Genomic DNA, 72089 nt, shown 5'->3' with positions numbered 1-72089 from the left:
TCCTCAGCCTCAAACTGGACAGACACGTCCGTACTGAAAAGTCGGGCTTTAGCAGCAAACAGTAGTCGGTATCGCAGATCCAAAGCTTCTGGAGATGCGTGACTCAGACCACCGGATTTGACAAACATCTTTTCCGGAGCTGGGATGCAGAGCCACCGCCACATACCGTCGTAAGGGTACTTTTCCGGTTGACCACGCCATTGTCGTAGACCTTGATACGTGTTGCCTCCGAGAACCGGAAGTCAAACCTCCTTTCATTCGCCATTGTTTCTCTCCTCCTATAGTCTCACCATCGCTAAGGGAGGAAGATATGGGGTGGAGGAGACGCCTCGCCGCACCACGCGCCGCCGCCGTAAAGGAATCGTCGTAGATCTAAAAAAGGGGAAAACTAGATCTGACTTCTCCTTTAGCCCTAAACGCCGACTCTCGCCTCAACTGTCCTCCCACTAGTCTCGCCGGCGCTCCAGAGATGGCTGAACCAGCACCGTCGACTCGTTATGAATCTCCGGTTGTTTCCACACAGTCCAGAACAAACAAGCAAGGAGACCAATAGAAAACAGAGGAGAGGAGAGCAAATAAAAAATAGAGAAGGGAAAGGGAGATCTTCCGGCTGCGACGACTGTCGAGCCGGAGAAAGGGAGCGTCGGTCTTTAGAGAGAGGTCAGAGCAATTTTTCGTACTGGTGTAGTTCCCAATGTTGTTATTTATTATTTATTGAATAAAATGGCCTGCCTTTTATTTCACCACTAGCCTCCTTGATTGTGACTTATCGTTTCTACATACATTCAAATAATATTTTCCTTTTTGCTTTCCTTTTCCTCTCCCATAATATGGTCGCCGTATGTAACATATGATACTAGATTTTATTAACACGAATGTCGCCTCTCCAAACACATTCAAGTATTTATAAACAAAAAGAAGACACCGTATAGTTCTTTTTTTGTTCACTCACCATATAGTTCATTTACCTTCAGAATATCATTGATATCCCACATGCACAACTTTGTCGACAAATCCACTCTTTCTGTACGTAGTAATTCAAAATCTCTCTTCGATTTTGTATTCATGCAAAGCGATCTATCATCAGTACATTGTAAATCATAAATCATCTACATTATAGAGGAGAATAGTAAATTAATCTGCGAAAATCATTGCCTCTTCTTAGCATATAAAGTTCTTGTTTTTAGCATAAGTTCATTGGCTAGGTCTTTTTGTTAATTTCCTCATATTTTAAGAAATATAAACCGTGGTTAAGATGAACTGGTGACTTAATTGAAACATAAAAATTTGAAATGAAGAAATACATACTCTAGTGGAAAAAAGGAGGATTAATGATAATGGTGGATGGCCTAGAGAAAAGAAGCAAGTAGACATTAAAAAGAGTTATGTGCAATGCAAAGCATATGTTTACTCTATTTATAAAGAAGTGGTCCTTGCCCTATCATCTTTTCTTTTAATACTCATTTCACATACCTAGCTCCATTCGTACTCTTCATATAGGCAACCCCTACCATATTACTCTCAACCTTTTTTAATAACCGAATAATTTTTTTTTTTGAACACCAAATATTTATATTAAAATTAAATGCCCGATGGGCTAACACTACAAGAAAACATCGTAATTCTGACGGACATTCTGACGGAAAATGAGATCCTCGGAATATTCCGACGAATTTCTGAGAAAATTCCGAGGAAACCCAAATTTGGGTTTCCTCGGAATTTCCTCATAATATACCGATGAAATACCGAGGAAGGCATATTCCTCGGAAAACACCGACGAATATCCGAGGATATATTATAGCCGTTGGAGAGCCGTTGGAGAGCCGTTGGGGATTTTAAAAATTCCGAGAAAATTCCGAGGAAAGAGCTGTTGCCGTCGGTATTCCGTCGGAATTTCCTCGGTACTGTCAGCAGCATTTCATCTATAAATACCCGCACCCTCCAACCTCTTCATTCACTCCATTTCTTCATCCTCTCACATACTATATTTACACACGAATTTGATTGAAAAAAGCATGTCTTCTTCAAATTATTATCGTTCTTGGATCGATCGACCTCATTTGGATCCGAACACGAGATTGCTTACGGAAGAATACCAACGAGATATAATCGAATTCATGTGGTTAGTTCAACGACAACCGGAAGCAGAAACGGGTATGTTAAGATGTCCTTGCTCTAATTGTAAAAATAGAAAGATTATTAAAGAGTGGGATGTTTGGACTCATCTATATTTGAATGGGTTTACACGAAGTTACAAAATTTGGTATCATCATGGAGAAACTGATTATGAATATGGTAGTACTAGCGAATCTAGCATACGGTTAGGTTAGAAGAACCAATTAGAATGGATATAGATTATGGTGTAGGTACTGAGCAGATGGTAAATGATCATTTTAGAGGGGAAGATTTACCCAATGCAGAAGCTATGAGATTTTATGATTTGTTGGATGCTGGAAAGCAACCCTTGTACGAAGGTTGTAGAGATGGTCATTCAGCTTTATCATCTGCAACAAGACTGATGGGCATTAAAACATATTATAATTTGACTGAAGACTGTGTGGATGCGATTGCTGATTTTGTAAAAAGTATTCTACCTGAGGATAATGTAGCCCCTGGTTCATACTACGAGGTTCAGAAACTGGTAGCTGGTCTTGGTTTATCGTATCAGGTAATAGATGTATGCAGTGATAACTGCATGATTTATTGGAGGGCGGATGAAGAGCGGGTTACATGCAAATTTTGTGGAAATGCTCGTTATAAAGATACGAGTGGAAGAGTTCCAGTGCCATTTAAAAGGATGTGGTATTTGCCTTTGACGGAAAGGTTGCAGAGGTTGTATCAGTCTGAACGCACAGCGCAACCAATGAGATGGCATGCGGAGCATTCAACAAATGGTGAGATTAGACATCCTTGAGATGCAAACATTCGAGTCAGTGCGGTTGGAGAGCTACATAACTGGCACAAAAAGAGTATTTTCTGGGATCTGCCATACTGGAAGGATCATCTGCTGAGGCATAATTTAGATGTCATGCATATTGAGAAGAACTTTTTTGACAATCTCATGAACACGATCCTTAACGTTCAAGTTAAAACAAAGGATAATTTGAAGTCAAGACTGGATTTAGTCGATATATGTGCTCGTTCAGAACTTCATGTTGATGAGAATGGTAGGGCTCATTTTCCCATATACCGACTTGATGCAGAGGGAAAAGATGCGTTCTTTGATTGGATTTCAAACGATGTGGAATTTCCAGACAGTTACGCATCTAATTTGCGTAACTGTGTCGACGGAAAGGAAGGAAAGTTTATCGTCTTGAAGAGTCACGATTGCCATGTAATGATGCAGCGCCTCCTTCCGTTTGCCTTCAAGGAACTATTACCACGGAATGTTCATGAAGCAATTGCAGGGATTAGTGCTTTCTTCCGCGATTTATGCACGAGATCAGTGACTCTTGAAGGTATTGAAAATTTGAAGACTAACATAGCTGTGATTCAGTGCAACCTTGAGAAGATATTTCCTTCATCATTTTTTGATGTTATGGAGCATCTTGTTATTCACCTGGCAAGAGAATTGGAACTTGGTGGTCCTGTGCAGTATAGATGGATGTATTTGTATGAGCGGTATATGTACCATTTGAAGAAGATGGTGAAAAATTATAGTAGGGTGGAAGGTTCTATAATCGCACAGATGATAAATTCAGAAACTTCAAACTTTGCCGAGTTCTACTTTCCAGCAGAAGTGCAGACCAAAAAAAGAAGACCTGCTCGGCATGATGATAGAGGCGAACGGGCAACATATCATGTTACGGTTCCAGACACCTTCACATATGTTGGACGACTTAGCGGAAAACCAAAGGACCGTCGACTTACTGAGCAGAAGCGCAGTCATTTGCAAACATATTTGCTCACCAACTGCGAAGATGTTCTTCAATATGAGAGGTAAATAAATTAGCTTACAAATTTTTATTTTAACAAGTTGAAATTTGAATCTTAATTAATTATATTATTGTCAACATATGTACATGATTTTCATGGCAGAAAAGCAGTTCGAATATAGATACGCCACAGAGGAGGAACTTGAAGAACTGAAGCAGAGAGAATTTTCTGGATGGATGCTTACTTATGTGAGTGCTTTACACAAATTAAAATATTATTTATCACATATTTATACTAATTCACATATATTGATATAACATATATATGTGCTATTAATAGGTGTCTGCTGGTATGACCAGAGGTGAAACAATTGACGATTGGATACGCGAGATGGTGCGTGGAGCAGAGTATGTTGTGAAGTCATATCCGAGATTTTGTACTCGAGGATATGCATTCACAACTCAAAAGAGGAGACGTTCGAGTACGACTTATGATGCTGGCGTTTGTTCTGCATCTGGAGATGATGTATACTACGGAAACATACGGGAGATTATGGAAATCAAGTATCCAGGCATGGTTGGATTGCGCTGTACTGTTTTCTATTGTGATTGGTACGACAACACTCCAGATCGATGTGTGAGAACAGATGCATTTGGTGTTACATCAGTACATTCGAGGCGAAAGTTGCAATATTATGATCCTTTCATTCTTGCTTCTCAGGCCGATCAGGTAATTAAATATACATATATCAATTATTCATAATGATTCATCATCATGTGTATTAATAACACTTATTTACAAATTAAATAATTTTTTAAATGTTACAGGTTTGTTATATCAAGTACCCCCAGGTTAGGAACAGAGATGATCCATGGGTCACAGTTATATCACTCAACCTGAGAGGCCGAGTTCAGAGAAGTTCTGAGCTGGAAGACCCACTACAACCAAGCACATCCGGTAACTTAAGTGCAACAGAAGATTTAGCTGCAGTTGGTCTTGTAGTCGATTTAACCGACTTTGGAGAGGAAGTCGTCGTTCACGTAGAGGATGAACAAGAGATTGGAGAGTTTCACCAAGATCCAGATTCAGATTCATCTGGTGATGATGACTCGGAAACAGAGTAGCATCGCTTTTTTTTTAATATAAGAATACCGAGGAAATTCCGAGGGATAATAGGATTTAGGGATTTCCTCGGAATTTCCTCGGAATAGTCTGAGTCTTTTCCGACGATTTAAGGCTTTTCTTTTAGGGTTTCTGTTTCCTCGGAAAAGCCTCGGAATATTCCGAGGAAATTCCGAGGAAATCCAAGTGTTCCTCGGAATTTCCTCGGAATATTCCGAGGAAGTAGGGTTTTTAAACCGAAAACAACGTTTTGCGGTTTGAATAACACTTATATAACCCTTATTAAGTGTCTTAGACTGATTATGAAGTCAAAAATTTGTTCCTTACCCTATAATAAACACTTTTCCGATTGTATGAACGAAATCCCCCCAACATAAGAGAAACACTTATACACTTTAATGAACGGTAAAGGGAATACTTACAATTCGTTTTGAAATTTTGTTATTTCATAGTTTATGATCATCTATACAAAGATTCATCAATGGTATGCATTGCATTTGTATAAGAAATGATATAGGGCAAAAAAAATTGATGTTTTGAAATCCCAAACATGTGTTCCTCGGATTTTTCTCGGAATATTCCGAGGATCAATATAAACCAATAGAAATACATGCATAGGATATTCTTTTTCTTCGAATTAATGAAATATCCGAGGAAATTCCGACGGATATTTAAGTGTCCATCGGAATTTCCTTGGAATATTTTCATTTAACCGGGCAAACCAGCCGCGAAATATTTCGCGAAAATTGAAATTGAAAATACCGAGGAAATTCCGACGGATAGTTTCCGTCGGACCCTAGGTTTTATAAAGACGAAACACTTCTTCTTCCCCATTTCTCTCTTCTTCCTCTCCGGCTCCTCTCCCTCCTCTCCGGCGATCTCCCCCTTCTCTCGCGACGATCTCTCCGGCGAATCCTCTCTAAACCTACACAAATCATGTAAGGACCCTATCCCACTCTATTAGGTTCTATTTGTTAGGTTTTTGTGTAGATTTGATGATTTTAGAAGTTTTTTGATAGATTTTTGTTAGGGTGATTGGTTAGGATTGTGATTTGGTTGTATAATAGGTTTAGAATTGTGATTTGGTTGGATAATTTGTTGTGTTGAATTGATTTAGAATTTTTTTATAATTTTTTTATTATTTTTGTATTTATAAAATCGATTTTTGTATATAAATTTGATTTTTGTATTTTACAAAACGTTTTTTGTATATAAATTCGATTTTTTGGATTTTACAAAACATTTTTTGTATATAAATTCGATTTTTTAATTTATAAAAGATGATTTCATATTTATAAAAATATTTATATTTATTAAAACTAATTTTGTATTTATAAAACATTTTTTGATTTATAAACACTATTTTAATATTTTTTGTATTTATAAAAACTATTTTTAAATATGTTTTTCAATTAATATTTATTAAAACTATTTTTAAATATGTTTTTTAAAAAAATTATTTATTTATTATAACTAATTTTAAATATTTTTCAATTAATATTTATTAAAACTATTTTTAAATATGTTTTTTAATTTATATATTTATTATAACTAATTTTAAATATTTTTTTCAATTAATATTTATTAAAACTATTTTTAAATATGTTTTTTTTTAATTTACAGGTCTACTGGTGATCAGACCCGGTCTCGATCTCGTCGTGCCTCACCACGAGGTCGTAGTGGTACGGGGAGCCACTCTCAGGGTTCGTCCAGCCACTCTCGGGGGTCGAGCAGCCACTGTCGGGATTCTTCATTTCCCTCACCGGTTTTTGCTCCCGCTGCTGCACCCCCTCCCGCTCCTCTAGTCGTTCCGGGAGTGATGACTGTTGCCCAGTTGGTTCAACAGCCCGGTCGTGAGCATCTTCCCTATCTCACTCCGTGTCCAAAGGGACGACGTCAACCATGGTAATTAAAAGTCTTTTTTTTTCCTTTCATTAAAATTTGATTTATTATTAATAATTTGTTTCTTATATTAGGTTCAACCGATCCGGGAACGGGATCAGCGCATGGATCAACAATATGATGTACTCGAACCTCAGCAAGGAATATCCGACTTTCACTCACTTCCCTACCGAGGACCAGGAGATGTGGTTTCGTCAGTTTGCGGTAAGTATTCTAATTTTTTAACTTATATTTTTAATCTTTAATATAAAATTTCTACAAATTTTGTTTTTTTTCAGCAAGAGTTCACCTGGAATCCCGATCACACGAACTTTATCTGTGACGCCTTCGTCCATAAAGTTATGAACAACTATGGGAAGCAGATCTACAAGTGGAAGCAAAAGTGGCTCATCAACCAGGTTTTTTTTAATTTATTAAACAATTTTTTGAATTTATTAAACTATTTTTGGATTTATTAAACTATTTTATATTTTTTTTATTAAAAGGTCCCGAAGTCGATCAACAGCACGGTCTGGGAAGAGTTGTGTGTGCATTGGGATAAGGACGAGACGAAAGCTACCTCCGTGACCAACTCCGCCAACCGCAAGAGCGATCGTGGCGGGAAGGGCATGTACAAGCACAATTTGGGTGCCCAGACTATTGCCATTTTGGGGTATCGCTTGGTAAGTTCAATCTTTTTTTTTTAATTATTTAAGTATTTTTATTTTATTTTTTATGCATTTCTTCTAATTTCTAATGTTTGTTTAACTTTTATTTTTTTCAAGGCGGATGAAAATGATGGTGAGCCGGTTGATGATTTCGTCCTAATGAAGACGGCGCATACCAACAAGCACACCGGGGAGATTGATGATGGTGTTGTGAGGGATGTGCTCAGCCTGATCAAAACTCAGAAGGAAGACGAAGAGACCCGTCTATCTCAGCTTCAAACTGACCTGGACGCCACTTCGACGGCTTCGACCAACTTGTCCCGGATTCGAATCAACGAAATCGTTGAATCGGTATGTTCTTTATAAAAAAGTTCAATTCATTTATTTCTTTATTTTCATTTTATCATCTTTTCTATTATTTAAATTTGTTTATTTTCTATTTCAGTCGGTTCCAAAGAAGAAGGGACGTTTGGTCGGTTTGGGTCGTTGAGCCCGATCGGTTCCTCCTTCTGCACCACAGCCCTATGTTGATCCAGAAATGCTGGACCAGTTGAAGGACAAAGATGACCGCATAGCTGCGTTGGAGCAAAAGATGGCGGATCAAGAGGCGGGATGGGAGGCAACGAGGAGGCAAAACGAGCAAATGATGGAGATGATGAAGAGGATGTACCCGAACGAGCAGTTCCCGTAGTTTCTTTCTTTTTTTTTCAAAAACTCTGAATATTATATTTTGGTACGTACAACTTTGAATATTATCTAATATGTTTTCTATTTCAATTTTAATTTTATATTTTCGAATTTCAATTAAAAAAAATAAATTTTTAATTTTAAAAAAAAAATTATTTTTGGGAATATTCCGAGGAAGTGTATCCCAAGAAGTTCCAGATCTATGCAAGTCCAGCTCGTGTAACAAGGGGGCTGCATGAGGCGACGGGAAGACGGAGGGGAGATGCGCCGGCCTTTGGAGAGATGCGGTAGTTGATTGTCGGTGGAGGTGGAGCAGCAGTGCAGAGGAGAGTTGACGGTTCCAGATTCCAAGCAGGTGACGATCCAAAATGACGCGGCTCCATCGTTGGAGCGTGAACAGCAGCAATGAAGGCTGCGGTGTTATCGTCGACAGGCGTACCAGCGAACCAGTTCGAGGAGTAGCAGTGTGCTGCGATGTCGGATCTGGAACATAGCGGAGGAGACCTCCCTGCTTGGTCGTTCTCGAGCACATTGAAGATGATTGAGCGAGCTACCCGGTAGATTCCGGAACAGAGCACATTTACGGAGGCTGCGGAGGTCATTCCGGCGGAGTTGAGTACAGATCCAGAGCAGGTGTTGAATAACCGGTAGGGCAGAGTGCAAAGGATGGGGCTTTCGGGCTTGTCGTCGGAGATACGATGAACCAGAGAGAGAGAGAGACACCGATAGGGTTGGTTCTAAGCCTCGTCTCGTCCATCTCCATCGAGGGACACGACAGAGCTTCCATCCACCAAGCAGTAGCAGTTTCGTGAGCGGAAGGAAGCAAGTGAACAAGTGTGAACAGACCATGGTGATGAAGAGGAGCGAGAGATTCAAAGGTGAGTCCCAGCGCCGGCGAAAAACGTCTCCACCGGCGCCGGAAGAAGAGGTTCTAGACTTGGCCTCGATGTTCGTGTCAGAGAGGATGACGGCTAGGGCGAACTATTTTTCAACCGAATAATTTCATATATACGAGATATACATTATTCTGGGTCAGGGATCGCTTCGAATTTTTGTATATATCTCTCTTTCTGAAGCATTGCATCGTACTTTTCTTCTCTAGCTACGCCGTACATTATTTTTCCATCACCTTTTTTCAAGCCATGACACAAATATATATTTTGTTTTTAAAACTAAGCGGGTTGTTCCTTTTTTTCAAATGAAACATAACTGAAAGAATCCACTCCAGTTAAATGACGGCTCGCGGACAGCTTGCAACCCGATCAGCACGTTGGACAGCTCGCGTTCCCGATCTCAACAATCAGATACCTCGCGACAACATCAGCTCGCGTTCCGATCAGTTCCAGCTCGCGGTTCATCTCTTTGGTGGTCCATTCAACCCTACTTGAGGTTAAGGTAATTCGAAACCTTAAAGAGAACCCATAATCGAATTTGATTGTTTGATAAGAATCGAAACCATAAAAACTACAAACCCTAATAGTATGATCTAATGTTGAAATCAAAACCATAGGGTAATAGATCAAAACCCCAATGAGTAAATCGAATCTCATAATCATAGGTTCGATACCCCAAACCCTAATCGAGATTGATTGTTTGATCAATTAAAATTGAAACCTTAATGGTTTTCAATCTCAAAACTCCAATGATCTAAGATCAAAATCGAAACCCTAATATCCATGATCCTAGCCGCATACATGCTTATTGCATGAATGCATGGAATCGATTTTATTTAAAACCCTAATGCTAAAACAAATTTCGATTTTATAAACCCTAATTCGAAATCAAATTGATTGATTGAATGAATTAAAATCGAAACCCTAATCTAATGCTTTGAATCGAAATTGATTGTTTGAATGATTGTATGTTTGGATATAGTATGCTAGCCTTGATTAATTAAAACCGTATTGAATTTGATCACATAGAAATCGATTGCTAGGATTGATAATCTCATTCTTGAATTTGGTTGTTTGAATTGATAAAACCGATTGAATGATTTTCAAATTGAAGTCGTATTGATTGTTTGATCGAAACTCTAATGTCTTGAAATTAAAATCGAATACTATCTTGTTTGATTGATTAAAACCGAATGCTTAAATTGAAATAGAAATCGCTTGCTAGGTTAAATGATTTATGCATTCTCGTCTTGATAATGATCCGGCTAGTATTGATAGTTTTCATACAATCTCGAATGAACCCTAATTGATGCATTGCTCGACTGTTTGATTGCAATTACACATTGAACTCTTAGAAAACCGTTTGCTAAGATTGAAAACGAATGACCATTGTATTGATTGCATTGAAACCGTTTGCTAAGATTGTATCCATGCGGCTTGTTTGCATCATGCATGCATAATAGTACGAACTGATTGCATGATCTGAATGCTAAGATTGAACATGTATGCATCATATACGAATGACCTATTTGCATCATACTTAGAATCCGGATTGCTTGAGCATATTGATTGCATTCGCTTGAACACTTTTATATCTAAATTATGAAACATACGATTTCAGATGTCGAAAATCAACAACTTAGATTTTGTTGCCCTAAGTCTCTCTGGAGATAATTACTTGCAATGGGCACTTGATGTTAAGATCATCTTAAAATCCAAGGGACTCGGTGAATGTATCACCGAGGGCAATAATGCAAGTGAGAAAGATAGATTCAGTGTGAGATTAATTATACGCCATCATCTTATTGAGAGTCTCAAAGATCAGTATTTGACTATTGAGAATCCTATAGACTTTTGGACAGAGTTGAAAACGAGGTATGATCACCAGAGAACGGTGTTATTACCAAAGGCTATGTATGATTGGAGGAATCTCAGAATCCAGGACTTTAAATCCGTGGACGAGTATAACTCGGCCCTGTTTAAAATAGTTTCAAATTTGAAACTCGGCCCTGTGTGGTGAGGATATAACGGAAAAGGATATGCTTGAGAAAATCTTTTCCACCTTCCACACAAGTAATGTGTTGTTACAACAACAGTACCGTGAGAAGGGCTTCTCTACTTATGCTAATCTGATCTCTTGTCTCTTGCTCGCTGAGCAGAACAATGAGTTGTTGATGAGAAACAGTGAATTGAGACCTCCGGAACAAACCCATTACCTGAGACACATGCGACCGTAGAGGCTAAGAAAGAGTCGAACCATGTTCAGAGTGATAGCCAACACGGTTGTGGTCGTGGAAAGTGGCATGGACGTGGTCGAGGCTGTAACTCGTTTGGTCGAGGCCGAGGCAACTCATATGGCCGTGGCTCCTATGGAGGCCGTGGACATGGTCGAGGCCGTGGTACATCATAGATGTGGTATGGATAATCATTGGGCTAAGACATGTAGGACTCCCAAACATCTCGTTGACCTCTACAAAGAGAGTTTGAAAGGGAAAAATCTTGAAGCTCATATGACTTATCAGGATGGTGAAGATGATTTCAATGATGAACGATACGATCTTATGGATTATGAAACTTCAGATTGTTTAAAAGAATGAAGTTGAATTCGACATCTATGTTTTCGTGTTCTTTGCTTTATGTTTTCTATGTTTTGATTGCTTTGAACTTATTTTATTAATAAATGAAAGTTTTTATATAAAGTCTCTAAAGTATCATTCCGGGTATAGCCAGTCTCATAGAGGGCTACGGCCAGGCTAACATCATGTTGCCTAAGGGTACGCATCTAGAGATATCTGATGCATTGTATTCACCCAGCTCTAAGAGAAGCCTATTGAGCTTTAAAGACATTCGAATGAATGGCTTTCATATTGAGACTAAGGGCGAAGGAAACAAAGAGTTCCTTCAGATCATAGAGATCGGCCAAGGCTATAAGAAAGTCCTAGAGTCTATACATGCGCTCTCTACTGGCCTTTTACTATGCTAAGGTCGGAATGATAGAGACCAATGCTGGTGAGTTCACGTCCCAAGCGTTTAATGATTACTGTATGTCCATGGAGGCAAGTGTGGAACACGACGTGGCACATGTACATACACATAACGGCTTGTCCAAATCATTCATAAAACGAATTCAGCTAATAGCTAGACCATTGCTTATGAGGTCTAAGCTTCCGGCCACAGCTTGGGGACACGTGGTCTTGCACGCGGCCGAATAGATTCGTATCAGACCGTCTAGTGAACATAAATATTCCCCATCACAATTGCTTACGGGTCATGAGCCAGACATATCCCATCTTAAGACATTTGGCTGTGCCGTCTATGTACCAATTGCTCCACCACAGAGAACAAAGATGGGACCTCAAAGGAGGATGAGGATATATGTTGGATATGATTCCCCCACGATTATAAAATACCTTGAGCCAACTACGGGTGATTTATTTAAGGCCAGGTATGCGGATTGTCAATTTGATGAATCCGAACTTCCAACATTAGGGGGAGATAGCAATAAGCTGGTAAAAAAAGATTACATGGATTCAAACATCCTTATCTTGGCAAGATCCTCGGACTCAGGAATGTGATTTAGAAGTCCAAAAGATTATACATTCACAAAAGCTAGCTAATCAATTGTCAGATTCTTTTGCTGACCCGAAAAGAGTGACTAAGTCATATATACCAGCTGCTAATGCACCAATCAGAATTGATGTTCAAGAGAGACACAATCAAGTTGCTATAGAGTCTAGACAACGTTTGAAACGTGGTAGACCAATAGGTTCCAAAGATAAGAACCCTCGGAAAACTAAGAAAGGTGCAGAGAACGAAACCGAAGTTGTTGAAACCCTAGACAGGACCGCAGCCGTTCCTAAATCCCGGGACTTAACCGCGGCCGATCATGAATGCTTAGATGCGGTCGACCCTGATATATCTAATCATAATTCTTCGGACGCCAAGATTCAAGGTACTGAAGGCCTTGATAATAATGAGATCTCAATAAATTATGTCTTGTCTGGGATACAATGGAACAGAAAGAATGTCGACATTGATGATATATTTGTATACAAGGTAGCACTTGAACTTATGGATTTGAATGAGGATCATGAACCCACGTCTATTTATGAGTGCACTCAACGATCGGATTGAATCAAATGGAAAGAAGCTATAAACGTGGAGTTAAACTCTTTAAAGAAGAGAGGTGTTTTCGGTCCTATAATCCGAACACCATATGATGTAAAACCAGTGGGATACAAATGGGTCTTTGTGAGGAAAAGAAATGAATATGGTGAGGTGGTGAGATATAAAGCACGGCTTGTTGCACAAGGATTCTCACAGAGACCAGAAATCGATTATGAGGAGACGTATTCCCATGTGGTGGATGCTACTACTTTTAGATTCCTAATAAGTCTGGCTATAAGAGAGAAATTAGACTTGCGGTTAATGGATGTTGTAACTGCATACTTATATGGACCACTGGATAATGAGATTTATATGAAAGTACCAGAGGGTATAGAGTTGAAAAACAAATCGAGTACTCGAGAACAACACTGTATAAAGTTGAATAAGTCACTTTATGGATTAAAACAATCAGGCCGAATGTGGTACAATAGGTTAAGTGAGTACCTAGAGAGAGAAGGATACAAGAATGATCCGATCAGCCCTTGTATCTTTATAAAGAAATTCGGCCAGGGCTTTGTGATTATAGCAGTGTATGTTGATGATTTAAATATCCTAGGAACCTCTGGAGAGATCTCCCAAACAATTGAATATCTTAAGAAAGAATTTGAAATGAAAGATCTTGGAAAAACAAAGTTCTGTTTGGGATTACAGCTTGAGTACATTAATGATGGAATCCTTGTGCATCAAATGGCATATACAGAAAAAGTACTCAAGAGATTTAATATGGCCGAGTCTCACCCATTATCTAGCCCCATGGTCGTGAGGTCCCTCGGCCTGGACACTGATCCGTTCCGTCCTAAGATGGACGATGAAGATGTCCTTGGTCCCAAAGTGCCATATCTCAGTGTCATAGGAGCTTTGATGTATTTGGCTAGTCACACGACCAGATATATGTTTTGCTGTGAATCTATTGTCTAGATTTAGCTCTTGTCCAACCCAAAGGCACTGGAACGGGATTAAACATGTTCTTCGTTACCTGCAAGGAACGAAAGACTTGGGTTTATTTTATACTAACCAAAACAAAGAAGGTTTAGTTGATTTTGCTGATGCAGGTTATCTTTCGGATCCACACAATGCTCGATCACAGACAGGCTATGTTTTCACACATGGTGGAACGGCCATATCATGGCGTTCCATGAAGCAGAAGATCGCGGCCACATCTTCAAACCATTCGGAGATCTTGGCCGTTCATGAGGCCAGCCGCGAGTTGTTCAGAACAGGGGGAGTAATACGTGTTGAACTCTTTTTCCTTCACCATGGTTTTGTTCCACTGGGTTTTCCTGGTAAGGTTTTAATGAGGCAACATCTAAAGCGTATTACAATCCATGTATTGTTATGGCATCCAAGGGGGAGTGTTATAAATCATATTGTGGATGTCCATAACCGGTCCAGTTCATAATCGGCCCAATGCTAGAGAGAGAGAGAGAGTCGACCGTGAGGAGAGAGAGAGAGTCGACCGTGAGGAGAGAGAGAGAGAGAGAGAGAAAATCGGCATCTTGCATTTTCTTTATTAGTTTATGATTTGTACTATTTCCATATTTGTATTTCCTTTCTTTAGTCTTTCCATTATTCTATGACGGTGTAATTCCCTATATATAAAGGGCTCCATATGTTTATGAATAATGATAGAAACAAGAATACACAGATTCTATTCTCTAGTTTCACAATAATATTTAATTAATTTTCGTCACTATAACTCTAAATTTTTTGGTCGGCCCATGACAATTACACTACAATTTTATTTAAGTTTTCACGTTATGGGTTAAATTCGGACTATTATGGACATCCAACTTAAAACCAATTATTAATATCTCTCTAAGATTCAGTTTGATCAGACCGCCAGATCATTCGGGTCAGGTTGGTTTAAAATCGATCGGATTTCTTTCGATTAGTCGGAGCGGTTTCAGTTCAGTTGAATATGGTGTATTCGGACTCTGATACCATTTTAGATTCATGCTTATTATGAACTTCTAATTTAAAATCAATGGATAATGAATAGATTAACACTAACTTTTTATATATTATTAAAGTCCCAGTTAAACTTCCATGTGGAAGCTTATATTCTCACATTATCCGATACCATATATAAAGACTACAGCATGATTGTCTTAATGAAAAAATCCATATTTGAGCTTCCAGCTTCGTAATAACAAATTATATACACTTTTATTAAACAAACAAAAACTGCATCTATGTTATTAAACGACGAAAACATATTTTCCTTTCGTAAGAATTAATTTTCCACTAAAAATTACTTTTCCTTCCATTTTTTATTGTTTTAGCTGTAACTGTAAGACATTATTGAATTTTCAGTTTCATAATTCAAATTTAATCATTCCTTAAAAAGAAAGAAGTAAAACTAAAAATAAAAATGAAATAAAACCAACAAGATAGAAATTTATAGCAAAATATTTTCTTAAAGAAAGTATAAAATCAGCCCACCATTTTCATACTGCAGATGGTGATGGATCACTTTCATCTAGTTTTATATCTTCGAGGAGTCTGAAGACAGTTCTTAGTAATACATAGACCTTATTTATTAAAAACAACGAAATATTTAAATGTATATTAATATATATATATATATATATATATATATATATGCAAAATAAAAATGGAATATTGGTTTCTAAATTGTAATCATAGCTCCCAAAAGAGATGAATATGAGTTGAAGTCGTCAGGTTCTAACTTTTCTCTTCTAGCAAATTTGTTAGGTTCAAACATGCATGAGATTCCTGATATGCATAAGTAATGACCAGGGCGAATCTAGACTATTTGATGGGTGGGTGCACTATTGATATTAAAAAAACAAAGATGCATATGAGGAGGATCGAATCTTGGGAAGTATGGGTGCACAAGCTGCTTTTTACCATATGAACTAACATAATTTTAATGTTTCTATATACAAAATTTTGAACTTTAAGATAATTGTGGGTGCACTTGCCCCCACAGCTTACAAACTGGCTTCGCCACTGAACTAATGACGAGTATACGATTAATGGAACAAAAGAACCACTTCATGTTTCTAGCATGCATATGTGTTTGTAACACGTACGTATATGCAGTACATTTGCATATACTTGAATAAAAGTAGTAGGAGTATTGCATTTTATCAACTTGTGTACTGTTAAATGAGTTGTACACTTTTGTATTCTTTAATTAAAAAGTCAACAGTAAAGACCAAAACTGTAAAACAACATGTCATATTGTCCGTGGAATTTTAGTCCAAAAAAATATTGTCCGTGGAAAGCACACTGAGGTAACGAATCCTTTCTTTTTTTTTGTCAACAGGTAACGAATCCAAAAGGGCTTACCAATTTACCACAGACCTTAATAATTTGCATTTATTATTCACTGTTCATAAAAATCCAATAGTCTTTTCTTTACTACTTTTTCAAGAAAAACAAAACTCTGCAAGGCACCAACATACTTTAAAAATTAAAGAGATATACAACAACGAAATTAAAAGGATCTCTTACACGTTAAAGAATTGACCCAAAACCATCTAGGAAGAGTGTTCAATGATTTAAGAGAAGCCTTGTTAATTTTTGTATTTTTTAGGTTTAGAAATTTCAAAAATAAACGGATTCTAGAAGTAACTATAGATCTCGTCAGATTCCCATTTCATCACATAGTAATACTCTATTTCATATTTTCTTAATTCTTCGTGTGTATGTATGGTACTAGGAATTTTCCTGCGCCTTGCGCAGAAATAGTAATTTTTAACATAACATTTTTTATTTCAAAAGAAAATTTTGATTTATATTTCAATATTATTAATTTATATTTTAACTTCAATAGTTATAAGAAATCATAAACGTATTTTTGTAGTCTTATTCTTTTTGATTTGGTATAATTATTTAAATTTGATTTGATTTAATTTTTAATAAAGATAAAATTAGATTTTATAAAAATAATTTTAATTATATTATTGTGTTTAATGATTATTTATTTTAAATATATATATATATATATATATCTTCCCATCTAATTTTAAATATATACATATATATATATATATATATTTACATATAAATATAAATTCTAATAAATTTGAGACTTTGTTTGTTTTAGTTAAACTGAAAAATCTTTATGTTAATTTAAATGATGAAGATGAACGGATAAATTTAAATAATGTTTAAATATTTAACTATCAAATTTTTTTGGATTAGTGTTACTTTATTTAGTTTATTTTTATTAATGTGAGATACATATATACATATATATTATTATTTTAATTGTGATATATGAATTATTAATATATGTAATAGTTTACCATAAATAAATATTTATATGAAAAATTGACATTAATGATGATATATGAGTTATTTTTATTACCATATTTAAAATCCCTGAAAAAAAATTAAATTTTTATAAAGAAATTTTACATCTCACAATTAATATGATGCCATGTCACTATTTTCTAAAATCATGTCATCTATTTTAAGTGCTATGTCATCTTTTTTTCAGCGAGAATGATTGTAGCGACAACATGTGTATAAATAACTTCGCAAATATAGTCTAGGAGATTTTTACTTTCCTTTTCTTTTTCTACATAAATATAAATTGATTATGATAATGGACCACTCGGGAATAATAATGAAACTTAACTCTTTCACATATATTTATTTGTAAATCAAAACATATTATGGAAAGAGAAAAGGGGAAACAAATAAATGTAATAACAGAGAGAAAAATAAAACGAGAACAAGAAGCTCACATGAATAGAACCAGATTGTTCAAGGGTCCCCACCGCTTAGCCCATATCTCTATCATTCTTATATTACGTGAGCTCTCTCTCTCTCTCTCTCTCTCTCTCTCTCTCTCTCTCTCTCTCTCTCTCTCTCTTCTCTTCTGTTCTTGAGAGATTGCATCAAGTTTAATTTGCCTTTTTGTTTTATTGGAAATTTATGAGCTTCTTGATCCATAAAAATTAGAGAGAGAAAGCTTCAGTTTAGAGAGAGATCAGAGAGAATCCTCCTAATCAGTGAAATTAGGCAAATAAAGCCCACTTTCTGCTTTTGTATAATTAGGTCAATCTCATCCACCACCATACCCTTCTCTCCAATTCTCATCCTTCTTTAGTTAGGGTTTCATTTCTCTAAATATTCACCTCTTTCATTGAATCTTTAACTCCAAACTCTGATTTGAATTCCTCTCAAACTAAATGGAGAGGAAGTCCAATGATCTTGAGAGATCTGAGAATATTGAATCTCAAAACAAGAAGATGAATATAGAAGAAGAGAGTCCTGTACAAGAAACTTCTTCGATGGAGAGAGAGCACATGTTTGACAAAGTAGTAACACCAAGCGACGTTGGGAAACTAAACCGGCTCGTGATCCCAAAGCAACACGCAGAGAGATACTTCCCTTTAGACAATAATTCCTCAGACAACAACAAAGGTTTGCTTCTAAACTTCGAAGATCGTATAGGAATCTTATGGAGTTTCCGTTACTCCTACTGGAACAGTAGCCAAAGTTATGTAATTACCAAAGGCTGGAGCCGTTTCGTCAAAGACAAGAAGCTTGATGCTGGCGACATAGTTTCTTTTCATAGAGGTTCTTGTAATAAAGACAAGCTATTCATTGATTGGAAGAGACGACCAAAGATTCCTGATCATCAAGTCGTCGGAGCTATGTTCCCTAGGTTTTACTCTTACCCTTATCCTCAGATGCAGGCTAGTTATGAACGTCACAACCTTTATCATCGATATCAACGAGATATAGGAATTGGGTATTATGTGAGGTCAATGGATAGATATGATCCAACGGCTGTAATTGAATCTGTGCCGGTGATAATGCAAAGGAGAGCACATATGGCTACTATGGCTTCATCAAGAAGAGAGAAGAGGTTAAGGCTTTTTGGAGTGGATATGGAGTGCGGCAGAGGCGGCCGAGGAGGAGGAGCAAGTGTGAATAGCACGGAGGAAGAGTCTTCGACTTCCGGTGGTAGTATCTCACGTGGCGGCGTTTCTATGGCTGGTGTTGGCTCTCTACTCCAGTTGAGGTTAGTGAGCAGTGACGGCGATGATCAGTCTCTAGTTGCTATGGGAGCTGCTAATGAGGATCATCACTTGTTTACAAAGAAAGGAAAGTCTTCTTTGTCTTTCGATTTGGATAAATGATGATTGATTAAATATGAGATTAATCAAAACTTTAATACACATTATATATGATAATTATACATATTATATATATTTATGTGACACAAGGATGTCGCGCGTTCAAGATACTTAATGGATATCATGTTCTATAAAGATTTGAATTTGGTTTTAGATTGTTCTGATCCAAATTTTGTTTTTTTTTTGACAAAGAGCTTACTGATCCAAATTTGTTCTTCAAATGAGTTCGAAGTTTTTTTCAAGTGTCTCCTATTAGCTTGTGGGTCAGAATATACAGAACATAAAAACCTGGACAGCTAGGGATCAGTGTTAAACTTAAAACATGTCCCTCTGGTCAGAAACTAATCAGAAGATATGGGGTGTCGTCTTAGAAAAGTGATGTAATTTGCAGCATTGTGTGCATACTGACATTTAATGGTTATTGACCTTTTTACTTTGTTTAGTTTTTTTTTTTTTTTTTTGAGATGGCTGCTGTCTTGTTACTGCTGCATTTTCTGAACCAGTTGCTGCTGCTCAATTAGTCAAGCAGATTATGCAGCTTTTACATTTCAAATAAACTTCATTGTATCTTATACCAATAAAAATAAAATAAAAAGAAGAGCTTTTTCATCTGGGTAAGATGGAAAAGGTATGATCTGTTTCACACATATATTGCTGATGCAATAATGGTTACAGAAGTAAATGGATTTTTTTTACTTAGCAAACTTGCACAAGTCACGCAATGACACACACACACACATATATACAGTACTGTATATATATATATATATATGTGTGTGCCTGTTATAGAAAATACACGTAGGAAGTGTTAATTTTAGGTCTTGTTCGGTGTGTTTATGCGTGTGGTTAACTCCGATCTTTTAATTGCATTCCACTGGTTATTTAGGTTTTAGCTACAAATGAAATAAACTTAAAAACTAATTAATACAATGTGAAAATTATATAATATATACATAAATCTGATATAGGATATATCTAAATGTGTGTATGCATGTTCTTATTTTTCATGATTTCTGCACACATAGTCCCAGACGTTAATTAATTAGTGTATATACCATCATAAAATTTAGGGCTTATAACTACCTAGTTCCTAGTATAGTATAAACTATAAAATGTATTTTGATGTGTATAATTGTATAGCCTCAGTGTATTGGTAGAATGTCACATTAATATTAAACGATATTAAGATTTTATTCAAGCTTTTCATGAATGATATTACGGATAATAACAAGTAAACTAGAGCCTTTTGGAAGGCTTGAAATAAGTTTTTAGTTATAAACACAGTATATATTTGTCTGTTATAAGTTTTTAGCATACTGCGAAGTAAACCCTCTTTTTTGGGAGCAAAACTGCGAAGTAAGCCTATTATGTTATTTCAACATATATGATTATCGATGTTAACTAAGAACAACCACATTGGTGCTATCTAAACAGGGCCGGCGGATCCAAAAATAAATCTGACTAGGGTCAAAAAAAATTAAAGAGTTACTGGTGAGAATCGTGGTTTTGGGGGGGGGGGGGGGTTTGTCATAAACCATATTTTACCAATTCTCCTATAATTTTTTGACAATTTCCTATACAAAACAACATTTGATTATATTTTTGTAGTGTCAAGTGATCTCATTATCTTCAAATAGGTCTATTCATGTACCAAATCTAAATATAAGAGCAACATCATTGGAGAAGTTTCTCAAGCACATGTTTTTAGGTATCCCTTATATATTAAATCACAAGTCACCTAGCGAATCAAAATCTGACACATGGCATCTGTTTAAAAAAAATTAAAATGTCGACAAAAAATAATGTTAGATCCTAAAATAATGAGTGACAAATCGAAGCTTTGTCAGCAACAAAGGTAACAAAAAATATCCATATCTCTATTATATAAAATCGGGTATCTTACAAATCTGTTTCTGTGGTTTAATTTTAGAAAAGTTATTGCTTTGCTTTTTTCATCTATTTTAGCATTTCAAAGGAAAAAAAGTCACTGATACTATGAATTTCTTTTCTTTTATTATTTTAGATGCTGAAGAACAGAAAAAGGTACGTAAACAAAATTTTATAATGGACTAAACTAGACTAAACTAATTATCAATTTATGGAACACGTTTATTTGTTTTGGTGATAACTCAGAGAAGGAGAATAAGAGGCGTGACCTTAAATCACACTTCCATGGCCCCTAGAAAACTTGAGAAGTACCACAAGAAGAAAAGAAGAAAGGAAAAAGGTTGTGATAACTAGAAATCAACAAATATGGCATAAAGAATTCGGTTGAGGGGGAAGAAGACATGTCAATTATCTAGAGTCCGGTAAGTATTCCATATTTTATTTGTTTGTGTGTTTATAATATGATAAAATGTGGCGATATCTTATTTTCTTTATTTTTGATTCAACATACACTTCTGATTTTTTTCCTTATATAGTATTATTGAATTTGTAGATTCCCTCGTAAAAAGAAATGCCGAAGCAAATAACATCGTTGAATAAAACAAATATAAAAAAGAAAATGACCAAAAAAGTATACGTGAGTGAGAGAATAAGAAAATGACTATAAAATATGATAACCTCAATTATCTTCAAAACTAAGTTGACATTTAATTGTACTTTTTCAAGATATATATTTTTGTTGTTCGATCATATTTAATGATTATGTTGGTTTTCGAAAAATATTAACATTATATTTTTTTGTGTCATTGTTGTAAATTATAAATTTCAAAATTTTAATGTTATCTTAATTCTAAATTCTAATTGTATATATAGTATGTTCAAAATAAATATATTTTATATAATAATGCAGATAATACTAGTTTATATCAATTTTTAACACGGTTTAATTATCTGGTTTAGTTTAATAACTGGAAAAAAAATACACTAATAGAAATTTGACATTTGTAGAGTTGATCTCTTATCATTTGCTGAACATTTCTTTACGAAGAATCGTACTTCAAATTTATGTTCTTCTTTTTCTTACTTTAACATATTTATTATTATTGTTTATGAGGTACTCTCTTTAGAGACCACATTAATGGTGGTCTAAGTATCTCAAAATAAAATGAATAAAAACAACATTTCATCGTATTTTTGTGGTGTCAAGTGATCTCATTATCTTCAAATAGGTCTATCCATGTACCGGATCTAAATATAAGAGCAACAACATTGGAGAAGTTTCTCAAGCACATATTTTTAGGCATTTATATCAATTTTTAACACAGTTTAATTATTTGATTTAGTTTAATAACTGAAAAAGAAATACACTAATAGAAATTTGACATCTGTAGAATTGATCTCTTATCATTTGCTGAACATTTTTTTATGAAGAATTGTACTTCAAATTTATGTTCTTCTTTTTCTTACTTTAACATATTTATTATTATTGTCTATGAGGTACTCTGTTTGGAGACCACTATTAATGGTACTCTAAGTATCTCAAAATAAAATGAATAAAAAATTTAAAAAAACTAAGAATACAAAAAGAAAAAATGGAAAGAGAGAGCAAAGTGTTCTCATTAGAGAACCCTAACAAAAAATAGAGAAACTTTCATAACATAACATGTGGCAGTTTGTTATTAGTTCATTTTATCTTTTGTGATTTATAATTGAATTAATAATCAAATTATATTAAACTGTATCATTATTTTAGCTATGAGATAACCCATTATGAGAACCTTAACGATGGCCTGGCCATGCTCTAAGAAATGGTTATTGAATTTATAATATATAAGTGTGTGTGTGTATGGTGTGTCCGATTTATAATTTTGTGGGAATCTAAAATTAGAGAAAGAGTATATAGCTATAGAATTTTAACATTAATACTAGTTCGTTAAACGAAAGCAAAAACAGGAGCATGTCAGTTAAAGTTAACAGCCTACACATACCGTAGCTGTGAAATAAAAGCCATCGAAATCAGCGAGGGCTATTTACCTATACATCACATAATGTAATCATATAATTGCCTATGTGTATGTGAAGGGCAGATGAGCTCTTAGACTGTGCTACGATAATGATGATTAATATACAGAAGCCACGTATTCCGTAAAGAAGAATTAATAAAAGAAAAATCAAATCAATTTAAAATCGATAAAATAATTCAAATTTCTACTAGTACCTTTTTAGTGAGCCAACATGGGAAATAAATATTTCTTTAAGAATTTTTAGTAATAAAACTTCCAACTAAACTGAATAGTAAAATAATCATTCAACTAAAAATTCGATGATATAAATCTTCAATTTTAATTGTGTTAACGTCTTTCATCTTCCGTAACGGTAACGGAGGTTGACATACCTTAACGAAATTAAATTTTAAGATTTTTTTTTCCGTCAAAATTATTTAGTTGAAGGGTATTTTACGATTCATCTTTAATTGAAGAGTTTTATAACTAAAAATCATTAATTGTTTAAAAAATTTATCACTTGTACATTGTTTAAAACTCTTATAATTAATTTGTAAGTCAACTAATTTATAAATCCTTATACATTACTTTAACAAATTTATAAAGTTTTATAAATGTTTTAATATTTTTACAAATGATTAATGATGCTTAACAATGATTTTAAGAGATCGAAATATGGTTATTCGCGATACTACAAAAAAATATGAAGTAAATAAATAAACAAGAATAGTAGATCAAAGATATTGTTTTGTAGTATCGCGAAGAAGAACAATTCTGCATTATTTTCCTTAAGTAGGAGGAAAGTATGATGCCAAGGCCAGATTGAATTGTTGATGTCCTACTCTAAGCATGCAGATTGAATTCCTAAACTAATTATCCTACATGACTTATAATTTAAATTCTTTTATATTTGGTAATAGTGATATAAGAAAACTTTGTATATGTTTCCTCCTTGATAAAGCTTTATTGCTTTACTTCATGTTTCTATAATATCACGAATAACCATGTATTATTTCATCCTAATAAGTAACATAAATTATAAGAGCTTAATAAAATTATTGTTAAGCTTTATTAATCTCATTTGTAAAAGTATTAAAATATTTATAAAACATTATAAATTGGTTATAATATTGATCAAATAATGTATAAGGATCTATAATTAGTTTTAAGGGCTTGTAAATCGATTATAAGAGTTTTAAACAATGCATAAGTGATATTAAATGTTTTGAAAATTTAATAATTTTTACTAATAAAATTATCAACTAAAGATGGATTGTAAAATAACGCCTCGACTAAAAATTCGACGAAATAAACCCTCAACTTTAGTTATGTTAATGTCTATCACCTTTCGTCTAAACTACTGTGACGTAAGTGTGTAGTGATGATTATCTATATATATATCGCTATAGTTGATTTTGAATAGATATATTACACTTATTTAATACACATAAATCGTAGTACAGATCTTTCTTTATTTTATTGTTACGAAATCTTTCCAAGGCAAGAATATAGGGACTATCCATAAATATGGTTTGCATTTATGTACATGTATAAATATATCTATTTAATAATTTAATTTGTTAGATACTAATGAACTGGTCCAAGTAGACATTTGTATAGTAGATTTTTATAGGGGAAATTATTTTTTTAGAGCAAAAAAATAATAAATATGTCATTTTAGACTAATATCTATTATGTATCATTTTTGTCTATAATACCCTTTAATATTTTTGAAAATAAATTTAATAAATAGTTTTACAAACAAAAAAAATTAGAAAAATAGTAACTATTGATAAAATACCTATATGAACTTATTGATATTTTTTTCAGTTCTAAAAATGTTTAAATAATAATTTTCAGATTATGTTCTAAATAAAGTAGAAATGACATTCTACGAAGTACAAAACGAAATCTATTTTTTCATTGAATTTACAATGTTTAGAATACGTGATCTACATAAATAAGAGTATTTTAAAAATATTTAGAATACACATTTCGCGCTTAACCTACTGATCTAAAATCTTTAGAAATCAAAATCTATACATTAATATAAATCTAAAACACGTAGAAACCGGCTTCTACAGATTTACTGTAAATCTAAAACATGTAGAAATCAAAATCTACACATTACTATAATTCTAAAAACCTGTAGAAACACTGTAGAAACACTGTAGAAACCTGTTTCTACAGATTAGATGTATTCTACGGATAAGAAATTAGTTCCTAAAAATATGAAAACAAAAAATTTGGGAATATTCACTTTCATATTTTTAAAAAATTGATTTTTTTTTAAGAAAAACAAAAAAAAAAAAAAAAAAAACGTGGTAACCTTCTTCTTACGCCGTCTTCTATATTTCATTGATTGTTCACAAAAATTTCACATTATTTCTACCAAATCAGTGTGAAATTGAGTGAGTTAGGGTTTATGAACTTGAGACTTTGATTTTCTCTCCCTTTGTTCGTGAAAGAGATGAGAAATTATGGGTTTTATCCCAAAGAAATCGAGTTTAAAGAGTTGAAATCGTGTTTGGTCGGTTCAAATCAAGTGAGAATCAAACCGGATATAACCGAAGAAAACGAGGAAATCAATTTGGAATATTTACCTGGGCACGGGATCGATCGGCCTATAATTCGAGATCGGTTGATCTGTATGAAATCGACCTTTGTCGATCGAGTGAAATGGACCAGGTCGTTCAGTATATGCTCCGCGTTGTTTTTGTTCTGCATAATGATCAGGATCGATCGATCCGTTCGACCTTGAAATTTCGGATCGATCTATCCCGCCTGATCGAACCCATTATTTATTATATTTAAAAATTACAATTTTAAGGGCATTATTGCCATTTTGAAAATAATTAGCCTAATTAGACATAAAGTATATGAGATTAGTCTAAAAAGATATAATTATTATTTTTTTGCTCTAAAAAAACAATTTTCTCATTTTTTTAATGACTCTATTTTAATAGAGTAGATGATTTATAATAAGCTTATTTGTGATTTAGAGAGCATGACATACAGCGTAAAAACATACAAACACAACTTAGAACATACAAACACAACACGTGTATTCTAAGTTGAGACAACAACTCAACTTAGAACACACAGATATAAAGGAAAAAGAAACCATTCAACATGTGATCAACGAACATGATACAACATCTCAAACACAAGTCTTGAGATCAGAAAACACCAACGAGAAGAGAGAGTCCGAACAAGAAGAGCCAAACGATATGAATCAATAACAAAGCTTATCCACGTACAGAATCACTTCCAGCGTTACTAGCGTCGCAAGCTCCTCTTTTGACTACACGAGCTCCATTGCACGCTGCGTCCTCACAACCGCACGAGTACGTGACTCCATTGGCTCCGCAAACCAGATCCTCCTGGACACAGTTTATTGGGCAAGCAAATGGATCCGGAACCCCGCCGCAGATGTCGCCACCAGCTTGCCCATCCGCAGCTTGTAAACCGATCAAGCAGAAAACCAGAAAGAGTAAGGCAATTCTCACTGAGAACGAGGAGAACGACGCCATCATGTGAATTCCATCGAATGATCGAAACCCTAATTTAAGGAGATTTGGAGATTTTTCTCAGACATTGCGTGTAACCTTGTTGTTTGAATTAAGTGGTGGTACAGCTGGCCCGCCCACCCTATTTGACAATCAAGGGAGGAACCCGTCAATAACGACCAACAACAAAAACTACACGCTGTTTTTAATATATAAACAAGCAAACGTCACTCTCTTTAGTCACAATGCTGGTTACCGGTTCATCAATTTATTTTGACCCCATGTAACGGAAAATTTCGTACAGGTTTGGTTATGCACGTTCGACATTTATTTCAGTGATTAGAACAAAGGTTAATCAAATTTTATTTTTAAAGTAATCAGAAGTGCCAAAATGAGTTCACAGAGGTTAAACATGATGGTAGTTAAATGATCTTGGACTCTTTGGCCTTTTCTAAGAGCATCGTTATTATATGTGAATCTCTCAATTATTAATATTTTAATTTTGTGATTACTTTTTATTTACGTAAATTGAATTACTAATTATACAGCATGTGTAAAACAATATTTCAAACATATTTATCGATCTCATTTGAAAGCTCTTCTTCTTTCTTTGTTTTTAATTTAATGATCAATTTTCTTATTCTAAAAATACATGTGAGAGATCAACTAATGATGATACTCTAAGACCATATGCAATGGTTGATATATAACAGGACCTAGCCCGGCAAGCTGGGCTAATTCATCCGGCTCGGCGAGTAGAGTCGCCAGCTCGGCCCTAGAGTTGGGAAAGCCGACCAAAAGCACCCGGTTCGGAGGAACTCCACCCAGGCCCGTTTACTAGGCTCCCCGAACTAAGGCCCAGAGAGGACCGAAATTAGGGCATCAAGGAGAGGAAGCCTATAAAGGAAGGGAACATAAAGAAGGGGGACTTGACACACACATATACTGCGCGGCTAGATCTAGGATTTTTGGTCTATATTCATTCCTAATCGCTATGTATCTCTCCCGGTTTGCTCCTCGAAGCTCCGACTTGTTTCCTTGATCTCCTGTCACCCTTGTAACCCATTTAATCGGTCAAATAAAACGTCTTTGGTCATCCCATTTCGAGTTATTTCAATCTAGTCAATTGAATCCTGTACAAACAATATTCGTAAATCTTATCAGTTTCTTTAACTTTTTTTAAACGCAAAGTAAAGTCGTTTTCTTATAGATGTATGTAACTTTTAAGTTTCTTTGGGTTAAACCGGGATTGTATACCAGATTACATATAAAATTTAAGATATCAATATAGAACGGTTTTAATTTTAGAATTTGGAAAACTACCCCAATTGTGTGATCAACAAGTAGAACTCACATTTGCTCCCATGACACTCCTGAAGATTCTGCCAATGCAAACAAAAAAACTGGGGGTTACCTGTAAATAATGGGCTTACTTTAAATGGCAGTTATACGGGAGACCCACTAAAAGTGCATTCGTTTATCGTCGTCATTAAACTATATTGGGCTATATTTGGGCTTACCAATTATATATTAATTAGGTTAAATTAGCAAAGATGATAATCATTACAAATCCATATTAGGTTAAAAGTAGATCTCGTTTTCTCTACTAAAGGGTTAGCCGCTTGGCTTTGTCGTGACCTTCTCTCTCTCTCTCTCTCTCTCTCTCTCTGGTCTAGCTTCTATCCTCTCACTAACACGATGCCAATCGTATATGGTGTTCGCTGCTTTTCTTTAACAGGAAGATGGTTAAGCCGTAACGGTAGAACGAGTGCCTTCTAGGTATTGAGAATTGTCAAATCTCAACAAAGTTTTTGACAAGTTTCAAAGTCTCAGAACACAGCCGTTTTTGCCGTTACTTAGTCTTGTCTCAGCTGTATCTAAATCCTCTGTCTCTGTTCAAAGAAAGGTACACGAACTGCTCTATCACACTCCTTTGCATCTTTTTGTTTACCGTAAGATATGAACCACTGATGGATCTGTACGGATTTTAGCTCATGTTTGGTATATTTTTTTTTTTTTTGTGCAACTGTTTATAATTTATTTATTTTTTCTGCGGATTTAATAGGTTTTTGGTTTAAATTCAGTTTTTAAAATTTTAATAGGAATCAAAGTATCATTTTGAGAATTCATTCAAAAAATATAAATTCAGGGTCTCTCCCATCAACTTGAGATTCGTTCGATTATTTTAAACAAATATATAATTATCACGGAATACATCACTTTTGACATAATTCTAATTGGAACGTGTTTATATATTCATATATATATATATTTCTTGCAAGGCCCATTTACAAAGAAATGGCCCAAAAGTATGTCTTAGAAATGATTAGCTGTGTGTTCGGCTTGGAGCATCTCCAGTCCACCCCTATTTCTATCTATTAAATAGAGTAAAATCATTTCAACTATAGAATTCCTGGAATACATTAGAGATGGTCTATGAAAAGGCGTGTAACTAGTGTTCACCAAACGGTTGATACACCAAGTTACTGAATCACCCTCGGTAATTTGAATGTGTGATGCATCTCGCGAGGGGTAGAATCGAATTTTGGTATCGGAAGAGGTTTTTCTGGAGACGTAAACCCTAACTTTCTCTCATTCGGCAAATGCTATAAAAAGCCAAACATTTCATTATTGTCAACACTAACCTTAGAAAAAATGATGAACAGCGTCTGTATCAATCCGTCAAAAACACAATGTCTCCTTCTCCCGTCAATGATTTCCCTGGCCTCTACGCCAGTAAGATCTCTATGCCCTTTGTTAGATATGTTGTTAGTACTCGAACAGACTTGCTTTAGCTTTGTTTTAGAACTTCTTGTAATAGATCTGTCAATGAGTGGTTTATGTGGCTGATTGGTTGACAAGTTTTGGAATTTCATGTAATAATTAAGTTAACTGTTTGTGTGTTGTGTTTTCATATCAGCGGCGGAGACAGGTGTGTTCTGGGACAAGGAGGAATGCGAGATCACTGATGACTTGAACGCTGCTCAGGTTCTCAAGAACATGAGAAAAGCCCTTTTGGGTGGTGGTCATCGTGGTCCTGTCACATTCAACGCTTACGGTGATATAACTGGTCGTGACTTTGAATCAACCGACATCAAGCTCAATCATTTTCCCGCAGGTAATTATTTGACATATTTAACTCCTTTTCTATATATATATTTAGGTTCTGAATCTTGATATGTTATTTGTAGGAGAGAAAAACGCGAGACACACCAAAATGTTGGAGGACATTGTGGCTTGGGCAGCTGAGCATCCTGAACCATCGACGTTGATGTTAGTCATGAGTGACATCTCTCAAGACTTTCTCGATGTTGTTGATCTTTTGACGACCAAGAAAAATTACAGGTTTAATGAAGTGCTTCCACATTCACCACCACCACCACCAAGGCCACTGATGCTGACTCTGTTGACTAATGGTGATTCTAGTGACTAATGGTGATTCTAGTGGCTAGTAGGAACTCTAATATACTCCCTATGTTCCTAAAGTAGGATTTTTTGGGGGTTTTTCCTTGTTCCACAAAGTAAGATTTTGTGTAATAATATTAATGTTTTTTTCATTTAGAATTAACTCAGTCAATGCTTATTTATGAGAACTTCTTAAATGCTTTATGGGTAAAAGACAAATTTTTTGGGTAACGTTAAGTTTCTTACCAACTTCATTTTATTCTTTATAGTTTCCTTTTTTTCTGAAGTTCAAAGAAAAGAGAAAAAAGTGAAGCAAAAATGAAACCAGAAGCAAGAATCTTCAAAGGTGAATCAAGAGATGTCTACAGGATCAAATCATACACCGCCCAAGAACTGGATTTGAACAAGGCGTACTATGATGAAGAGGAGCTTCATCCCAAGAAGAAGATCGAACCTAATGTGATGGATCTGCTTAAAATTTATTTGCCTAAGTATTTTTAACATTTTGTTTTCCTGATTTTAATTTCTTTTAAGTTTGCTTTCTTTCTCTCTATAACTAAATAATTTTTCTTGTTTTGATTTAAGTCTCTAAGACCTTTGATGTTGTTTGTTTTCATGACGCTATAAGAAAGACTATGTAACATGGAAGAAAGATGATAAATAAAAGAGCTTAAGTTGCTAAATAATTGATTACATCACGAACTAAAAGACGATCACAACTCATCTGCGAAGGTAGATTACCTTCCTTTTCCATGATAGCTTTCTTCAAATGTGGAATCTTGTATGTGTTTTCACCTTGGACTTTCATAATCTCCTGCATGCATGACTGCAAAGTCAAAAATATCCTATTCACATGCTTTGTGGAGTACTCATCAAATGAGTTTTCTACTGCAGAAACAAGTTCTTGGATGGTCCTTGGACACACTTGGTGTTGTAGTGTTTGAATGGCGTTGAAATATCCGAGGTCTAAAATATTCAAATCCGGTGAATTCGGTGGCTGACAGATTAAACGAATATCAAAACCATGCTGAGAAGCAGCTGCTAGGAAATCTTCATCTCTCGGATCAACGTGTGTCCGTGCGTTATCCTGTTGGATATAAATCGTTTTCCCGAAATCTTCTTGTGGCCATCTTTCACGAATTCGTGGCAAAACTTTGCCAATTAAAAACTCTTTTATATCTTCTCTTTTGATGGAGGTCATCGATTTCAATTCCATAGTTCCGGCTGCTCGATTTTTACTTCCTCTTTGAGCTGGCTGCATCTTAGCAAATGGAAAAATGCCTATTTTCCCAGAAAAAATCTCATTACCTTCTCCGTCAAAACGTGGACGTGCCATGGCTGCTAAGAACATCACCTTCCCGATATAATTTTTACTTTGACAACTGCGGTACGGCGGATCTTCAACGGGATGAAGATAATAAGTCTCTGTCTTTTTTGTCATATAAAACCACTTCTCGTCGATGTGTACAACGTCGTGCATAGCAGCAAACTTCGGGTGGTCGGGCATAGTGCTACTGTCGAGCATGGAGATACAAAACTCTAATCGAGCTCTCATATTGTCTTCGTTCAAAGACGGCTTTATAGCATTGGTATGACGTTTGATGTGCCCTTCTTTTAGACATCGAAAAAGTGATGTCTTGCACACGTCCAAAGAAGCAGCTAACGATCGTAAAGTTTTACGACGACGAAGTGGAACATCAACAATTCGAGAAAGATCAATATGAATTTTCTTTCGACCGCAATTACCTTTTCTCCTATGTGATACATCAACAGCTTCACCGCTAGAAGTATTTTTGGCCCTCTTCCAAATTTTTTGTACTGTTTGTAAAGGTACAGAGAATGAATGAGAGACCTCTGTTGTGTGATGCTTTTCTAATTCTCCATTGATGCTTTTTTCCAATAGAGCATGGTAAATCTCCAATCTTTCTCCATCTGTCATTTGTTTCCGATGAGTTCTTTCTTCTTGAGAACTTTGTAATATTCCAGTGCCTAATCATACAAGAAACAAGTAAGCAAGTTACGGTAATCAAATTTGATAAACTGATGTACAAAAAAGGTTCCAAGTAAAGACGTTCTAATTAAATTGTAGGTTAATACAAAGAGATATGACAAAAAAAAATTCATTATAGTAAAGGATAAACACGTTGAAAGTAAAGTGCATGACAAAAAGACACATAAGTAAGCACATCGTAAGTACACCACGTTTCAAAATATAGTCCACTAATACATGCATGAATTAACAAAAACCTGGATTCATCTGCGAATAATCTTCATCTTCATGAATTGGAAAGGTTGAAATAATATTGGATGAAGTAAACTCTCTTGTTGGACTTTGATTCAAATCAAACAAAAATTCTCTTTCATTGCTTTCAAATGGTATATTTAGGTCAAAATCATGAAAAGCCATGAAAGAAGTTTTACTTAAACGTTGGAAAATGATCTCTTAATATAGAGTATTTTAGAACATGATTATGATAATTTGGCTCCATTCTAAAATTCTACTTTTGGCTTCTTTCTAAATTTTACAAAGGATAGTTGGCTCCATTCTAAAATTTTGACTTTAATTGTACGAATAGTTTGGCTTCATGTTTGAAGTTTTTAACCAAAATTAAAATGATTTCTTACTAACTTACATTTAATTTTCAAGAATATGAAGAGGTGAGAAGGTGTGCATAAATTGATTAAATTCAACAGATTTCAATGCAAAAATATCTATACATTAAAGACAAAAAGTGCATTAATTATTTTTTAATCTACGTAAAAAATCTAAAAAATCCTATATTCAAGAACAGAGGAAGTAATAAATGTTGTAGACCACATTCAGGGATTAAAAAAATTGAGTAGTTTTTTTTTTTAACGCTCTCTTGGTTGTATGAAATGTTGGATCATCTTCTAATGGAACTTATTAGATGCTTTAACTAAATAATCTTTGGTGATTTTTATTTGTTGATTATTGTCTTCCATGGCCTCAGAACTCTTTGATTCGTGCTCTGGCATTTGCAGTGAATAAGTGGTATAATTGTAATTGGGATTTTAATCTTCATATTAATCAAAGTAAATCGGAACATTTGGGCATTGGTTACAAAGATCTGACAGGAACCAAGATCCGTTAAGTGACTTCTGTCTGAAATCTTACTGGGCTGGGCCTACTAGATTTAATTTAAATAGGCCCAGTTGTTTTACTCAATACGGCGTAAGTTAACATGAGATGTTAACGATATCACCAAACCACAGTCGCTTTAGCTTTACCCTTAAAAAGAAGCTCGAGAGGCGGTTTCTTCTTTCTCTTATCTGGAACAGACAGTAGACACTCTCGTCTGAAGCAAAGACAATCAACACAGAATCGTCTTCTTCTTCACTTTGCTTTTACAGCATCAATCAATCAATGGCTTCTTCGTCTCCATCGCAGATGGTTCACACTTCTCGCACCATCTCTCAAGTTCGAACCTTCAATCCTACATTTCACAGATTTGTTTTCTCGATTTTAGTCTTTGTTCATCGAGTTATGCCGTCCTTGTGTGTGTTGGTGTCTTAAAGTCCTTTCCTTGGTTTCTCTTTAGATTCGTGTGAGGTCCCAGCTCGTTTCCGCAAATCTAACACCTCAATCACTTCGCTTCGGAACTCGTTCCTCTGGTTTCTCACTCTCTTCAAGACTACACTACGCAACAAGCTTCCCGCTTAAGACAATCTCCGGAGCTTACAAGCTCCAGAGAACAGCTTGTGTTAAATCAATGGCCGCTGTAAGATTGAAAAAAAAAAAAACAAACTTTCTCATATAGTCAATAGATATGTTATCTGTTGCTTATGGATTAGTGTTGATAGGAGGAGGAGGAGGAAGAAGAAGTACTAGCACCTCCTCAAGCTAAAGTGACACACAAAGTTTACTTTGATGTGGAGATTGGTGGTGAAGTCGCTGGAAGGATCGTGATGGGTCTGTTTGGTGATGTTGTCCCCAAAACCGTTGAGAACTTCCGTGCCTTGTGTACTGGTAAGCTCTCTGCATCTTGAAAGTTTGTAACTTTGTGGCTAAATGGGAGTTTGATTTCTTCAGGTGAGAAGAAGTATGGGTACAAAGGCTCTTCCTTTCACCGTATCATTAAGGACTTTATGATCCAAGGAGGTGATTTCACCGAGGGAAATGTATGTTTTATCTTTTTTTTTGTGATGAAAGATTGTTTGTTATGTCATATGTGTGATTGTTTCGTTATGGCTTTCATAGGGTACTGGAGGTATTAGTATTTACGGTGCTAAGTTCGAAGATGAAAACTTCACCCGTGAGTATATATTTATTTACTAACAAAGAAGCATTCTTGTTTTTTCTTTGAATATAGTATTTAATTGGTTGTATGTTTACAGTTAAGCATACTGGACCTGGAATCTTGAGCATGGCTAACGCTGGTCCTAATACTAACGGAAGTCAGTTTTTCATTTGTACCATCAAGGTCACAACTCTTTCACTTTATTTGTTATAAAAGTATAGATCTTTTATTCACAAAGTTTTGTTTTATTTGTCTTGTGTAGACTTCATGGTTAGACAACAAGCATGTTGTGTTTGGACAAGTCATTGAAGGTATGAAGCTTGTGAGGAGACTTGAGTCTCAGGAGACACGTGCTATGGATGTTCCGAAGAAAGCTTGCAGAATCTATGCCTGCGGAGAGCTCCCAATGGACGCTTGATAACCCACCACTAAACCGGTGGATCTTTGTTCTGTTTAATTTTTCTGAATAAGAAGCCAAAGATTTTTTTTTAAAGTTATATGGTCTTTTGTTTCTTTATTTTGGATGCATGAGTTGGAAAAAGTACAATAAGGTAGGTTATATTATTAGAGTTTTGTCTTTAAGCTTGAACCATGGTTGGCTTGCTGAACAAGTGGCTCGAACTTATTATCTTTGTTGTCTTCCCATAAGTCTGGTATAGCTTGTTATGGATGCTGCTTAGTGCATAGTCTGCACCTGGAACTAGCACCGAGTCACCAACGAACACGGTTTTTATCCTTGTTGCTTTAGCACTACCGATGTTACGAATACTATCATCGAAGAACATCTGAAAAAGAAAAACAGATACATAGAGACTTGAGTTTCTGTGTCTGAAATGCGAATGGCTGCTTTGCTTCAAAGGTGTAAGAAATGAGCCGGCCCTTGCTTGTCACCATTTAGAAAAATAAGAAATTTATCTATGAATTAGTTTTGAAATTTTTACTGACACATTTTTTCTTTCATATTACACATTCAAACACTTTGTTTGTCCTTGTGACACACTTTATATTGTTGCAATGTCAAATATACTCTCTAACCTAACCTAATCTAACCACACTTGCCTTTAATTATACTGAGTTATCTCCACGTGTCCCGTATAACAACAATTAAAAATTAAAAACGAAGCCAAAAGACATCATCGTTTCGAAACTATATCTACTTTCCCCCAATTTCACGAACCCTAATTTCTCTCATCCTCTCCGCCTCATCCTAATTTCTTTCATCCTCTCTGCTTCTTCCTCTCCACCTCATCCTCTCCGTCTCGCAGTCATAACACTTTTTCTCGAACTCCGCTGAGAACCATGAGGAAACCGAAGACAAAGAAGAAAGTGAAGATATCCGACGAGGAAACGCCTCCACAAAACGAAATTGGAGGTATTTTTTAACCATACTATTCCGTGTGGTTCTCGATATCTTCCTCAGATTCAGATTTTGATTGATTTCATATGTAGGTACATCTTTACCGGACCTCCGTCTACCTCCTAGACTTTTCGCGACAGACAGGTTCCCCACCAAGCGTCTCAACATTTACTCCTCCCCGGATCTTCTCCCTTTTATTCGCAACGTCCTTCGAGACATGCCGGAGTTGGAAACCATCCGTCAGTCCTGTTTCGGGAAGCTCTTCGACCTCCCTGCTCGTCAATGCCCTATGTCGTGTAAACTGATCCACTTGTTTCTCACTCGTCAGCTAGTAAGTCTCCCCAAGAACACGCTTAGGTCTGCATTTGGTGGTTCTCCTTTCCGATATGGTCTCGAGGAATTTGGCATTGTTACCGGTCTCCCGTGTGGTTTCTTCCCGGAAAGATACAATCCCAACACCGGTAAAGCGATTGTCGCCGGGAAAGATAGAGTATGGAAGAGACTCTTTGGAAAGAAAAAAATATGTGACGGTTGCTGATCTATGTCTGATGCTTGAGACCGACAAAGACATTGATGGGTGGAAGATGATATGGATTTCTCTCATTATCATTGTCGACGGCGTTCATATCGCTCACAAACAAGAAGCACGCCCAACTCCTGGTTATGTTAGAATGGTTGAAAACCTCAAAAAAAATTTTGCTTTCCTTTGGGGTAGAGAGTCTTTCCTCAAGACCATCTCATGCATGAAACCACCGAAGTTTGTCCGCAAAAAATGTGAGGATCCCGTTGCTACACTTGTCAAGAAGCTCAAGCAGCACAGTTTCAGATTACAAGGCTTCCCACTTTCACTTCAGTTGGTAGCATTTCGTATGATTCCCCAGCTTCTGGACTATATATATATCAGCTCCATTAAACAACCTGACAGTGTGGGACTTGTAAGATGGTAATCTACCACAGCACAACTCAATCAATTCCATCGACATCTGCCGCGTCAAATTTGACCCCAATGTAAGTACATTTTATCAAATATTTTGTACTAACTACTAAGTTTACAAAGACTAATCATTTAAAAAACTAAGTTGTATTTTTTTTTTCTCAGCTGGTAGTCACTCCTATTATACCCATCGAAAGCCAGGCACAGCCAGGATGGGGACTGTGGCCTGACGATGTCAAGGACGACAGTGTTATCTACTTGGAACAATTTATAGCTGATCAACATATTCCTTCAACAAACAAATGTGGCATGGTGGGGTTACATCAGAGCCTCTCATCAAGAAGCCAAAGAACAGGGTTAAGAAGAAGGCTGCTAGTATTAAGCAATCTCTAAAATCCAGACAGCCGTTTAGAAGGAAGCAAAGGCGTATAAGTTCCTACGTTACGCGTTCAAGCAGGCCACAACTTCACCAACGTTCAACTTATGGAGATGGTGATCTAAGTTTCAACGCATGTGAAGCAGCTCCGCTGCGAGATGAAACGTAGGAAGAAACGATCTCATGGTAGGCAATCATCTTTTAACACATTGTTTTCCCATCGCAAGCAGTCCAACACACCTTCCCACAGTCCTGAACCAACACCTACCCACACCGACGGCCTTCATAATCAATTGAATTGTCATTTTTAATAGCATTAGCAAATTCATAAAATATGTCCTCTGTCGTTTTACTACTAATGCAGAATCTCCTTTTTAATTCAGGATGATAGTCCAATGGAGACAGATGAGTTGCCTCAAACGAGATCGCCTATCATTAGTCAATATGAAGCTCAACTACATCGTGATTCTACAGCTGATCATCTTGCTAGCTCCCCTGTGAGCGACCCTTGCATCCACACACAGAGTGTCCACGTTTCACCTAACCACAACAACACAAGTGTCCACGCATCTCCCGACCACAACATTGACAGTGTTCAAGTCTCCCCTGTTTATCTAGGAACCACACATCACACTCCTCCGGTTAGTCAAATGATCACCCACACCAACGATGCTACAGATGACTACAACGAGCCACCTCGTACGCCAGTAAGCATGCAACCTCCTTGGTCTGAGCTCAATTAAGTAGTCTACGATAAGAGTGATCACCCCCACAGCCCGGAGATTCATCACATTCTCTATCATGGTGTGAGGATTTACGATGCGATCAATCCAGACCCACCAATCTTCGATTCATCTATTCCTCCAGCATCTCTTCCGCGCAGTCGCTTACTATTGTCACCGCAGCCTACAACCATGCTTACATCACCCATTAAGAGCAACGACAGTTTGTCAGGCTTCACCGTTCATGCTGCTACCGTCAATGCTTTCACAGCTACAGCTTCCTCCAACTCTCCACCCTCCCTTGCTCTTAAGGTAATAAACACCCTACACTCTCCCCCACCGTCTCATTGCTTTCCTACTCCCATTGTGATATTTTAAGAAAATATGTTCACATTTTCAGGAACAAAATACCGATGGAGTTGTCGACCTAACGGCGACAAAAAACATGGAGAGCCACGTTCCATCTTTGGAGGAGAACCATCTTGCTCATGAATTATCCAAATCTCCATTAATCACTGCGCTTGCACTCATCTCGCCACTTCCAGATCTCGAGTGGGATCTTTTCTACAGCACAATCTCAACTATGACGAAGGTGTAAGTTTTCTCATCTTAACCCCCCCCCCCCCTTTCCCACTTATTTGCTTCCTTACACTTTTCTGTCACAGCTTCCACACCACACCGCCTTCCTTTGAATTCTCCAACAAATTTCTTCTCGAGCTCGCTAAACCAAAGCAATGGACAACCACCCGCGTAAGAGTTCTATATTTTTAAATTCTTCTCAACTATGCATATCGTACCTTCAACCACTTACTTTACTAATAATCAATCATCTTTATTTGTCTCAGCACAAGGAAATTCTAATCCACATGCTCGCTCCCAGACACTCAACACATCTTCTCAGTGAAAAGTCAACATTCACCACACCTCTCCTACCTTCATATATCTGCAACAGTTGGGCCGATTTTGCCCCCTGCAGAAAGAGATCAACTTTCGTCTGGGATGAGCGTCTTGTCGACATTGTTCTCCACCAAGGGAAGAAATGGATGGAGGACATTCACAACATCTACACTCTGATGCTTTGGAACAGTAAACATTGGGTCGGCTTAGCCATCAACCTTGACATGGGTATGTTGAGATCCTAGATCATATGCCCTCTGTGTATGCAGATAGTCGTGTCGAGCGGTTCATGCAGCCATTGCTAACCATACTCCCCTATATCATAAGAAAAGTGGCAATGTGTGAGCTTACTCAGTTCAGTGGACTTAAAAAGTTCGTCTGGAGACGCATATCTGACCTCTACAACAACACTCGATCTGGTGACTGCGGACTGGTCAGCATGAAGTTTCTGGAGATGCACACCCTTGGTGACCCAGCCCCTCATATGGCAGGCATCACCTACAAAACCGTCGACGACTTCCGCAAACAGTATGCGTTGGACATCTACAAAACCATTGTCATGCATGTTTATTCTGCTTAAACTGTCTATGCTGAATCACTAAACCCACCTTTTGTGTAACAATTGGGCATCTCTCTCTGTAATCGGTGTTTTTAGATTATGTCTTTTGATACCTTATGTGGCTTCTGTCTTTTGATACTCTATGCTCTACCAGGATTTTAAACTCTTCTATTGTGTCCTAATCTAAGTCTTCTTAATTAATGAGTTTGTGGTTATTGAAAAAGATTTGTAAACCAAACTCTTTTTTCATTGCATGAAATCAACCTGCTTAGCTACTCCGTAAATTCTTCTACAATGTTTACGTCCACAAAAGACACTTCCAAAATTGGGTCAAAATATTGGATTTCGCTCCGGATTTTGACTTTCCAAACTACAAAATTTCAAAATTTCAAAAAGTTTATGCCCTTAGACGAAAATATTATTTTCTATTACATAGACTCGAGTAAAAGCTCAGATACATACGTCGGACCCCACCTCCTTTCTTCGTTTTACTTTTACATTTCAACCAAATAAACCCCAAATCAATTAGATTATTAGGTCACCTGGGAGATATAATCTACTTCACCAAACCCAACCTTACCATGAGTTCCTCTAGTTCTTCATCTCGTTCTCAGACACGTAGAACAGTGGGCATTCCTTCTCGATGATGGTGTGGGTCGAAGCTGACTACCTTCGGTGCTCAGACAAAAGAAAACCTATGCCGCCGTTTCTACAGATGCGAAATCGGCGTCAAGGTATCCTCAGAGTTTCTCAATTGTAAAACTTTCATACAATTCATAACACTCATAGAGTTGTTATACCACACAAATGCCAGAGGCAATCTGGGCACCACCTGTTCAAATGGATAGACGAGGAAATTATCGACGAGATTAGCAAGGTTGATTCAAAACTCAGTCAGCTTCAGGCAGATGTCCAATCTTTCAAGAGGACAACGACACAATGTCTTCAGGAACATGGCAAAAACATCGACAAGTCCTTGCTGGAGATGAAAAGGATTATTCATGACCAAACTATCATGCTTGCTGAATTAAGGAATAACTCCACTTTAGTAGTTGATGCTAGCTACGCGTCACTCACTAATGGATCCTTTGTTACCAAATCAACTTCCCCACTCCTCAAAATTGCTGTTGCTGCCATTGCTCTAGGTACCATGGCATGGCTGTATGAAAAAATAACCACCTGATTTATGTCATCTCTTACCAATGTTTTCTTCCCCACAATTGTAGTCACCCATGACTTATGTCTCGCCTTATGTCATCTCTTCACTAATGCTACTCTACTACTTAATTTGTCTTTATCTTTTCATAACATAATTATTCTACTGCTTAATGAACAACATTTTCCAACGCATATTGGTCTGCTTATTTATGTTCACATCCTAATTCTTTGTGAATTGCAAACCAACATAGCTTGCTTGAGGTGTCCACATCCACATATATATTTTTAGTGTCTACACATGTCTACTCGGAAAACGTCTTCAGTAGCTATACCTAACAAAAATAGCAGTGCCATTTCGCTAACCAAGAACAAGCAAACGTTTCCATGATTTAGTTCCACATAATGAGTTCCCAAAAAAATGAAAGTAACAACATTCAGTAAACATTCAAACCACCAACATTGGGTTTCAAGCAATATATAACAAGTTCCCAAAAAAATTGTCTTGATCCCACAACATTACAAATCCAAAAGAAGTCGTCCTTCCACGGCCTTATATAAGAACAATGCAGTTCGTCCTGTTGTGTCCTTCTCCCCTGCACGTGATTGGAGGCAAACAAAACCACATGACTTAAAAGTCAATAGACCCACGGCTTATTAAACCTTTGGACAAAACAAAGTATCTGTTAGAAAAGTATTTAGACAGATTCAGTGACAATGGCACAGTTTGGAGGTTTACTTGATGAGAAAAACGAGGGGACAGTTTGGAGACTTGCTTGGTGGAATAAACAAGTAGAACAAGTCATTTAAGGATGGCAAATAAGACCCACACGGCTCAATAGTCTTAAAGACCCACAAGGCTCAATCATCATCATCATCAGAACTAGAGCAAACAATGGAAAATAAATTCATCATAAACAAAACGAGATTCATCACAAAACCCACAACAGAGAATCATGAAACGAGATTCATCATCATCATCATCATCACATAACCCGAGTCGTGGATCTAAGACTTTAGAAGCTAAAACTCAAAGTTATAGAAACATAAGATCAAAAGCTAAAATTCGAGAATCTTACCTGAAATTGCGAGAAGAAGAAGTCACACGCCGGAGAAGATGAATCCAGAAGGAAAGATCAGAAGGAGAGATCGCAAAATTTCATCTCAAAATCGCAAAAAAAAAAGATGTTACGACAGCTACGTTGAAAAGGGTTTCTTTTTTTCAGTAAAAAAAAAATTATATATTGGGCTAACCCAATGTCCAACTGGGCTGGACCAAATTGTCCATGGGCAAACAAGGTTTCTAGCCCAACTGGACCAAAAATTATTAGGGCTTAACCATAACCCACCCAAAACAGTTTGGGTTGGGCTACACCCATGGGCACCCAACCAGTTGACAGTCCTACCTGCACCTACCACATATGTTCTTACTAAGTTTTTTCTTAGGCGCCTGCAACAACAATCACAAGTAACTTTACCAAAAAATACCTTGCTTAATAGGTTTACTGAACAATACCTAGCCTAATACGTTTTTTACAACTCACCCTTATCTCCCCGGTCGATGGTATACGTGTCTTGCGGCGTCTCCCTGGTTGTCTCTTCGTATTAGGAGGGTACAGAACCTGACTGTTGACTTCTGTAGGTATATCAACATCCCTAGCATCACAGTGGGGGCTGCTAACGCATGTGTATGTCTCCCTCCACACAGTCGTTTTGTAACAATGCCCATACAATGTGTCGTGAGGCACACCAACCCCGTCAGCTGCTAGCATAGCATGTCCACAAGGAATTTTGATATTATCAAAATACTTACAACTACACTTCCTCTCTGCTTGTCTGATCTACCAAACTTCCCCAAAATCTGGCTGCTCCAGCTATTCACTAGATTTATCTTGCTTCCTTTCACAATTGACATGTTCTTTGTCATCTGTTTGTCCACTTCCACGCTAACCAAACCTCTGTGTTTCTCTGCCTTTTTCCTTTTCGCACAAAACCATCTTGTCATCATCCTCTGTATGAAAGTCAGGAACTCTACTATAGCTGCTCTCCTTCCTTCCAACAACACCTTGTTAAGTTGTTTAGCAATATTGCTAGTCATAATGTTATATCTATCACCTAGGAAATTTGCTCTAGACCAATGAACAACACCTATTTGACCCAAATATATGCCACACGCACTGCTAGCCGCCTTAATCTTTCCGTAATAATCTATGAACTCCCCGAAACTATGTGCCATCGCAGCGGCAATAACCATATTTGCTAAGTTCTTACTCGAAAATCTTGAGTTCACATTCCTAGCCAGATGAACAATGCAAGCCCCATGCTTGGCCTGAGGATAAATCTTACTTACTGCATTAGATATGCACACAGTCCTGTCTGAAATAATCGCTAGAGAAGGAGAGTCACATAGAATCCTCTCTACTTCTGAAGAAACCATGTCCAAGCATCCTCATCCTCACTGTCCACAACTGCAAATGCAAGTGGGAATATTTGAAAATCACAACCTGCCCACTAGCGCTCAACATCACTCCTTTGTACTTGCCACTGAGGTGTGTTCCGTCAACCACCAATACATGTCACAGCTTCCTAAACCCACTTATTGAAGCACCAAAAGCTAGAAACAAATATAGAAACGTTCGTCCCCATCTTCATCTACATCAGTTTCCAAATCAGCAATAGTACCGGGATTTGCCAGCTTCAACATATACAAATACTCTGGCAGCTTTAAGTAAGAGTCCTCATCAGAACCACGCAAACCCAAAACGGCCTTCTCTCTCGCCGTATAACACTTCATGTACGAGGCGTCCACCCGTAGATCCTCTAAAAAAAGTCTTTGCAAATCCCTAGCAACAGGCGGCTTACCCGTGTCTCCGAACTTCGCCTTGTAAATAACAACTATCACACGAGACGTTGCTTTGCTCTTGTACCCATTCCGGAACTCTATTGGACATCTATGATCAAGTTGTGCCTTCCTTATCTCATAGCACCCACAGCCCCTAAGTTCATGTGCAGTTACTCGCCAATCACATCTACTGTCAGGACACTCAACAACAAAGAAATCTATCTTTGTCCTGGTCTGCGTGAACTTGAATTGCTTCTTTATGGCATAGATAGCTAAAGCTATCTGGCAATCCTCTTTGCTTCTAAAACCCTTTCCAACTTCTATCCTACCGTCACACTCATCCACGTCCATATCAGGGATTTCAGCTGTATCAAATTTCGTATCATCAAACAGCGGTGGTATATCAAATTCTTCATCATCGATTTCCTCAAGTCTTCGTTTTGGGACATTGTTCATGTTAACACTACCGCCTCCGCTCCAAGGAATAAAATCCTCTGGAGTCTCAACTTTGGCTTTATCTTCTCCTCCGCTTCCACCACCGACCTCAACATAGTGGTCAAAACAACTTTGTGTGTCACAAAAATAAGTTTGTGGCCCTTTCTTCTTTGGTAGACCCTCAACAATCTCATCCTCGTTGTGAACAACATTCACAGCATCAGAACCTCCGAAATCCCCAGCTAGTAAAGGTGACTAGAACTCCTTGTCGTAACCTTTTGGCCTCAGTGAAATCTCGTCCATTTCAAAGTTCTCTTCTTCATTTGTTTCCAAGCTAAAACCACTCTCATCCTCGGCTTTGCTACTCTCTCCTTTCACGCCTTCACTCATGATTTTCTCCTCTAATTTCTCCACTTCCTGCACCAGTTCATCGTCATCTGCAATATCGATTACTCTGGCCTTTGTGTAAGCCGATGACACATACCCCTTCTTTGAGGAACCACAACCCAAGTCACTTCTGCCTCCAAACCTCGCCGCATCTGGTGAGACAAATCCCATCCCTGAGTCGTCTGCAATGTCGATTACTCTGGTCTTTGATGCAGAAGATGACACATACCCATTCTTTGAGGAACCACAACCAAAATCCCTCCTTTCTCCAAACCTCGCAGCTTTTGGTGAGACAAAAGCCCATTCCTGAGTCGTCCACAACCTCATTGTCCACGTTATTTGTTTTGCGTTCAAACTTTGCAAACAGATTCATCCCCCCCCTTTCACTTTTTGATGTTGACAGAAATACTTCACCGCCCCCTTGTTAGTTATCAGAACCGGTGGGATCCTAATCCCTGTCGCAAGTTCGAAGCTTGTTGGTGACCAGTAGCTTAAAGATACACAGAAACGCCCCTCGTCAAGTTTAAACTCCCGCAGAACATTCCCCTCAAGCTCCTTGCACCCAATACCGTCGTAAATCTGAACCATACGACCCATCCTATTTTTCTTGATTACAAAATCCCACGTCCCTCCTTCTCCACAAACCCAATCACCGCTTAAAACCATGCAGTTCTCGTCCATCGTCTAAACCCTGCACCAAGAAAGGAAGTTGGTGACTTGGAGACTCAAATCACAGAACTCTCACAAAAAATGCTTACAAGAACAACCGACTTGCAGATGGGGCTACTTCCGTCGAGAAAAAGACAAGAAAAAAACCATTTATTAGCAAACTTACTTTCTCAGCTCGCCCTCACCCTTAGGTTGATTTCTTTTCATCCAACGACGGTTAATGGTTACTATTCTCTATAAACCAAACTTAATAACTCCTCCAAAGAAACACGAAACGCAGAGTTGTACGGTCGGGGTCAAGTTGACTATAAATAAATATAAAAACTAACTCAACTGTAGTTTCAGTTAAGGAAGAGAGAGGCACAATGGTCTCAAACCAGTTCAGAAACAAAATAAAGTGTCCTCCAACAAGTTATGGGTGAGTATGTTAAAAAAGATAAAAAAAAAGTGTTCCAAACCGTTATCAATTCATTAATTTTTATATTACTTAAGGTTTGAACTTGATTTTCAGATATAATCATAAATTGGTGTAAATTTATCCAAAAGGGGTAACAAATATTATTTTTTTTTAAAAATCATCAACAAAGGTGGATGACCTAACCGGAGACTTTACTTTCCGAATGAATAGCAGCTTTAATCTAGTTTTCATGATTTATATGAAAACCTCTATATAATATTTTATATTTTGTTAACTTTATATTTGAATTCTAAAATAACAGTCAAAAATATTATTTTTAACAGTCAAAAATATTCATTGATTATAATTGTATCGGTCATTCCTTTAATGATATTGATATAGTAATAATGTCTTTGTTGAGTCATAAAAATTGCAAAAATGATGTGGCAGTTTAAATCACCAAAGGAAATGAAGAAAAAAAATTGTTGAAGATGAGAAGAGATCTTGACATGCGCCAAAAGAGGAGGAACATCTAAGAATGTGATAACATTTATTACATTCTTTGAGAAAACTAGATTACGCAGAAAGAGGAGGAACATTGGAAGCGTAAAAACATGCACCTGGCATGATATTTATAGTAGGAAATCAACGATTAGTATAATCTAATATACAATGCCCTTGAGAATAAAAGATCAAATTGTTATGTCTTAGAAAGAAAGAAATCTGCTAAATGCTCAGAAATGTCTTACAAAAGTTTGTGAATCAAATTAAGGGGGAAAAAATACTTCCTGCTACTATAAATAATAATTTCAACTGTACAAATAATAAGCCTTTTTTCAAAAAAAAAAAACTGTGCAAATAATAATAAAAACCTCGTAGTATTTTTACTATGTTATTTTCACATATGTATTACAAAAATCATGATTTTTATGAGATTTTATACATTTAAATCTCAATGATCAAATCTGTAAAAAATTATCGCGAAATTTGTAAGCGAACATAAAAAATCAATCAATGGTAAAAATAATTTGAAGAAGCAAAAATGTGGAAATAAAAAATGGAATTTAATGCAGTGAGATTTATCAAATTAAAACAAAACAATTAGGTGACGGAACATAATTATTACAGAAAGGAAGCGCGTGAGAGAGAATTTATAAAAGCTTCTTCATCTGCTCTGCTTGACTCTTTTCTTTTGCTCATCTCTTTTACAACAATAAAAATCATTTTGAATTTTTTTATTGTTGTGTCTCTTCATGCACTAGTAGTCAGTGTGTGTGTGATTAGAATCGAAATTCAGTATTTCAATCCAAGCTTTCGCGCTCGCTCGAGCTGCATTTGCCCCCTAAGCTCGTCGACGAAGGAGATGAGGAGCGTGTTTTTGATTGTGTTGTCGGTATGTTCAGTCGCGTCGGTGGTTCGGAGCGGATCTAGCGATGGATTTACGAAACTGAGAGACACCGAGACTGCGATATCGCTACTTGAGAAGAAGCTGATGGCGCCTGAGGTCGCCATGGTGCCTCTGACCTTGATTCAAGGAGCAGGCTCCAAAGGAGCTGGTACACACACACTCTCTCTCTCTCTCTCTCTCTCTCGTAGACTCAGATTCATCGAATCGGTTCATATAGATGGAAACAGATTTGTTAGAATATTGATCCAATTTTTGAATTGATGTGCAGTGTGCTTAGATGGGACGTTACCTGGTTATCATCTAGATCGTGGTTTTGGCTCAGGTGCTAAGAATTGGCTTATCCAGCTTGAGGTATGTAGTAACCTTCACTTCTTCCTAATAGATGTTTTTGTTTTATAATGCAATTTGGCTGATGTGTGTGTAGGGTGGGGGATGGTGTAACAACCATAGGACCTGTGTCTATCGCAAAACTAGTCGCCGTGGCTCCTCTAATTTCATGGAAAAGACCTTGCCTTTCACTGGAATCTTGAGCAATAAGCCTCAAGAGAATCCTGGTTTGTTACTCAACTATCATCATCATGGAGTTTTATAAATGCTCAATAGCTCTATTATTATCAACTCTGTTGGTGGCTTTTGCAGACTTCTTTAACTGGAACAGGGTCAAGTTGCGTTACTGCGATGGTGCGTCTTTTGCTGGTGATAGTCAGGACGAGGTTAGTCAGATGAGACAATAGTGATTTTGTGGTTCATTAATCTATGATACCTAAGTTTGTTGCAAACGGCTTGTTTGTAGAGTTCACAAATTTTCTATAGAGGACAACGGATTTGGCAAGCGGCTATGGAAGAGTTCCTGTCTTTAGGCATGCAGAGAGCAAATCAGGTCTTTTTACATTTCATTGGGTCTCTATCAGCTTACTGGCTTATGTTCTGTTCATCTTCTTAGCTAATCATTTGCAAGTGAATATATTCATCACAGGCTCTGCTTTCTGGATGCTCAGCCGGAGGATTAGCTTCCATCTTGCACTGTGATGAGTTCAGAGAGCTATTGCCTAGTTCCACTAAAGTCAAGTGCTTAAGTGATGCTGGAATGTTTCTAGACGCGTAATTCTCTTCAACTTTTGTCTTTTCTGTCTAGGAGAAGTATTACATTTTGTATAGAAAAATATTCAAAACTGATGGAAAATGCAGGGTGGATGTCTCTGGGGGCCACTCGCTCAGGAATATGTTCCAAGGTATTGTTACAGTGCAGGTAATCTCAGATTCACTTTTTTTTTTTTTTTTTTTTTTTTTTTTTTTTTTTTTGAAACAGGCATGAATAAAGTGTATATAACTTAACAGTATCATATGCTCACTTGATACTCTTTTTTTCTGTTAATTTACAGAACCTCCAGAAGGGCTTGTCCAGTACTTGTACAAACCATTTAGATCCTACCTCGGTATATCTCTTTCACCTTTTAAGTATAACTGTTTGATCCAGCAAAGTGACCAGTAGACAAGGGCCTTTAGATAATCTTTTGTCCCTTTTTTCTCTTTTCCCCAGTGCTTCTTTCCCCAGAACTTGGTTTCAGACATCAAAACCCCAATGTTTCTTCTCAACACAGCATATGACTCATGGCAGGTGATAATCTTGTTTTTTTCATCTTGAGCATTGTCTCATCCGTACACAGTGTTTGATTCTTGAACTTTCTCTAACAGATTCAAGAGAGCTTAGCTCCTCCAACCGCTGACCCAGGCGGCATCTGGAAGGCATGCAAATCAGATCACTCGCAATGTAACTCATCACAGATCCAATTCTTCCAAGGTCCACTCTTCTCTACTCTATGCTTGAGCCTGCACCACGTTGATGGTTTCTAATACCTTTTTTTTCTCCTTCCATAAAATAGACTTCAGGAACCAAATGATGTTTGCCGTAAATTCATTCTCAAAATCCGACCAGAACGGTCTTTTCATAAACTCTTGCTTCGCGCATTGTCAGACTGAAAGACAGGACACTTGGTTTGCCCAAGATTCTCCCCAACTTAACGGAAAGGTAACATCACCCCTCAAAAGAACTCTTCAATCATACAGAGTTTAGTTATTAAACTCCTGCTCACGATCGTCTTTGTTAGCAGAGAGTGGCAGAGACTGTAGGTGACTGGTACTTCGACCGAGCCAAAAATATCAAAGCCATCGACTGTGCTTACCCATGTGACAAAACATGTCACAATCTGATTTTCGAGTGAGTAAATCTTTGAAACCCCATCTTATTCTTTCAAACGTATTTATCTTAAACTCCAAATCTGTAACATTCATGTAATTCTCATAAGAGAACCATTTTATCTGTTGATTCAGATCATAATTTATATTTACGTTGACATCATTTTCGGCTGGGATAAGCGTTTGTTTCAAATATTATATTTATCCTATATGTATATATATATTCTTTTGTGCAGTGTTAATCAAACAGGTGTAGATCGGAGTGTTGATCCAAAAGCTGCAGAGATCTCAGCTTCTTCTTCGTCTTCTTCAAGGTTTTGTTTTCCTCTTTTTAGAGCCTCTCTGGTCTCTCTAGTGTTGACAACGATCATCCTCGGGTTCTTAGCTCAGTAGGTATAGGGAGACCTTATTCTTTCATACCTCATATTTTTATAACCATTTGATTCAAATGTTGAATCTAAGTTAGTAAGCAAATCCATGTACGCAGAACAGAATATATCTCGAAGAGAAAGAAATAACATGGTTATACTATATATTATGTTGGACATATAAATCTACAAATATATTAGATCATTGTGGAGGTGACTTGCGAAACAAGCCTCTAACAAAAACGAAGAGTAATAATGATTGATTAATGGATCCAGTCTTATACTGATAGACGCAATTTTGCATGGGAACATGAAAGTTTATCTGGAAGAACTTAAAAAGAATAATTATCGTAGCTCCAGCGTGTCCACAAAATTAAGTTTCTGATTTTGGAGTACGCACTAACCAACCAGGCAACCACACATATCTTTTTCACGTTTTAAGATTTGGGAATTAATAAAAAAACGAAAAAATACAAAAGAAGCCCGAATCAATCACGGCGGAGTTAGTGCATAATCTAAAATCAAAATAGTTTAAATATAATATAGTATCAATAGTTCTCTTCAAAAAGAAGGCACGCACATAACACCTCAATATTAAGACGCACGCACATACCCCGTATCTTTGCTTTGAGAAGCTTCAACAAACTCAAATCCTCTGTATATTGACTGACTATCATTTAAAAAATTGTAACCTTAAATTTCTACAAATTTAAAAAAGACCATGCTTAGATATCATTTAATTAAGATGTCAATTTATCTTACGTAACAACTTAAAAATCAATTAAAAAATATTGGTCAAAATTCAATTACTAGGAACATTATATTAACTCAAAATACAAGAAACGTATATTCTTTCTTTAAATTAAAGCTACGAAATTATTTAATATGATTAACATATATTGCAATTAATTACTATGAATAATAAAGATTTGATAACAATTTTTGCATCTTTCTTCATTTTTGTTTAATTTTATATTATTAAAAAAATAAACAACCACATTAACCATATAATAAAAAAATTAGATTTTTTCTTATATGTTATATTTTGAATTTTTTTAAATGACTTTAAATTACAAAAATGAGGAAACCTTATATGTTATATTTTTCTTATATGTTATATTTTTAATTTTTTTTAAACGACTTTAAACTACAAAAATGTAAGTTTTCCTTAAACATACGACTAAAAACATTAAAATTGCATGTATCAATTCGATGGTCGATCTGAAACCTTTCAAAATCATATGAAAGATAAAAGTCAAAATAATTCAACTGTGGAAACAGTACTGTTCATTTTTTTCAAGAATGTGTTCGGTGAAAAAAAATAAAGATGTTGTGTCATATATTTTAATTGTTCAATCCGATCAACCCATGATATATTAATTATAGTTTAGTTCCACAATTTTTAATAAAAATTGATCCGGTCCATCGGAAAGAAATTATATAATAACAAAAAAAAACATTATATATATACGAATAAAATGATCTAATGTATAAAAAAAATTATCGATAATATATACAAATAAACTCGCATGTGCCAGTATAATAGTAAAATACATGAAAAGAACATTACTAATACCTCACTAGATTACCCTCCCAGACTACTTTAGAGACCAAATCTAAATCTTCCTCTGTTTTGTAAACTTCGAATTGTGATTAAAGAAACATGTTCTCACTCGGTTTTAAGGGGAAATGGATAATACCTTTTTTGGGTTGCAACCAACCAAAAAGTTATCTTAAACCGTCAAGACGGATTGTTAAGAGTGATTAAGTTTAACTGCAATTATTGATTATTATCACATAATTGTATGATTTTATCTCATAAGAATATGTTTAACGAAATGCGGTTTGATAAATGGTTTCGAACCTAACTATATAGAGAATAGAGTAGTGGTACAATTTGCATCGTATATTTTAATTACCTATGGAAATGTAATAAATGATCTTGCATTTGTCTCTATTGTCAACTTTGTGACAATAAAGGAAGAAGTGAAAACGAGGAAAATGAAATGAGTTGGCCAGCAAGAGGCTACAAATAGTCACGAGACATTCAATCATCCTTGAGTTGAAGCTACCCCATGATTTTACTGACAAGCAAACACATGGCAGTAAAGTCGAACTCTTATAATTTACTAGTATAAAACACAATAAATTACTATTTTGTTCTCAAAAAGAGAGGTTTGAAAATTCTCTTAACAAGTTAATGATTTATAAAAGGACAAGACATTATCATTAAATCTTGAAGCTAGAAAACTATGAGTACCTTGAAACTGAGAGTCACTATTTTCCTTTTGAAATGCGTTTCTATGCAATGAGCATATTCCCTTTGTTCTATAAATCTCAGTTCTGCATGTTTGATTAATTTTAGAACTATTATTTAATTTGCTAAAGTTTGATAGTAATTTGGGAGTTTTTTGTTTCACCTTTTCATGGAAAACCTTGCTGAAATATGATCTTGATATCTTGATGACTCTTACTGTTTCTAATCCTTTTTTGAAATATTTCATACGTTGTATCAGAACCAAAGAAAAGTACTGACCAAATACATGCAACATATTGGTAATCTAGAAAAAAGGAGAGTGTAAAAGATAGATATAAAATGGTTTAGGAGACAAAGAATGGTGTATTTTAGGACACACATAAAACAAAGAATGGTTTAAAGAAAAGTTTGAAGAAGAAAGAAAGAGAGGAAAAGTGAAGAATGGTGATGGTAGTGGTAGGGGTGGTGGGGAACATATTTGTTCTTTTTCTTTTCTCCTTCTTTTCTCCTATCTCTTTATAACATTGTTTGAGAGTTTCTTTTGGTTTAAGCTAATCTTTTCTGTCATTTTCTGTCATCTAATTGCTTCTTCAAACGAAACGGTATCATCGCAGTTAATGTCGGTTAATGTGATAAAGAAATTGTTTGAATGTTTCAGACTTTCAGGTTCAAACCATTTGTATTAACTACATGAGTATGCTTAGTTCTGGTTTATTGACAACGACAATATTTGATACTCCCTCTGGATTTAGATATAAGACGTTTAAAGTTTTACGCACATATTAAAAAACAATAAATACACTATTTTAATTGTTACTTTTTGATTATATCAATAAAGTTTCACCACTCATAATTTTATTTTTTAATTTATGTTTAAATTTTTAAAATAAATGCATTAGTTATATCTCAAAACATCGTACAATTGTATACAAAATAAAAATATAGAACATCTTACATTCGTATCCAGAGAGAGTATATTCCTTCAAACAAAGCAAAAGAAAATAATTGATATATGTATATATATATATAGATCTTTGAAGATTTAATTTTAGCTAGCAGATGTAGGCCTAAGCAGATGCATGGGCTCATGCTTTGAACCAAGAGAGATACATTCAACAGAGGAGAAGTGGTGGAGTCATCTATACTACTAAAAGAAAAAGAATCCCAAAAAATCTTCTTATGAAAAGTTGTTGGATCTATTCACTAGACTTAACTATTTTTTTGGTCTCATCTTATATTTCTCTAACTATACAATAATCAATTACTTTATATTTTTCTAACTATAAAATAATCAATGCTCTTATTTATTACTCAACTTACTATGATACACCAAAGATTTATACATCAATATTATTAATTCAGAATCATTGCTATATTTTACTCCTATTTTTCCTTGGAATATTACTTTTGTGCCACTAAACCTACTTAAAAAACAGATTATTTTATAACTGATTTAATAATCATACAACCCGCGATCTTTTTTCTTTAACAACAACAGTTACTATAAAAACATTTGGATTTATTGGTAATTAAAGTCTGAACAATACCATATTTAATTCATATTAAATGTTTTATGACCCAAACTAACGTAAAAACATGATGCAAGTACGGTTAACAGAAAGTTAAAAACATGATACCATTCGACGGTCAAAACATATTAACTTCCAATTATGATTAGAGAAATACTTCACAATACAATAAAAAGCTTAATTATATTTCAAAATTATAGCTTTTTCTTTGAAAACCTTCCTTGGTTATTTTTGTGATGAAAATCTTTTACAACTGGGTTTATTAGGGGAAAGGGTTTTGTATAAATATTTTCTTAGGAAATTATAGCATTTTTAGAATGTTTTTATGTTTAAATAAAATATCTTATTTTATTTTTAACATTTATAGTTAACTCAACTATACTCAACTTAATAATAATTTTATTTCTAAAACTCGAAAATTTAATCTTAAAATAGTCATTACAAAACCTATAAACTAGAATGCATAACATAAAAACAATGTAGTTTATTCAATTTTATATCTTAGTAAAATTTATATGAGAAATTTAATCAAATTTTGAAAAATATTATCATGTTGTTTTAGATTTTTACCATGTCATCTGGTATAGATTCACGAGTTAATATAGGTTTTATATTTTAAAGGATTTTAAATATTGGATGTTTTATTAAATTGAAACTAGATTATATACGGTGACTGTGCTTACTGGTTTGACTGTGGATACCACTTATATCTTAATTCATCTATAAACCACATATGTATACATTAAAAAGAGTTAAATAATTTATAAAAATATAATGCTTTTTCAGTTTTGGTACTTCAATTTTGGTGTTTTGGTTCCTTTTAGTGGAAAATTAAACTGAATGTTGAGGACTTATTAGGATAATTTTTTTAATATTTGAAAAAATGTTTGAGTAATTTGTTTTATTGGATAATTCAGCTTATAAATAGTATATTTCAGATATTTGGTTATTTAGAAATTACATATAATTAATATTTGTAGGTAATAATTTGGATATTTGGTTATAATTTGTATTTTAAAAATTCAGGTATCCATTTCATTCTTGGTTCTATAGATATATGATTTGTTCGGTTATTTATAAATTTTGGTTCAGGTTTGGTTTCTTTTTTTCAGTTTGGTACGGGTTGATTATTCGGAACTTATAAACTATCTTATATAAAAATGTATATTAAAAATTATTAAATTCAATAAATAAACCCGCGCTTTCTAAGCGCGGATCAAAATCTAGTGATCGTTTAATACTCCATATGTTCTAATATACAATGATGTTTTAGAGAAATTTTGTTGTTTCTCGATATATGATGTTTGTACAAATCTAAATAACTTTATTTTTCTCAAAAACTATGTAATCAATTGTTTTTATTATTTCTGTATATAATTAAATAAGTTATTTTAATTTTTTGTTCTGATATTTTTTTTAAAATGTAGTTTTTTTAATATTTTTACATTGAGTTAAAACACCATATATTATATAAAAAAAAGAGGAGCATTATTTAGAAGCTTTAAATAGTGTTTCCATTAAAGATGCACTTGATGAAATGATTTTAAAAATTAAAAAAATAGGATTCAAATTCTAGATACATATCCAAACAAAAATTGTAATAGTAATAATAATATTAATTTTCTTAAACCAATTAAAGACCCTATTCGAATCAACAAAATCGTAAATAAAATTCCATTTGATGCCAAAAGGAATTTGGAGAATACCACAAATTTCGGTTACAAATCTTCAATTACAAAATGGAAAAAAACAAGGAGTTTCTAGTCATCTTGATTGGTCATGAAGAAACTAAGGAGTGATTAAAGAAAATTTTTTGAAGTGGAGGGGACAAAAGTGAGAAGACACCTGGAAAAAGGCATGTGACGTGGGGAATGTGAAAATGTTGTCTTCTACGGGCATTGTGTCGTCTAACAGTTTCTCGTGCTTGCAAAAATATGTTTTTAGTGTGTGAGGTGAATTGTGACGTCTCCTTAAGTCCATCCATAGGCGAAGCATCTTCATTAGCTCCTCTCTTTAAGGTTACGCATTCATTACTCATCCGTCATGCCTGCCTCCCTTTTCTCCTCTTTCTTTATATAGTACTATATTTTAAAATTTTCCAAATTTGTTTCTTTCTTTTTGCTTCTAATTGTTACATGTAACGTATACAAACAAGGAACATGCAAATATGCAATTTCCTGAAGAGCACCTAGAATCAGATAAAGAACTATTTTGATGTGTTTTGGTTTATGGCACTAAGAGATTATAGGCATAAAAGCTATACCTTTTTGCTATAGATTTGTAGGAGCATCGATTGATTCACTTTAATTTTACTGATAAAAGGGTTTATTTAAATACTGAAAATAGCATCTGTTTTTTGGTTGTGGACTTGAATATTTGCTTTATGTTAGCATAAAGTAATAATCAAACAAACTGAAGAGAGAAGTGTAACTCAAAGCGACTTGCTTTTCAAAGAAAAAACTCAAAGCGACTTGGATTAGAATAATGTGAAGCTCAAACTCATGTCATGCTGGCTAGGATACGATGTAGTCCACTTAGGCTGTTTTTAACTTTTATAATTAAATCAAACATAACTAGAGTGTTAATGACGTAAATATATCATTAAACAAACAGTTAGATTAGTTTATGCTAATATACATTATTTTAAAAAGTTTATCGCGGTTATAAGAAACCCTTAATTTGGAAATGGTGTTTGTCGAACCCACGAATGCATCAATGCGCGTCACGATAATCTAGTGCATTGAACTTGATTTAATACGGACGAATAATTAAGTAAACTATGATCTTAAAAAAAATTAAGTTTACTTTGTTCTATACTATCTTTTTCAAGAAATAATGTTCTTATTCGGTTAGAACATGCATTTCTTGTCTACGTTCATCTTACTCCTTACATATTGCCTTACTTTTTTTTGTGTGCAAATAGCCTTACATTTTATTTTCAATTAATATGATATTTATGAAATTATGCCACTTCAACAAGAACTTAAATGGACTATTAGTCCTTTTGATTTCATCTATGTTTTGAATCTACTAAAGTGTTGCTTAATTTTGTGTTTCATTAAATTTCGTCTCATTTTAAAGCTGATGAATCTATAAGAAAATCAGTTTTTATTAATGATGAAATATATATATTTCTAAGAATAAAATAATACTCTCTCCATTCCTAAATATAAGATGTTTAACTAAAAACACACATATTAAGAAAATCATCTTTTATCTAGAAAATATCATTAAAACTATAAATTAATGTTATCCAACCAATTACAAAAATAAATTATCAAATATGATTGGTTACACAGTTTTTAATAAAATAAAAACTATCTAAAAACATGAAAACATCTTATATATTGGAACATTAAAATTCTTTAAAACATCGTACATTTAGGAACAGAGAGAGTATATGATATCAAGCTAAATGAATCATACAACCTAAGTTGAATGAAACCGGAAACGGATACGCGGAAATGAAACATTTCGAAACGTGGAGTCGTGATTATTACAAAATTTAGAAATATAAATGTTTTGGAAACGTCTATTATGTAACTAATTAACATGTGAATTATTTATTTTTTGTTTGGTCTGTATAAGAAAAAAGTCAACAAATAGCCATTATGTGTTAAGTATACAAAAATTAAAATAATAATAATAAACATTGAAGTCATATAAAAAATTCAACATAAAACATAATATTTTAATATTAAAAAGCAGCTTAACTAAAAATAAGATTCATAACGACAAATCAAAGATTAATAACATCAATCTCATTTTTATTAGATATAACAATTATAACCGTTTCTAACTTATGTTTATCTAGCGAAAGATCCTCAAACTCAAGTTTCCCAAGATTAATCTCATCTAATGAATCTAATTGATTGTCTTCGACAATTCATATATGATTGAGACCATCTTTGTATGCAAAACTTTGTCAAATAAAAGACGAATAATAGTGCACAAATATCAAATTTTTCTTCGCGTTTTCAAAAAAAAAAACTTATGAATTTCCAATTTAGTTTGAGGAGTTTCTGATTCTAAAACGCGAAACGAACCTTCAAATGATTTTCTATGCAACCTAGCAGACAACGGTGTATCTTAGATCTTTTCCACTTATATAACTAAAATCCAACACTAATAAATATAAATTTCAGACAATGTTTTTTGGGGGTTTTCTATCAAGGAAAAGCAAACAATTGTATATTTTTGTTAAATGAAGAGTACTAGGATTGTAGTGGTCTAGTGGTTTCCACTAGAGGAGGAGTTGCCCTGTTGGTCCAGGCCAGGGATCGACTCCCCTCTAGTGCGAAATTATTAGCTCCACATGTGGCCACGCGGATATGGGTCCATGCTTACGGTCCATTTGAATACCCGGGAGAGGATCCATCCGTGGGTTGCACCTCCCACCCGGGGTTAGGTCTGTGTCTTTAATAGATCCGGGTTTAACCCTTTATTTTTCAAAAAAAAACAATTGTATATTTTTGTTAAATGAAGAGTACTAGGATTGTAGTATTAAACTTGAAACGATACAAATAGAACACATCCACCAAAAAAATCCGAGCACAAAGTCTATACCAACACTTTGACCAAATGTTTGGTTGACACGTATACTTGTCTGCTACATCAGCAACATCTTTAACAACACTGTCTCATCATTCCACCATCTTCATTTTTTATTTATTCAAAAAACAAAATTAAGAAGACCATATCAATATCAATTCTTCTTCTTCTTTGAACATTATATTAAATTATATTAAAAATCCTCCTCTACATATATACACACACGTTCAAATCATTAATCACATCTTTAACATAAAAATCATAGAGAAAGAGAGTAGTAAGAAAAAAATGGGAAGAAGAAGAAGCTCACCGTCTTCATCGATAGAAAGTAGCTGCAAAAGCAACCCATTTGGTGTCTCTTCGAGTAATACTCGGAACCTAAGCACGGACCTGAGGCTCGGACTTAGCTTCGGATCATCGTCCGGACAGTATTACAACGGTGGAGAAAATCATGATGAATATGGAGTCGTTGCGGCTGATCATGAAATGATCATTGAAGAAGAAGATCAAAACGAGTGTAATAGTCTCGGAAACTTCTACGTGAAGGTGAACATGGAAGGTGTTCCTATTGGAAGAAAAATCGATCTATTTTCTCTTAATGGATACCATGATTTGATCACAACTCTCGATTACATGTTCAACGCCTCAATCCTATGTAAGAATTTACTCACATATATTTTATATATCTTTTTTTTTTAAACTATATTTATACATCTTTGCATTATATGAATATAACGCACTCAAAATAATTATACATATCTCGTTTATGTTTTGGCTCTTTTTTTGCTAAAGAATATGATATCTTTAGTCTTCTCACGCTAGACAAGAACATCCTATAAATCTCTTTGTAACCATAACATAATAAATATGATGAAAACTGAAACAGGGGCTGAAGAAGAAGAGATGTGTAGCGAGAAGAGTCATGTGCTAACGTACGCAGACAAGGAAGGTGACTGGATAATGGTTGGAGATGTTCCTTGGGAGTAAGTACTTTTCTTATTTATTATATTTAATCTTTTTAATATATTTAATCTTTAATTAAACACATTGCAATTTTGAATAATGACTATATAATGATGTAGAAGTCTAATGGGGTTTAATTGATTATTCTATAGGATGTTTTTGTCTAGCGTGAGAAGACTAAAAATCTCAAGAGCGTATCACTACTGATATAAAAAGTAAAGCAAATATGGAATCTAGGATTTGACCAATACAGTGTGGGAAGAAAGTTTTGTCATGATGTAAATCACTTGTTTCTCGGAGATTTATTCAAAATTTTGTTTTTAGTTTGTTACTTAGTGTTAGTATTATTCGGTTGTAACTTGTAAGGATGAAAAAAAAATCAGATCCTTTTCATTTTTCAAGAATCTTTATGTTTTGTTGTTTATTAGTTTTTTAAAAAAAATTTGAGAAAATTACTAGCTAGCCTTTAAAAAAATTTGAGAAAATTACTAGCTAGCCTATGTATAATAAAACTAAATTTTATATGAATTGAACTCATACATGAAAACTAACTATACAATTGAAGATTACTACATACTTATATATTTTTCTAAGTTTTGATATGAACTTTTAATACAACTTTCAAGTTTAAGATTTAACATTACTTGCTAGACTTCCACACGCGAGCTACAATTAGGGATATTAAAATTTGCTAATATCGTATAAACTTTTTTTTTGTTTTGATAATTGGTTTAATATGTTGTTTAAGAAACCACAACATATGAATATGTTCCGGTATAAATCGTTAAACAGAAGAAATCGTTTAACTAAAATATATTAGTATACTTATATGTAAATTTTATAATAAATTTAATAATAAATACATAATTTATTTTATTAATATGATATTCATATTTAAGACATGGATTTTAATAATTTGTTATTTTGTTCTAAGTTAAAAGGGTTATTTTGTTTTTCTCATTTTTTATCAAATCAAATAAAACATATACTTTTTCTTCTTAAATATTTGTACAAAAATATATTTATTTATTAATATTATGAAATTAATATTTTCTTATTTTATTTTTAATAGTTAAAAAACAGAAAATATTATATTTAAAAATTACCATACAAAATAGATATTTCAGTTTTAATAAATATTTCTAATCATATAAAATAAAATTTGTTCTAAAAGGTAATTATAGTTATGGTTTTGTTATAAACCGAAAATCAATTATTTATAAACTTATATATCTAAAAACCAAAAAACACTAAAACCGAACAAAAGTCCGAATCAAACATTTTTTTTTTTTGTAGTTCGAGAAGACGGGGTGTTACGACGAATTAACGTCGAAAGACATTTCGTTGTTAAACGTCCGTCGTAACGGAGGTTTCGTCGTAAACGACTCATTACGTTTACGACGAAATATATTCCTCGTAAAGCGCAGGGAAAGAATTCGTCGTAAACGACACGTAAGATTTCGTCGTAAAGCCCACGTAATGATTTCGATGTAAAGCACACGTAAATACTTTCGTTGTAAATCACTCGTAAACATTTCGATGTAAAACCCTCGTAAATCTTTCGATGTTAATCACTCGTAAACATTCGATGTAAACTCCATGTAATGTTTACGAGGAGTTTACATCGATTCTTATTATATTATTATTAATTAGTATATAATAAATTTTAATTTATATTTAATATTCAGAATTTAAAATAATTTAAATTTTAAAACGAAATATGAAATTGAAAAACATATTTTAAAAAGGCATTTAAAAGTCATACAATAATATTTAAATTCATAATACAAACAAAAATATAAAAAAAACTACATATCCTCGAAGTAGTTGGTGGGGTTGCTCGGCTGTTGACGGGTTGGATCGGACTCTTGGGGATCTCGTACTGGCAACCCAAGAGCGGCTCGTCTCTCACTCAACATTCTCTGCATAACCGGGTTTCCCACGGCCATCACGTCTAGCAAATCCTCAAGAGAGTCTAAACGAACCTGCTGGCTATCCATTCGAGCCTTCATCTGAGCAGTCTCTTCATCCCGTCTCGAAGTGTATGACGAAGTTGCCCTTGCAACTTCGTTAACAGAGCCTATACCGACTATCCGTCCCTTCTTTATAGGAGCCACATATAAAATCAAAACATATATTAATATAGTTAATTATGTTAAAATATTTAAAATAATGTAAACAAAAATTTTAAGTTGTACCTCTTCGAAGATTCTGTCGGCATCTTCGGTGGACAATGTGACTGGTAATCCATCAGGAGACTCCTGGGTTAGTTGCGTCTCCCGTTCTTCAATCCGACCAGCCACTGCTTGGAAGAGTTTCTCAGATGCAGGATCCACAAAAACTCCGTCGGATGTGGCGTGAGTCATCTTGAATAGGTCAGACAGAGATGGTAAGACTCCCGTCTTCTCGAACTACAAAAAAAAAATTAAATTAAAATATTAAAAATTATATTAATTGAATAATTTAAAATATATATTTTAAACAAAACTTACAGCTTCTAGACGGACTCCTGCATGAGGTTTTTGTCCGGTTCTGTGAAGCATGGGCAAATGACCATCTTTATCCTTCGTTCTTCAAGAAGCCGAGCACGAATTGGCCTTTTTGATCGAAGAGGGGTGCTCCCAATAGGCGATGAGGCCATCCCACACATCCGTCGTGAGCTCAGTGGGCTTTCCCTCATACCCGTAGATCTCCCACTTGTCCTTCCAATCGGAGACTGTGTTGCAGAGGTGGATCTTTGCCTTTGCAACGAATTCCGCCTTCACCCTCTCGGTGATTCCCAAAGACCAATGCCACTTTTGCTGAAATAGAAAATTTTTGAAAAAATTACAATTAATAATAAATTTTAAAAAATATATATATATATATATATATTTAAAAGTAAAAATTTAATTAAAATTAAAAATCTTACCGCAAAACATTTAAACCACGTGATCTTAACGTGATTTGGTGTCTTGCTCCAGTTCGGATATGCCCCGTCGTAGTAACCCTTAATCGTCGCCGAAACGCTCCGGCTAACACGGTTGTTAGCCCCAAACCTGAAAAAAACAATTTAACCGTTAGAAAATAAAAATAATTTAAATTTTAATGTAATAAAAATTAATAACTTACCAATAAGTTCTTCGGGGTCTATCGGGGTCTAGAACATCCAAACCCTCCCGTCCAGGCTGGGCAAGCAAATCCTCCACCGTATATCTCGCAAATGGAGCATATGAAAGCACACGCAAATCCGGATGAACTGCACCTTCTGGGACAGGCTGAGGTGCAGCCGCTGGAGGAGGAGGTGGAGGCATCTGCGGTGGAAGAGGAGGACTCGAAAAAACTCTCTGAGAAGTCTGAGAGTCTGGAACTGCATCGGAAGACGATTGACCGGAAGAAGATGTACCGGAACCATCGCCAAACAATGGGCATAAGTAGGTGCTGCTGGTTTCCTTCGAGGAGCCATCTAAAAAAAATTTAAATAAATTTAATCAATTATGACGACATAATAAAAAAAATTATTCCGTTACCTAACTAATCACCTAAATTATAGTATTCCGTCATCTAACTAATCACCTAAACTAATTATCTAACTAATCACCTAAACTAATTACCTAACTAATTAATAACCTAAACTAACTTAAAAAAAAAGGAGGAAAGAGAGTGTACCTTAGAGGGAGAGGAGAGGAGTTTGGGAGGAATGAACGAGGAAGCCTCGTCTCGGCGTCTCAATATATAGAAAAGGTTTCGTCGTAAACGCGACGTAATATTACGACGAAGTTACCAGGCCCGCGTTTTTTCATTTACGACGAAGTTACCAGGCCCTCGTTTTTCGATTTACGACGAAATTACGTCGAAACGTCGGTTTACGACGAATTTACCAGGCCCGCGTTTACGACGAAGTTACCAGGCCCGCGTTTTTCCATTTACGACGAAATTACGTGGAATAGATAACCATTTACGATGATTTTACAACGCTTAACCCTAAACACCGAGAATGAAATCCCTAAACCCCAAAGTCACATATCATCTAACATCATATCTCTTCTCTACTACTTTGTGCTCTTTCTCCAACTTAAACTCTAAAACCCTAAAACTCCAAATAATTTTTTAAAAACTAAAGAAATACATATTATATAAAACAACATTTGTTACACATACATTAGGATGGTAAAAAAACAATATTTCTTTAAACATACGTTACAATAGAGAAATACAACATTTGTTACATATATTACATCACTCTAAATCGTTTTCGTTCTCATCAATATTACATCACTCTAAATCGTTTTCGTTCTCATCACTATCATTACAATCATCATCGTCGCTTCTCTCGAACTCGTCTTCACGTGCTTCATCTGTCGCATCTTCGGGAATATCTTCATATTGAAAGTTTTGCGGGTCGATCAAAAGGATTTCATCAGTTGGTTGTTCTGGTACCTCAACTTCATTGATAGCGTCTTCTTCTTGCAAGGGCGGTTCTTCTCCAGCGACAATGCGTCCACGAGGTGTAATTTTTATAGCAGCTAACCAGTTTATCCCGGAAGTTCGAAGCCGAGGATAAGGAAGGAAGCTAACTTGCTCGGCTTGTGAAGCTAAAATGAAAGGCTCAAATTTGTTGTATCTTCTCCCAAAATTGACATCCACAACACCCAATTTGTTATACCGAATTCCTCGGTTCACAACAGGATCGAACCATTCACATTTGAAGAGGACGCATTTTAGCTTCAATAACCCCGGAATTTCCACTTCAATAATCTCCTGCAAGATCCCGTAAAAGTCCGTTTCACCTTTCACACATATTCCGTAGTTACTCGTTGCCCGATGTCTCCCATACTCGTATGTGTGAAAGGTAAATCCTCGTGTGAAATACATAGGTGATGTGGTGACCTTTGCAACTGGACCTTGAACCAATTCGTGAAACCATACGGGATAATAAGGATCGTCATAATCAACCTGCAAAAAGCAGTTATTCTTAATTAATATTGAAGTATCAAAACACTTACTTAATTAATCAATGTATGAGATATATTACGTACCTGTGATTTTAACCACTTGACAAAGTGCTTATCTTTACGTGTGTCCACATCAGTTGCAGATATTCCTGGTATTGCTTCTTCAACTTGAGATACAAACATGCTGCAAATTAAACAAATAATCAAGTCATACATAATTAACTTCAATTCATATAATTAACATTCACAAAAATATTTACCTTTCAAAGTAACGGGTCACTGCATCCTCGCAGTTGAGCAGAATATAAGTGTGGGCACTATGTTTATCCTCTTCACATGACCACCATACTTCTTTCGTTTTACCACCAAACCGTGCAATTTCGCAGAAAATGTCAGGAACACCATCAATTGGATATGATGTCGGTACTCCACCATCATCATATCTTCTAGGAACTCTTTTTCTCGTACGAACAGTTGGAGCAAAGTAGTATGATGTGAAGTTAGATGTTTCGGCTGTCAAACTCCCCGCAACTATTGAACCTTCCACCTTTGCAAGATTTCTTGCTTTCCCCTTCAAATGTTTCATCTGTCGCTCATACGGATACATCCATCCGTTGTGAACAGGTCCACGAAGCAATGCTTCATACGGTAGGTGGACAACTAGATGCTCCATGACGTCAAAAAATGAAGGAGGAAATATCTTCTCCAGGTTGCACAATATGATCGGAATGTTATGATGAAGTTGTTCGATGACTTCTTCCTTGAACGTACGTGTGCTAAGATCTCTGAAAAAAGCGCTGATGGCTGTATATTGCAAAAGTAATCAAATTAATAACATTTCATAACATATGTATATATATTATAAAATTATAATTACCTGCAAGTGCTTCATGGACATTTGCTGGAAGGAGCTCGGCAAAAGCAAATGGAAGTAGTCGTTGCATAAACACATGACAATCATGACTCTTCATTCCGGAGAACTTTTGACCTCGTTCAACACATCTTGACAGATTTGAAACATAACCATCAGGAAACTTAACTTCTGATGCAACCCAGTCAAACAAGGTTGTTTTGGCTTCTGATGACAACCGGAAGATGGGAACATGAACGTTTCCATTGCTCTTGATATGTAACTCACTTCTTGAGCAAATATCAGGTAAGTCCATCCTTGACTTTTTGTTATCTTTTGTCTTCCCAGGGACGTTAAGTAATGTATTCATGATGTTCTCAAAAAAGTTCTTCTCAATATGCATGACATCCAGATTGTGGCGTAAGAGAAGATCCTTCCAATAGGGTAGCTCCCAAAATATACTCTTCTTATGCCAATTGTGAGACACACCATACCCATCAGGCATATTTCCAGGAACATGCCAATTTCCTCCAACTTTAACTGTTTCCTGAGCTCCGTAATAATCAATGTCTGCTTCGATCTGCTGGCCGGTGAGATATGGAGGAGGACCGTCTCTGACAATTTTTTTGTGCCGAAACAATGTCTTATTTCTTCTGTACGGATGGGCAAGTGGAAGAAAGCGACGATGACAATCAAACCAACAACTCTTCCTACCATTCTTCAGTTGAAAAGCATCCGTCGATCCAAGACAATATGGACAAGATAATCTTCCATGTGTTGTCCAGCCAGACAACATCCCATAAGCAGGGAAATCACTTATCGTCCACAGCAGAACTGCTCGCATCGTAAAATTGTTTTTCAAGGAACAATCGTACGTCCTCACCCCTTCTGACCACAATTGCTTTAGCTCTTCTATCAACGGTTGAAGAAAAACATCAAGAGACCGTTTTGGATGCTTCGGCCCAGGGATTAATATGGTCAAAAATAGAAATTCTTGTTCCATGCACATATCCGGCGGTAAATTGTACGGCGTAAGAATGACTGGCCACAAAGAATATTGTCTACCAGACATTCCAAATGGACTAAATCCATCGGTGCATAACCCAAGATAGACATTCCGAATATTTGTAGCAAAATCTGCGTGTACCTTGTTGAAATGTTTCCACGCTCTTGCGTCTGATGGATGTGCAACCTCACCATCTCTCTGGACATGTTCCGCATGCCACCTCATCGACGCAGCAGTCCTCTCAGATTGATATAATCTTTTCAATCTGTCTGTAATTGGTAGGTACCACATCCTTTGGTACGGTACCCTATTCCTCCCACGGCCTTGCGGTTTGAATCGTGGTTTTTTGCAGAATCGACACTCTTCTAACTTGTCATCTTCTTTCCAGTAGATCATGCAGTTGTCGATGCAAACATCAATCATCTCCGAAGGCAACCCAAGACTATAAACCAATTTCTGAATCTCATAATAAGATTCAGCAGACACGTTGTCTTCTGGCAAATACTCTTTAAACAACTCCGCCCATGCATCCATGCAATTCTCAGGTAAATTATGATCCGTTTTAATATTCATCATCCTAGCTGCTAGAGACAATTTAGAGAGACCTTCTCTACAACCAGTGTAGATTGGTTGATTTGCAGCATCTAGCATTTCATAAAACCTTTTTGCATCCAAATTAGGTTCTTCTACATTTCCAGTTCCATCAGCTATTGTTGTAGTTGTTTCTAAAAATGCATCACTAATCATATCTTGAACCCTATCATGATCTACCATCTGCTCCTGATCTTGATGATAATTATATTCATTATGCAAATGATTCGGTTCTTCACTATGATGAGCATCCTCAAAATTATTATTACTACTACTAGCTTCATTTCCCCCATAACCCTCTCCATGTTGATACCAAATGTAGTACTGTGGTGTAAATCCTCTGTTTACTTAATGCTTCCATACAGTTTCACTACGTGCAAATTTTGAATTCTTGCATTTCCGACAGGGGCAGAACATCTTACCGCTTTCCTGCGTGATCGGTGTACAGCCCGCCTGGTGCATGAATGTCTCTAGCCCGCTCAGAAATGCGTTCGTCACCCTCCCGTTGGAATCTTTGTGCAAATACATCCAACTCCGTAACTCGTAAATACTACCGCCACCGGCCATTTTTTTCTTAGATTTTTTTTTGAAATCTTTTTTTCTCGGATTTTTTTTTTCCGTTTGTGTGTTGTGAGGAAGAGAGTTGTGGGAAATGACATATATATAGAGAAATTTTCGAGTTGGGTAGTTGAAATATAACAACGATTTTACAAGAAATGTTTGACATGGATTTTACATGGTTTTAACATAATATTTACAACGATTTTACGACGAAATTAGGTAAGTTAAAGCACATTGAATACACGTTTTCATCTAAATATAACGGTAACATGTTTCGTTGTAATGTCGATGTAACGATTACGACGTATTTCTCATTCCACGTACTTTCGTCGTAAACTTACATGGATTTTACGACGAACATATTTCGTCGTAAATTTACATGGCGTTTACGACGAAAGTTGGTCTCCTCGTAAATGCGTTGTAAACACCATGTAAATTTACGACGAAATATTTTCGTCGTAAATCTTCGTTGTTATGAGCACGTTTTCTTGTAGTGGTAGCCAATATTCAGTTTGTTCTTCTTTGATATAGTATAGTACTTCCCAAGTATATAGTATTATATGCTATTGATAGTTTCGTTCTATGCTCCGTATGATACCTTTTCATATTGGTTTTCTTTTGCAGGTTGTCATGTAAGAATTAAGCCTTCTAAGCAGAATGTTTGAAACTGGATTTGAACCAACTAGAAAGAAACAGATATTGTACCCAACTCTTTGGAACGACGAATATTAGACATGAAATGGTTAGTATGTTGACCAATATTGACTACTTCCTTAAGTATCCATAGGGTCGGGAGTCGTTTATTCTCATAGTAAAGAATGCAAAAGCTCAGGGTGTTGAGCAGTATGTTATGGACACGATGATTTTTCGCTTGAAGGGGAATTAACTTGTGTTACTATTCCATATAAAAATTCTTGTTCTATTCTATATAGACAAACAGAACAGATATGTAGCATGATATGTATTATGTTTGTTGTTACCCTACTTGTAATTACATGAGCATTCAGTTAACCACACCCATAACAAATGTAAATTTCACACAAATTTATATTGTTTTATTTATAATGATTATATTTTATAATTAAAAGTAGAATATTATAATGAATGATCTAATATTGTATAGTTTAATATTACATAATATTATGTACAGTTTTCAAGATTTTGTTATTTGGATTTAGGGTTTGTATTTGAGTTTTGGGTTTAGTGATTAGAGTTTAGGGTTTAGTATTTAGAAGTTGGGGGATAAGGTTGAGGTCATCATTAACTTCATCCATGCAATCATAGATATTTCATAATTTCAATCTTATGTACTATGCTATTTATTTTGTTATATTATATTTGAGGTTTATGGTTTATACTTGGATTTAGGGTTTAGTGATTATGGTTTAGGGTTTAGTATGTAGGAGTTATGTTTTGTTGTTGTATAATTGTTATGAATCGATTAATTTTTAGGGTTTGGGTATAGTAAGTTGCGGGTGTGAGCAGCTTAATATGCAAGTTTCCCCGGTAAGATTGGTTTACTATAGTACTCAGGCTGTATGGAATAGAACATATGCACCCTTTCAAACCAATTAAATATGCTTTCATGTGTTTAATATCGAAAAACAATTTATAGATTGTATTTGAGTTTATTTTTTTTTTGACTGGGGTTTAGATTTATTAAGTAGGAGTTTGGGTATATTATTTAGCGGTTGTGGTTGGCTTTATATGTATAGTTCCCATCGAAGGTTTGGATGATGTACTATGTTACCGAGATATAATAGTACACACGTAACCAATATATAATAGTATGCGCGCAATCTGGTAAGCATTAATTTTTTAATGCAATCATCTTCTTCGTTCTGCGTGTTTGTTTATGAAATGGAAATAGACTCACGGTATAAATAAATGGAATACAGCAGGTGATGTGACAGTATCATATTATATCCACTTATTTATTGTGCACAGTGAGAATGTATGCGGTAAAAACGTGAGTTACGTGAATAGTTACGTGGATAGTTACGTGGATGACCTACCAAACTCCAGTTCTAAACAGCACCCTCGTAAAAGTGTAAACACCATAAACCATCGACGTCATCTCCATTTTCCTTTCGTACTGGTAATTTGTATTTACGGAGGGTATAACCGGATGACTTGAAGCGTAAATGATAGTTTCTTAATTATATCAGTGTCATAGATTTAATTTTACTTATGATTTTGGTTATTACTCAAATAATCTTTATAAAAAAAACAAGAAAAACGAAAAAAAAGAACTCTTAAGCCACTGATTATTTTCCTCACTGCGCAAAAACTTGCAATTAAAAAAAATGAAAGAAGGTGTTTGAACGGGATTCAGTCGACTAAGATGAAAGAAGTCAGAAATGGGATGATTAAAGACGTTTTATTTAGATTTGGTATGAAGGGTTACAAGAGTGACAGGAAGATGAAAGAGCAACAAGATCGAAGAGTAACAAGATCAAAGAGATCGCCTAAAAACCCTAGATCTAGCCGCTCAGTCTGTTTTATGGTCCAAAAATCCTCTTCTTGTTGCTTCCTCTTCCCTTTTTATAGGACTCCTGCCCCTGATGCCCTAATTTCGTACCTCTTTGGGGCTTGATGCGAGAGGCCGAGTATTCGGGCCTGGACAAGGCTCCCTCCAAGCCGGGCACTTTTGGTCGACTTACTCGACCGGCTAAAAGTACTCTAAGGTCAAGCCGATAGGTTTAGCCGCCGAGCCGACCAAATCGATCCGACTTGCTGGATTAGGGCCTGTTATTCCATGGGCCTTGTGGAGGGGTGTAATCCATCTCCTACAATAAGTCCCCCCAGTTCACTTGTGAGCGGCATGGCGGTCTCAGTGAATTTGTGGGTCAGGTTTATTCGGATAACATGCTCTAATACAAAGGATAACCCTTCCCGTTTAGTTGTCGGTATATGCTTTTAGTCGCATGATGTCCTGTGAGCGTCTCTAGTCGCTTCGAGTAATGTTGAGTCGTTGATGCGCGCTTTCGCTTCTCAATCTTTACGATGAGATGCAGTTTACTCGGACGATACATCGTTTTGGGTGAAAAGGCAGGGACCGGTTTTGTTGGTTAACCGGAGACCGGTTTGAACAGAGATCAAGAATCGATGCCGGTTTGACGACCCGGTCGAAAACCGGTTTCAGCGAGAAGCCGAACCGTCGCGAGTAAGTTCTTGGGCATTCAGGCGGCCTTTCAGGCCCATTTAGGCCTTCATAGACCTAATAATTGCGCTCGGAAAGTGTGCCTTCGTCTTTGCTATAAATAGGTCTCTCTCCCTCGCTTTCGTCATTCCTTTCTGCAGATTCAGGTATCCATTTTCTCTCCCTTCTCTCTACTTTTACTTTCTCTCTCTAGATAGGTTTCTCCTTGCATAGGCTCGTCGGTATCGTTTAGCGGTTGTAGTCGTCTCCTAAATCTACGATCATGTGTCCGAGAAGTCGATTGTCGCGAGAAGAAAAAGGGAAAGGCGTTGCAGATTCTCCGAGTCCGATCAGAGATGCACGGGCGACCGACAGTCCACTGGATGATTTCGACTTGATTCATCGTGATGCTCTTCGGGATTCAGATAACATGACCACCCTATCTCAACGCCTTCTGGTTGCTGATGCTCATAGGATGATCCGTGATGAATGCGCGGATCGCGTTGAAGTCGGGAGCAGTGACGTGAGCGGTAGCTCCTCTGAAGCGTCTACCCAAGCCTCAAGACCTTTGAGACGAGTTAGTCGGGAGGTTCCTTTCGACCAGATAGACTGCCGTGCCACGATCTATCATCCTGGCGGGATCTTAGAGGAGCTCTGTCCACTTCCGCCTGAATTGCTTCGTGACCCGCGGGCTCAGTCATGGGGGAATGTCTTCGATTCTTGCTCCTCTCACAAGAAAGTGAGGGATTTGTTGAGGCGAAGTGGAGGTGCCGGCATTACAAACATCATTCCTTCCAAGGGACAACGTCCTTGGTCGCCTCCGATTGGTTATCAGTGTGTCTACGAATCCTATTTTGGAGACCATACGAAGCTCTGGTTTCCGATTCCCCGACTGATCACGTCTTACGCATTTCGTCGGGACATCACAATCTGTCAGTTGCTTAACGGGTCGTTGCGCATTGCGGTTATGCTGATGGTGATGGCAGCGGAGATAGACGTTTCGATGAGTGTGAGAGTATTTGAAGAGTTAACTTTCACGAAGGCGGAGCCGCATGGAATATTTTCAGTGAAGATGCGCTCGAGCTACAACGTCTTGGCTGGGCATCCGAACAAGACGAAGGACTGGCAGCGCTCATATTTTTATATCAAGTCCGACGAGCATGCCTTCTCGGAGCCACCTGGGGACGACTACCGCGTTATATGGAACAAAACGCTTGGTAGATAGTGTTTGTTGTCATCATGCATTATTCGAGTGTTCTAACAGCGTGTTTCTTATTGTTGCAGTTCGCCACCCGAATACAATCGCATACCCGGAGAAATTCTTCGAGAGTGCCCAAGCGATCGCGGCTCACAGCCATCTCCGTTGGCCTGATCTTAGTCGAGAGTGGATAAGACGTCAAGAAGCTCGGATTGCTAGAGGTGAGTTCATCGGTCTTTCTCCGAGAAGTTTTATCAACAACTTATCTGCACCGGGGCTATGTTTCTGTTGACAATTTAGTCTCTTTTTATTTTTTACAGTTCATTGGGAGTCGAGGCTTCCTGTTGTACTCGGGTCCCGTAAGTCGCGTCTATCCCTTTTTACTCGGAAACAACAGAAGCTTCTAGACGAAGCTAGAAAGATGGACGGAGTACTGGATCTGAGCGCGTTATTGAAAGGGAAGCTGCAATTGCTTTCGAAGAGGTCAATTCCTGCCGATGTGCAAGGGTCGACCAGTTCTGACGCAGACCGAGCTTCTAAGGAAGGAGCTCATGGTTTGGTCAACGAGGACGTTGGGGCAGAGCCTTCTGCCTCGGGTCCCAAAAAGAAGAAGAAGAGCAATAAATCCAGGAGGAAAGCAATCGAAGAGCTTCTTCTTGAAGAGATCGCTTCTCTCGACGAAACCTCTGAGGGTTTGGAAGCGAGTAAGGAAAAGGGAGGAAGGAAAAGACCTTACGAAGGGGCTACTTCCTCTGCTGATCACGGAGAGGCGCCGACAGTTGGGCGAGAAGGCGCTGCAGAGGGTCCCTTCGAGTCAAACCGTTCCGAAGCGGCGCCTGAAGATCGTCCCTGAAAGAAGAAGAAGAGATCTATCGAGGCGGAGCCGCGTCCTTCTGATGCGGAGGCGGGCCTGGTCGAAGTTGTCGCGGGAGGTGGCGTTTCTCTCGAAACCCCTCCCGAGGAAAGAAAGGTCTCAGCGCGGGGCAGTGATCCTGTTGCGAGTGAGAGGTCTGTTTCTGATCCGTCCGCGGGGAAAGGGTCTCGTTCAGAAGGTTCTACCGTAAGGAGGGGGAAGATCGAGTTCCCCGATCGCGTCAAGTTTTCCTACAACGAGACGACTCCCTTAATCCTTAATCCTCTTAGGTGCGCGGAGTTGACGCACCAAATTCGTGGTGGGACGAAGGAGATGCCACAATTGGACGACCTTTACTTCAAGAACGAGTACATAGACGCTGCTTCCTCAAGAGCTCGGGTAACTGCGCTACCTTTCACTCTTTTATCTCCTTCTTTGATTTGTCGGGTTCATTCATCTCACGTGGTCTGTGT

General features: G+C 36.1%; 6 protein-coding genes across 9 annotated transcripts; all 6 read left to right on the top strand.

Moving 5' to 3' along the window:
- Nucleotides 1–18127: 18127 nt before the first annotated feature.
- Nucleotides 18128–19569, top strand: LOC106394488 (B3 domain-containing transcription factor NGA2-like). Its single transcript, XM_013835055.3, has one exon. It carries the CDS (start codon nt 18463–18465, stop codon nt 19417–19419), a length of 957 nt encoding a protein of 318 aa, XP_013690509.2. The 5' UTR covers nt 18128–18462; the 3' UTR covers nt 19420–19569.
- An 8865-nt stretch (nt 19570–28434) lies between these two features.
- On the top strand, nt 28435–30903 carry LOC106391272. 4 transcript variants are annotated; one of them, XM_048753870.1, is made up of 4 exons: nt 28435–28721; nt 29482–29551; nt 29736–29933; nt 30007–30451. In XM_048753870.1, the coding sequence occupies exons 2-4, from the start codon at nt 29509–29511 to the stop codon at nt 30246–30248; spliced, it is 483 nt and encodes a 160-aa protein (XP_048609827.1). In that variant the 5' UTR covers nt 28435–28721; nt 29482–29508; the 3' UTR covers nt 30249–30451. The 4 variants fall into 4 exon arrangements, 3 of the variants coding, with proteins under 3 accessions (XP_048609827.1, XP_048609826.1, XP_048609828.1); XM_048753871.1 differs by lacking the exon at nt 28435–28721 and adding an exon at nt 28768–29389; XR_007322142.1 differs by lacking the exon at nt 28435–28721 and adding an exon at nt 30490–30903 and having other exon boundaries at nt 28769–29551; nt 30007–30336.
- A 2513-nt stretch (nt 30904–33416) lies between these two features.
- Nucleotides 33417–35109, top strand: LOC106396794 (peptidyl-prolyl cis-trans isomerase CYP20-3, chloroplastic-like). The gene is made up of 7 exons (XM_013837278.3): nt 33417–33659; nt 33781–33960; nt 34043–34208; nt 34272–34360; nt 34440–34494; nt 34577–34662; nt 34742–35109. Exons 1-7 carry the CDS (start codon nt 33606–33608, stop codon nt 34895–34897), a joined length of 786 nt encoding a protein of 261 aa, XP_013692732.2. The 5' UTR covers nt 33417–33605; the 3' UTR covers nt 34898–35109.
- Nucleotides 35110–35778: 669 nt separating this feature from the next.
- Nucleotides 35779–37889, top strand: LOC125585977. The gene is made up of 4 exons (XM_048755724.1): nt 35779–35851; nt 35929–36326; nt 36936–37082; nt 37530–37889. The coding sequence occupies exons 1-4, from the start codon at nt 35779–35781 to the stop codon at nt 37887–37889; spliced, it is 978 nt and encodes a 325-aa protein (XP_048611681.1).
- An 8451-nt stretch (nt 37890–46340) lies between these two features.
- Nucleotides 46341–49393, top strand: LOC106394834 (pectin acetylesterase 6). The gene is made up of 13 exons (XM_048753868.1): nt 46341–46765; nt 46886–46968; nt 47042–47171; nt 47257–47330; nt 47411–47497; nt 47594–47718; nt 47806–47866; nt 48000–48053; nt 48158–48235; nt 48313–48418; nt 48501–48646; nt 48729–48835; nt 49050–49393. The coding sequence occupies exons 1-13, from the start codon at nt 46573–46575 to the stop codon at nt 49204–49206; spliced, it is 1401 nt and encodes a 466-aa protein (XP_048609825.1). The 5' UTR covers nt 46341–46572; the 3' UTR covers nt 49207–49393.
- A 6987-nt stretch (nt 49394–56380) lies between these two features.
- LOC125585212 (auxin-responsive protein IAA30-like) lies at nt 56381–58885 on the top strand. The gene is made up of 3 exons (XM_048753867.1): nt 56381–58173; nt 58405–58501; nt 58634–58885. The coding sequence occupies exons 1-3, from the start codon at nt 57807–57809 to the stop codon at nt 58686–58688; spliced, it is 519 nt and encodes a 172-aa protein (XP_048609824.1). The 5' UTR covers nt 56381–57806; the 3' UTR covers nt 58689–58885.
- The last annotated feature ends 13204 nt before the right edge of the window (nt 58886–72089 follow it).

This window comes from Brassica napus, chromosome C4, assembly GCF_020379485.1.
Source record: "Brassica napus cultivar Da-Ae chromosome C4, Da-Ae, whole genome shotgun sequence".
NCBI classification, from domain to species: domain Eukaryota; kingdom Viridiplantae; phylum Streptophyta; class Magnoliopsida; order Brassicales; family Brassicaceae; genus Brassica; species Brassica napus.
This window is presented reverse-complemented; position numbering and strand designations above follow the sequence as displayed.

Excerpts from the sequence above, each read along its gene's own strand:
- LOC125585977 (XM_048755724.1), top strand. The coding sequence starts at position 35,779 with ATGAGGAAACCGAAGACAAAGAAGAAAGTGAAGATATCCGACGAGGAA. Across the intron at positions 35,852-35,928 it reads TCCACAAAACGAAATTGGAG|GTACATCTTTACCGGACCTC; the intron begins GTATTTTTTAAC and ends TTTCATATGTAG. Across the intron at positions 36,327-36,935 it reads TTGTCGCCGGGAAAGATAGA|CTGGTAGTCACTCCTATTAT; the intron begins GTATGGAAGAGA and ends TTTTTTTCTCAG.
- LOC125585212 (XM_048753867.1), top strand. The coding sequence starts at position 57,807 with ATGGGAAGAAGAAGAAGCTCACCGTCTTCATCGATAGAAAGTAGCTGC. Across the intron at positions 58,174-58,404 it reads GTTCAACGCCTCAATCCTAT|GGGCTGAAGAAGAAGAGATG; the intron begins GTAAGAATTTAC and ends AAACTGAAACAG. Across the intron at positions 58,502-58,633 it reads GTTGGAGATGTTCCTTGGGA|GATGTTTTTGTCTAGCGTGA; the intron begins GTAAGTACTTTT and ends ATTATTCTATAG.
- LOC106396794 (XM_013837278.3), top strand. The coding sequence starts at position 33,606 with ATGGCTTCTTCGTCTCCATCGCAGATGGTTCACACTTCTCGCACCATC. Across the intron at positions 33,660-33,780 it reads CTTCTCGCACCATCTCTCAA|ATTCGTGTGAGGTCCCAGCT; the intron begins GTTCGAACCTTC and ends GTTTCTCTTTAG. Across the intron at positions 34,361-34,439 it reads GTGATTTCACCGAGGGAAAT|GGTACTGGAGGTATTAGTAT; the intron begins GTATGTTTTATC and ends TGGCTTTCATAG.
- LOC106394834 (XM_048753868.1), top strand. The coding sequence starts at position 46,573 with ATGAGGAGCGTGTTTTTGATTGTGTTGTCGGTATGTTCAGTCGCGTCG. Across the intron at positions 47,867-47,999 it reads AAGGTATTGTTACAGTGCAG|AACCTCCAGAAGGGCTTGTC; the intron begins GTAATCTCAGAT and ends GTTAATTTACAG. Across the intron at positions 48,836-49,049 it reads TGTCACAATCTGATTTTCGA|TGTTAATCAAACAGGTGTAG; the intron begins GTGAGTAAATCT and ends TCTTTTGTGCAG.
- LOC106394488 (XM_013835055.3), top strand. The coding sequence starts at position 18,463 with ATGGAGAGGAAGTCCAATGATCTTGAGAGATCTGAGAATATTGAATCT.
- LOC106391272 (XM_048753870.1), top strand. The coding sequence starts at position 29,509 with ATGTCTCCTTCTCCCGTCAATGATTTCCCTGGCCTCTACGCCA. Across the intron at positions 29,552-29,735 it reads TTTCCCTGGCCTCTACGCCA|CGGCGGAGACAGGTGTGTTC; the intron begins GTAAGATCTCTA and ends TTTTCATATCAG. Across the intron at positions 29,934-30,006 it reads GCTCAATCATTTTCCCGCAG|GAGAGAAAAACGCGAGACAC; the intron begins GTAATTATTTGA and ends TGTTATTTGTAG.